Below are 65,062 nucleotides of genomic sequence, written 5' to 3'. Positions count from 1 at the left end.
TGAGTCATGCTTATCCAAATAATGTAATAATTGTCACACCTTTTTTATAAGAATAAAAAATAAAAAATTGAAATAACTTTATTCATACGCATCGATTACTATAGACAGTCTACGTGGCACACCACGTGACTAAAAAGACCTCAATGACTATTTTCTTTTTATATTAAATTGAGTAATGTTTAAGAAAGAGGTTAGATATTTTTAAGTTGTGTAGAATATCACGTAGACGGCCTATAATAAGCAATACCTATGGATAACATTACTCATAAATTTGGAATGCATTTAACTATTTGGAGAATGTGACAGGGACTTACTATCTTATTGACTATTGATTAGATAATTATATATCGCTTACAAATAGCATTGTATAATAAGATTATGAGTATGTTTGATGTTGATTTTTTGAGAGTATATTTTGTAAAAAGTGATTTTTTTTTAAAATGTGTAGTTAAAAATATAAGAACAAGTCAAGAATGTACATATAGAATTATTCTATTAAGTGAATATAAGATTGAAAATAAATTTGATGAAAAATGAGTTTTAAATTTTAAATAGTTTCTACCAAACTAGGACTATAAAAGGCAAACCATGTTCGTCTGGATTGGCCAAAATAACAAAGGCTCATTATGTTGCTACTTTCCCATGTTATGTTGTCAATTGTACTTTCAATAACTCCACACATAATAATGTATTGGTGTACAAGTCACAGTGATGTCCTAAGACCATTTTCAAGAGACTGTATTCATAAAGAGTGTCTTGTGTATATAATAGAGAGCATTTTTAAAATTAGAGATTAAATGTTTTATACGCTCCAATAATTCTTTCAATTTTGGATCTCTATTATGCTTTCTTGAAGAAATAATTATTGATTCATAGTATTTCCAATTGCATGTGTGGTGGCACATGCCAATCTGGGACTTTTTTCCTAATTTCATTCAACATCTGCTTAGAAAGATATTAGAGCATGATTTTTCATCTAATCTTGGTGCCTATAAATATATACCTTCATCCAATAATTAAAGAAGGCTTTTGAGGACTTCTATATAAACAAAATTCGTATTTCTTGCAAAGCAGAGAGACAAAGAGGGAGCTTTTGATCATATTACATCCATGTGTCAATTTTATACATATATTGCTTGGGTGGAAGAAGAAGAAAAGCATATTGAATCGAGAAGCTATTGAAGAGATCGAACACTTACATAATTTCTATCCATCTTCTTTCAATTCTTTAATTTCAAGCGATCCATATCAATTTATATTATCTTTTTTAAATTAATATAATTCTTGGCTAATTGTATAGATACTAGGATGATGTTGAATGTCTATTTTGTTTTGAATAATTGTTGGATTTTAATGTATTTTATTTAATTCATCACTTGTTGAATTTCTTGTGATTTCTATTGACATTCAAGAGAATGAATAGGAATTTGTCTTGTAGTAGCAATCATTGTAAAGTCGGGAGATAAAGATAGACCGTCAATGCATGATCCTTGCGAGCGTTCTTGTGATTTAATGCATCTTTAAATGTTTATATCCTTCATATAGATATAGAAAAGTCACATGAGAATATAAATTTAGCTTTGCTCGAGAGAGATTATTGAATGAATTAAAAACATTGACCTTTACATCAAAATATACGTTGTCAACTAATTAAATTGATATTAATTGAAACATATGATTGTAAGAAGATTAGAAGTCCTAGTGTTTATCAATTAATTGACTTTCATTAAGTTTTCCATCAATTAGTTAGATTATTTAATTTAGGTATAGACTTTATAACATCTCCAATAAGCTCTTTAAATATAAGATGTTTTCTATTTTAAAAGGACATTGTTATATGTACATCAAAGTTTATATAAGGGATTACAAAATATCAACATGGCACTCTATCATTTGTTAGTTTAAAAATACAGTCATCTTTTTCATCAAATTTTTTCCTTCCACATCATTTTTGGTAACCGCTTTTGTATTATTTTTATGTACAAGTAACAAAACCTATTTTAAAAAGTAAATTCTTAAAAGTATGCTATAAAAGACTCTTTAAATTAACATTTTAAAATATAAAATGAGTTTGACTCATCAAATTTGGAAAGTCAAATTCACTCTTTATGATTAAATTGTATTAAAAGTATTTCAATTTTCAATAAAATAATAATAATAATTTAGAGGGAAGTTAGTGAAACTGAAAAATAGGAAAAAAAATAATAAATATTTCTTAGAAGTGTTAAATATAAAAAGCCTGCTATAATACTTAGAAAAATTTTACTCTCTAACTTTATAGATGATTTTTAAATTGCAAAATTATTTTTGAAAAATAAAGAGTCTTTTGGGGATATTCTTATATTGTTAATATAAAATCTTCAAAAAAAAAAAAAAGACTGTCACTCTATTAAAACAAGGTCTAATTGAATCATTGAAAACTAGATTAAATCTCAGTTCACTTGAAAATGGTACTATACTCATTCTTTATTACGTAGCTGAGGTATCCTACACTTTCAAAATTTTAACAATCAACATGACCTGAATAAGGTTGGTGAGCACATTTGTTCAGAAGATAATTCGACAGGCCTCATCACAAAAGCATTACCTACAATATTTCATAAGATTGCTATGTAATATTGGAATGCACTAAGTTAATGATCTCAAGGATGCTGTCGGTTCTTGCACTAAAGAGGTCACAACTGAATGTAGTATATTGCCACACATGTCCTGTCTCAAAGCCAACATCACTTGCACGACGCAGTTCAGTATCTACATATGCGTCTATCTAGTTCAATGTACTTTAGCAATTGTTGATCCCATGCCAACACTAGACGTGTAATGTGATTCACCAAATATACGAACACTTTTTTCCCATAACGAGACTTTGTCCTAATTTTATTACATGGATATTTAAGTTGTTTTTCATCCCTTCTGTATAAGAACAAAGTAATAATTGTTCATTTAGTTATATAATCATCAAAACCAATTTATTATTTCGACATAATTTGTCTAAGGGTAAGTTGCCTCCTAAGGTGGAATACAAAGATAGTAGTGTTTGTGTGTGAAGGACCATGCTTCACTAAAATACATTTATTCTTGTCATCCAAATCTCAATCCAATCAAATCTAGGAACATTGGACAATAAATATTTAACTAAAATCAGAAGTGGTCAAACCATTTAGGAGAAACCCCATGTGAGAAATCAAGTAAAGGCCCAACATTGTATTCTATATATTCAAGGAGATAGGGATACTATCCTGTTCTTTTATATGTAAATAGGGTATGGACCCTTCTTTTTAAAGTACATTGAATCCTTCTAAGTAACTTTATTTATATAATAATAATAATAATAATAATAATAATAATAATAATAATAATAATAATAATAATAATAATAATAACAAAATCTAGAGAGATCATGTATAAATAAAGTTACACACATACACAGAGACGCACAAACACACTAGCCAGACGTGAATTTAATAATGGGTACATGAAGGAATTGAACTATACTTAATGAGGTTAACCTATTGAATAAAACTCGAACAACTTAGACGTGGTATGACAGCTAGGCCCCAAAAACAGAGTGTAAGATGAATCTCTAGTTGTAGCCGAGCAAAACGTGTACCCCAATTAGTTCATTAATCAAAATTATCTGTAGTTTGTCCTCAAAGGCAATCATTCCAACATGATGGCTCTTGATGTAGTGGAAGAATTAGGCATTGATGCAGTGTGTGATCTATTTTTCATTTAAGGAAAGAAGATGGAAGACTATCATTTAAGGCTTAGAGCGAGATGGAACCATACTCCTTTCGGAGTGAGACTATTGAGAAAGGGACATCAAATTAATTCTACCACTACTAAACAAAGAGTAAATATTGAATTTATAAGGGAGTTGTACTACTTTTATTAATAGAAAAATCTTTTTAACATGAACAACAGTTCATAAAATTCAGTCATGAAATGAAATTAGTTGAAGAATGTAATGTTTTGATTTTATGAAATTAAAAAAGGGAAGAAAAATATAAAATTCATATGTTGGTTGATTGATTTTTAATATTTTGGACAGTGACGAAAAAGACAAATTTACCCAACTTCTAAAATGTTTGTTCTATTAGTTGTCCCTTGTGCTAGGTGGATTGAATTCAATTCATAGCCAAATTTAAAAAAATTGTAATGGAAACCTTGTCCACGTGCTGTTTCTGAACACATCAAAATTTCGTATTCAGTGGTTGTGGGGATCGCATTCATAGCGAAATGTCCTAATTCAATTGGCATACCAACTTTCTTTTGTCAAAATTCAAAGTTAACTCACATGGCATTCATTTATAATTTCATTTTCAGATCTTTAATATATATTTTATTCAGCAAATTCAAATCGTGTTCAAATGCGAACTAGATGATCGTGTTTCGATTTTATTTACAGTTTGTTTGGTTCAGATTAAAATCAAAACCATATTTTTTATGGGTCCCACAACTTTTTTTACTACACAATTTAAAAACTTTTATTACAATTTAATAAAAATTTTAATTTTAATCCTCACCAAACATCCTCTTAATCAAGCAAATTGATAATTTAGGTCTATAAGTAGGATATTTAGTACTACCTTTACATTTTCCTTGTTCTCTCTCCCGATTGAGATATCAAATCCTTAAAAGATGTATACTAAATGGGGTTAATTCCGTTCAAGCGAACAGTACTTTCAGATGAAAGGATATAGGGAAAAATTCACAAGTCAAGAATTAACAATGCTCAATTCAATTTTCAGGTTTAATGTTTCAAAATTCAAAACTTAGATGATGAATAAATAATTAAAAATACTTTATTATATAAATATATTAAGGTCACAATTATCAATTAGTGGTCACAGGTACGTACTTATAGATTACAACTTATTTATTGATCACATATTATCAAATTAATTGGTTATCGATTATTTTTCGACCATAAATTCTTTTACGGTCACAGGTAAAAAATTTCATACATCAAAATTTATACATGAATCACAAATCAAAAAATTATAAGTCATAATTTATATACCGGTCACAAATCATAAATTTTATAAGTTATAACTTATTACACGATAAAAAATTATTAAATTATTAGTCCCAAATTAACAAATTTTTAGGTCACACATTATTTATAGATCAAAAGTTTTTTATTTATTGGTCACAATCAACTAAACAATTAGAGCCCACTATCAACACTTGTGACCACAACCTTACCACTACTTCCAACCACACCACTTCCACCACCTCCCAGCAACAATTCCACCATCTAAAACAAGCCAACACCACCTGCAAAAAAAAAACCACTACATCACAACCACCATGACGGCACCAATGGAACAACATGTATAATTGGTTACAACCACTACCACAACAAAACAACGCATCACAACACTCAAATAATTGATCACAAACACTCTTCATCCTGCACTCAAACCACCACCGTTGCCACCATCACCACTACCAACACCACCAAAACACCATCCCATCCCCGTCACCACCACCTAACCAGATCTCATTATCTGTAGCCAAGGAGGTATCATCGCGCACATCCAAAACCAGATCCAATTGATTGTAGCGCACAATGTGCGCCGCAATGATATATTTTGGAAGCATTATCTTTTCTTTCGGTATAGCACGTAGTAGTGTCACAATGTCGTTGTGCGACATATTCCAACAGCGTCATCTCTTCTTCAAGTAGCATATTTCAATCTTGGGAAGAGGTCTTCGCAATAACACTAGCGTTCTTGGGCAGAGGTCGCATGATGGCTCTTAATCGGCGATGGGTGATTGTGGTTGTGGTGGCAGGGTAGGATGGTGGTGTTGGTAGTGGTGATGGTGGCGACGATGATGGGTGGAGTGTGGGACGAAGAGTGTTTGTGATGAATTATTTAAGTGTTGTGATGCGTTGTTTTGTTAGTGGTTTTTTTGGTAGCAGGTTTTAGTTTGTCTCAGATGGTGGATTGTTGCCAGGAGGTGGTGGTAGCGACGATGCGGCTAAAAGCAGTGGTGAGGTGGTTGTCACAAATTATTAGTTGATTGTGACTAATAAATAAATAAAAGTTAATCAATAAATAATGTGTGACCTAAAAATTTATTAATTTGTGACCAATAATTCGATAAATTTTTTATCATGTAATAAGTTGTGATTTAAAAAATTGTAATTTGTAATCGATAAATAAATTGTTACCAACAATTCTTTTGGATTTGTGGATGTATAAGTTGTGACCTATAAAAAATTTTATCTGTGACCGTCAAATAATTTATGAACTATAAAAATTTTTATTTGTGAGCAAGAAATCATTTGTAACCAATTAATCGGATAATAGGTGACCAATAAATAAGTTGTAATCCATAAATACGTACCTATGATATAATTGTGACCTTAATATATTTAATTAAAAAATATATTTAATTATTTATTTATCACCTCAACTTTGAATTTTGAAACTTTAAACCTGAAAATTGAATTAGTCAAAGTTAATACATGAGTTGTAATTTTTTCCCAAATATATGTGCTTAAAATTCAGCCCAAAAAAAAAAAAAAAATCACTTTACCCAATCAACTTCATGTTATCCCTGGCCCTAGCCTCTAGCCCAAGCCCAATGCTCAATTTTCCAAATTTAGAGCCCGTTTGATATCCATTTTTTTTAAAATATATTTTTCTCTCTCTTCTTTTTATCCACACATTCTTTATTAAAATAATATTACACGTAAATCAAAAAAATTTCCTTATTTTTTAACCACATATTTCCCATCAATTTACTATTCTAAAATGCATTTTTACATGAAAATTGGTATCAAACACCCTCTAAACACTCCGCATTCTCGCAAAGCAAATCATTCATTACGAAATTAGGAACTATATTTTATCTATACTTGACTAAGTTAAAAAGTTCACTTATATTAAATAAGTAAATTTTATTATAAATAAACTTTAGTGATGAAAGTTAAATATAAATGTTTTAATTTAACAGTAAGAGATAATACATATTTGGCCAAGTTTAAAAATAATGAATTTTTTCTATGTATACTTATTCATAATTGCAAGAAATAATTTTCGTATTTTGACCATGATATATATGTTATTATAAAATAAGTAACTTTTTCTATATTTAATTTTGCCAGTGAAAAGGATGTTTATTAAAAATATAGTTTACGAATTAATATAATTATTGAAGTGAGTCAAACATGAACATAAACTAAATCCAATTTCTCTTTATCCTCAATATTCTTGATCGATTATTCCAACTTTAAGTGTGATTAGAACATATTGGTATAGAAGACTGATGCCCACTTCGTATAGTTTTTTTCTGAATCGTGATGCACAATCATGTATGTTTGAATGTGTTTTAGCCAAAATTTTCAATTGTTTGAAATGATTGGCTATCAATGTTGTTTGAGACTTTTTTTTTTGGTCCGAGAAGAATATTCATTAGGTATTCTCTTAGTTTTTCTTTTTTTATTGATGGGCATATATATCTTTTGGTCATGCTTTTACTACTTCATATTTGTGGGGAGGCATCGATTTCCCATTTGACAAAGAAAGCTACGAAGATTTAATATGACATCTTAATATTGACATTTAGATTGTTACTTGTTCAAGTAAATGATCCGCTTGTCATAAGTGTCATGAACTAGGCCTTTTAAACTAGATCCCGTGTGATATAGATTATCTCATCTGAGTTAACTCCATCCAATTTTGTTGCTTTGATAGATGGAAATCATTGACATTACGTTCTATGTATCGCCAATGAAAATCAAGGCAATAAACATACTTAGATTTACACAAACATCACTATCTATTAAAGGATCAACAACAAAGAAGTAGATTCCGATACCTGATTGAATATCACAAACTACTGAAGAAGACTGCTCAATCAACTCCATTCAGAAGGTCAATGCAGTATTGAACACCTGAACGACTCTGCCTTGATAGATCGATACAGAAACGAATCTCAGTAACTACAAACTTGCACTAGTCTTCCGTGTATTTATCGAACGCTATTTCCAGACATTACTGCCACACCACAAACTCCACATATCACTATTTCCCGTCATAGCATAAGCAAACACTAATTCAACTGGAATTTGATGAATCAGCCTCACCCCCCAACTTCTACCACTTCTCTTTGTACTTCGGTTTCGTCTTTAGCAATGTGATAAACCAAAGATACCTGACATTTGAAGCTTGTATTAGCCAAACCAAAGGTTGCTGCACGATGCACCTAAAATGCATGATAGGTAAAGCAACCGCTGAATGAACCTATCCGACGAGTTCGTCAGAAGGATATGGATTTACTAGAGGTTCTTGCAACTGGAATGGCCTGGTTGGCTAATGCCAAGCTTCTTATAACTTCTACCACTTCTCTTTGTACTTTGGTTTCGTCTTTCGCAATGTGATTAACCAAAGATACCTGACATTTGAAGCTCGTTTTAACCAAGCCAAAGGTTGCTGCACGATGCACCTAAAATGCATGATAGGTAAAGCAACCGCTGAATGAACCTATCCAACGAGTTCGTCAGAAGGATATGGATTTACTAGAGGTTCTTGCAACTGGAATGGCCTGGTTGGCTAATGCCAAGCTTCTCATTTCTTGGGCCTTCTTTTGTGCTGATCTCAATTTGTTCATAATTTTGTCCGTGGATGATGACCTCTTCTTTTCCAATTTCATTAGAAATTGGTCAAATCATTACATTATTTCCTAATTTTTATAGAGCACCAAGCTGAAAGACCATCTAGCTTAGAAACAGGACTAACTTGATAAAACATACATATGTATATTCCTCTAACTATTTTCCGGAATAACTTGAAAAAACATAAGTATAATCCCTGCACAAATTCGATAAGTCTAAAGCAACTTTTAATTTTAATTCTTGAAAAATAGCTTGCCGAAGTGGATTTTTATTTTATTTCGTTTCTTATTTCCAGAGAAACAGAAATTCATATCTATATCATATAGGATATTTCATAGACTTCACCTGAATTTGTATTAGAATTAGTGAGAACAGAAAATCCGCACTATTTCTATTTCCTAATAGCCAAAATGGGGCAGTCAGGGTGTACCTCTAGCTTCCTTACAGCAGCCTCAGCTATTGCTTTCTGCAGGTTCTCCCAGGCAGTAATTTTAGCTTCCTTCCGCCGCTTAATACTGAAATGAATGGTAATCCTAATAAATGATTAGAAATAAACACTGCACTTTGTCTACTTCCATAGAATGGATACCTTTATCAGAGGTTTGATATGTGCATATTTACAAATTAAAACTTCTACGAGTACAATAAAATATAAGAAATACAAACATTACAGTCAGGAAAAAGAAGGAAAACATATTGCTGAAAACATTGAACATGGCACATTTTGTTTGTAATTTACTTAAACATGCACAGCGGAATTAAACAAATTTCAATTCCCATTCAGGATTCAGCTTTGTATTTAGATAAGAACTGTGATAAGAAATATACATTTTCTTGATTTTGCAAACTCTTTCGCGTTATTCCTTTCTCGCAACTTGAATCTGCCTCCCACAACTGTCCAATTGTCCAGCCTCCAATGAAATCAACATAGAGAATAGACTACAATTGCTAGGATTTTTCCTCTTGTGCCAGCAAGAATAATGAAAACCTTATGGATCTCAAACTCTAGCCATGTATTTATATAAACTCAAATGGGCTTGGCCCAATCTAGTCCAATGTTTAATTAATCCATTTAATTAAACCCGGTCCGTGAATTAATTAATCAAATTAATTAATTTATCCAACGATTGTTAAATTAATCAATTGGCAATTTGCAATCTTCAAATTCTCTTTAGTGTGCGACCCATTAGGTTCCCGACCACGATACCTAACGACGTGAAATATTATTTTGATCTAATCAAAACTGATAAATTAAACACCCTTTTAATTTATCACAAATTCATACTCGCCATCCCAAATTGACATCTAGCAATGTATCAGGGCAACACATGTGACGGGAAATGTCACGTGGTATGAAAAAATCAAAACTATTCGTTTACCATGAAATTATAATCTCTTTGTCAATATGATCCGATCAACTACGAGATATGGAAGTGTGTCAATCTCGATTATCGATCATATCTTTCATTCTACTATTAAGTCAATATGAGTCGAAAACTCATTTTCTACTTATATGTATACCTTGGCCAAGGATTTCGTTATTGACTTAATTGAACGAAATGCAGATCACAATCTCTTACTATCTAAGAGTGACGAATCATCTATTGGTCATTCCCAACCTTCATATGGTTCTTGACATACCCGAACGATGTCGTATTAGTGGCCCTTGGCAGAGTAACATCCAACACCTTCAAAGTATGACTGTCCTCATACAAGGCACTATGATGACCTCAAATTATAGGACCAATTCTACTACCGAACGTTAGAGATTAACCACTGACACTCAGATAGTTATCCATGTCGAATCTCTTAGCGGGTCTCCAATGTTTTGTTCTATAACTAAACATCCACGTATTCATTTAAGTGTTACCACACTTTAGCTCGTGAGATCAGTTACTTACTTCACAAGTAAGAAATGCCACACGTAATGGTCTAACTGTATTAACGATATCCGTATCTCATTATTACTTACGACCACGGTTTATTCAAGATCCAATCATACGTAATTTATATCTCACAATCACAACTCCTTATGATTAACAAATCACTTAAACTTGGATTTTCGGATTCTATTATTTAATATTATTTATCACAAAATTAATTTAAATAAATAATAGATCTTGAATACATTAAACATATTAAAAGCGTTCACAACCTAAATCGATTGAATCTAGGGCATAACACTTGCAAACTCCCACTTGCACTAAATCCAATCACTCATGTATCTAATACCATAAGCGTCCACATGACGATCATGTTTCTGTTGTGACAATGGCTTTGTCAGTGGATCGGCAATATTGTCATCTGTGGGAACGCGCTCTATCGTTACGTCATTTCTTTGTATAATCTCCCTGATGAGATGATATCGCCTTAGCACATGTTTGGATCATTGATGAGACCTCGATTCCTTCGCTTGTGCGATGGCTCTATTGTTATCACAATACAAAGGTATGGGATCAACAATGCTAGGAACGACTCCAAATTCATTAATGAACTTATTGATCCAGACAACTTCCTTCGCTGCTTCAGAATCAACAATGTACTCGGCTTCTGTTGTTGAATCAACGGTTGTCTCCTGTTTGGAACTTTTCCAATACCGCTCCATTGTTGAGAGTAAACATATATCCTGATTGAGATTTGCTATCATCTTTTTCAGTTTGAAAGCGGGCATCAGTATACCCATGAATTTTCAGTTTATTTCCTCCATAGATCAAGAACACATCTTTAGTCCGTCTTAAATACTTAAAAATGTTCCCGCTATCCAGTGTTTCTCACCAGGTTTTGCTTGAAACCTGCTCGTAACACTTAGAGCATATGAAACCTCTGGTCTCGTACATAGCATCGCATACATGATAGATCCTATCGCCGAAGCATAATGAATCTTACCCATGCGACTCCTTTCATCATGTGTTTTAGGGCACATATCTTTTGAGAGGTAAATCCCATGCGACATGGGACATAAACCTCTTTTAGACTCTTCCATATTAAATCTTCTCAAAATTTTATCTATGTACAAAGATTGGGATAAGCCTAGTAATATTTTAGATCTATCTCTATAGATCTTGATTCCTAAGATATACGCTGCTTCTCCCATATCTTTCATGGAGAAATTTTTTGACAACCATAATTTTACCGATTGAAGCATTAGGATGTCGTTTCCTATTAATAACATGTCATCGACATATAATATTAGGAATACGACCGCGCTCCCACTTGTATTCTTGTAAACACACGATTCATCTTCATTTTTGATAAAATCAAACATTTTGATTGTTTCATCAAAACGAAGATTTCAACTCCTAGAGGCTTGCTTTAATCTATAAATGGATCGATTTAGCTTACATACTTTGTTGGCTCTTTTGGATTCAAAACCTTCAGCCTGTGTCATGTACACCTCCTCTTGTAAGTTTCCATTAAGGAAAGTAGTTTTGACATCCATTTGCCATATCTCATAATCATGGTATGCAGTTATTGTAAGCAAAATTTGAATGGAATTTAGCATGGCTACAGGCGAAAAAGTTTCATCAAAGTCAACATCTTGTCTTTGTGTGTAACCCTTCGCTACTAGCCTTGCTTTGTATGTATGGACGTTTCCATCCACGTCGACCTTTTTCTTGTAAACCCATTACAACCTATCGATTTTATCCCACCTGGAAGGTCGACCAAGGTCCAAACTTTGTTATCATACATTGAGTTCATTTCGGATTCCATGGCTTCTTGTCATCTCTTCGCGTCAACACTTGACTTCGCTTCTGCGTAATTTGTAGGTTCATCATCCTCGACTAATAATACTTGATTAGTAATCGTGAATTCGTACCTTCTGGGAGGTCGAATGATCCTACTTGATTTACGCTGAGCTGGAGTGTCCTCGGGGTTCTCTACATCCTGATCAAGAGTCTGTCCGTCAACAGGTGTAGGATCAGACTCAGGTTAATCTAATTGGTCAACAGTATCTGTGGAATTTTGAACTTCTTCAAGTTCTAGTTTTCTCCCACTACCCTCTCCTAGAATAAACTCTTTCTCTAGGAATATGGCATGTCTTGAGATGAACACCTTCTTTTCAACGGGATTATAAAACTGATATACAATTGTCTCTTTTGGATATCCCACAAATACGCATTTGTCAGATTTAGCCTCAAGCTTATCTGATTCATTTCGCTTTACATAAGCGTCACAGCCTCAAACTCTCATATGAGATAAGTTTGATCTTTTTCGTCTCCATAGCTTGTATGGAGTTTTGTCGATCGATTTAGATGGGACATGATTAAGTATATAGCACACAACAATTAGTGCATAACCCCAAAATGATTTTGGGATGTTTGCATGGCTCATCATAGATCGCACCATGTCTAACAAAGTGAGAATTCTCCGTTCAGATACACCATTATGTTGCGGTGTATATGGCGAAGTCCACTGCGAAAGAATCACATTCTCTTTAAGATAATCTAAAAATTCTCCCTTTAAATATTCTTCACCTCGATCTAATCTTAGCGTGAGAATATTTTTACCAGTCTGTTTCTCTACTTCAAGTTTGAATTCCTTGAACTTTTCAAGTGCTTCATGCTTGAATTCCATCAGATATACATAACCATATCTAGAATGATCATCAGTGAATGTGATGAAGTAAGAGAAACCACCTCTGGCAGTTATTGACATGGGTCCACATACATCAGTATGTATTAGTCCCAGCAGTTCTGTAGTTCTTTCTCCTTTTTCAGTAAAAGGGAACTTGGTCATTTTGCCTAACAGGCACGACTCGCATTTGTCAAATGATTCAAAATCAGTTGATCCCAAGTGTTCATCTTTATGTAACTTGAAAATGCGTTTGTCGTTAATATGACCCAGTCTGCAATGCCAGAGGTATGTATTATTTAGATTATCACTTTTATGCATTATATTTTCTATATTCATAATAGACGACTCAGTATCAAGAATATAAATTCCATTTTGCAACACACCACAACCATAAAAGATCTCATCTTTATAAAACGAACAACGATTGTTCTTAACATTAATTGAAAAACCATTCATGTCCAAACACGAAATAGAAATAATGTTTTTAGTAATGGCGTGAACAAAATAGCAATTTTCTAATTCTAATACTAAGCCCGAAGGAAATGGTAAGAAGTATTTCCCTACAGTTAATGTAGCAAATCTTGCTCAATTTTCCACGCGTAGGTCAACTTCTCTTTTTTGCAATGGTCTACTTCTCTTTAGTCCCTGCATATTTATACAAATATGAGATCCACATCCGGTATCTAATACCCAAGAAGCTAATGAAGTAGACATATTAACCTCGATAACAAAAATACCTGAAGTAGAAACTTCAGAAGACTTTTTTCCCTTCAAACTATTGAAGTAAGTCTTGCAGTTTCTCTTCCAATGACCTTTCACTCCACAGTGATAGCATGGGTCATCAGATTTGGTATTGTCCTTGCCTGCTTTGACTACTTTGTTATTGCCCTTAGCCTTTTTGGATGTTTTCTTAAAACTTCCTTTGATTTTCCTCTTAGTGTCCTTGGAGGAATGAATAGCAAAGACATGCACAATGTTAGCCTTGACATTGGGCTCCACAGTTTTAAGCATATTAAGCAACTCAAGGAGTGTGCATTCGATTTTATTCATATTGAAGTTCATAATGAACTATGAATAACTATCTGGCAGAGATTGCAGAATCAAGTTAATACTTAGTTCATGATCCATGATTAAATCCAATGAAGCTAGTTTTCAATGAAACCAATCATCTTCAGCACATGAGCACTGACTGAAGATCCCTCTTCCATTTTGCACCGGTATAGTTGTTTAGAGGTCTCACACCTCTCCACACGAGATTGTTCATCATACAACTCCTTGAGATGAAAAATCATAGTGTAAGCATCCATACCCTCATGTTATTTCTGCAACTCAGGTGACATAGCTGCAAGCATCACACATGCTGCAGTGTTATCATCATCACTGTATTTGTTGTAAGCAGTCACCTCTTCCTGAGTGAAATTTTTAGTAGGCACCACTGGAAAGGGCTGCTCAAGGACATATCCAATTTTCTCATGCTTGAGAACGATTCTCAAATTGCGGTACCAATCGAGAAAATTTGGTCCGGTCAGTTTGTTGGCATCCAGTATGCCTCTCAATTTCATATGATTACTCATGATTTAAAGACTGTAAATGACGAAAAACATAGAATTAATATGTATTATAATGCATATGCACAAATTCAATATGGACTTTAATTAAACGTGCTCCCACTGTTTAAAATAAATTCATGAGCCTCATACATAAATTATTTGAATCCACATTTGATTCCCAGTGGGCTGGGATCTTATTCGTTGTATCAAGATCTTAAGTGTACTCAACAAATCCTAATAAAACATTAGTGTAGATTTTATTATCAGTTGTCTCCATACAACTCCCAGATCATTAAGCTGACAACTCTTTGTCTTTACACATCTTATGTGTTAGCTTAACATGCCTCTAAAACTTATCTTCTTAAGTATACTTAACAAAAAATAAATTTTAGTTAAATTAAACCCATCATTCAGAAATATCAAATATTTCATAGTGTCAAACATATCCCTAATAGACCAGTTTTGAGTGTATTCAACAAGCTAAGGTCGATTTAGGATTCTCGTTTTTTACTATAATGATGGAAGGCAAATAATACTAACTTAATATTTTTTTAACGAGGGATTTAACGTGCAATGGTCTCATCAAGTAATTATATATATATAAACATATATCTACTATGCGAATAAATATATATAAGTAATAGTATGGATGATTATGGATTTGTTCTTTCTAGTTTTCCCGAGCCAAAGGGAAGACTAGTTGGTCAATTCCTAATGGGTACAACATTGGATCAACACCAATGCACCATCTCCATGGATCCACCTCTTCTTGCGCCTTCAATTAGTCAAACCGCAACATGTATCCTATACTAATCGGCACACAAGCCTAAAAGGAATCGGACTCGCTGTCTCATAATAATAACAATAACAACGGACTCACAGGTCCAATATAATAAAGAGGTCGCAGGCCCATAACAACAATAATAACAATGAACTTGCAGGTCCAAAACATTTAAGGGCTCGCAGGCCCATAAAACAAAAGGAAGTAAATCAACCATTCAACACATCCATATGGTCGAGTCCATAATCATCCATAAACATTCATCTCATAAATGTTTCCTATGTATAATATCTAATATTATATGTAATGTCTCATAAATCTAGCAATTATAATCATCAAAACTAATTCAAAATTTTGGATCGAGACAATTAAATAATTAATTAATCATATTAATTAATTAACTTAATTGGCGGGCCTATTTAATTAAAATCAAATTTTAACTAAATCCCGAATTAGAGTCAAATTGTAATTCCATAACTATTGGGCGAAGCAATTTAATCAAAATCGAATTTTAATTAATTATTAAATTAGAGTCATACTCTAAATTTTAATTTGCATTGGGAAGTGGTATTAATTGAAATCAAATTTTAATTAATATAATATTAGAGTCTAACTCTACTTAAAAAAATGAATTAATATTTTAATTTAGGACAAAATTCCCAAATAAAATAAAATTCAATTAAGGGTCAAAATTAAATATTTAAGTTAAAACCTAATTTTAACAAAAATATAAAAGTCGTCAAATTTTAAATAAATTTTAATTTTGGGTCAAAATTAGGGTATGTGTCAAACCCAATTAAAACATCATTTTAAAACCAATTCAAAATTCAATTTAAAACCATTTTGACAATTGACCCAAATTTAAAATTAACACCAAACCCTTCCAAATTAAAAAAATTGCAGAACAGGTCCCCTTTTTAAAATTTGCAAATTGACCCATTTTTCGTAATTGCAACCAGGGGCCCCTAATTGCATTATTTGCAACAGAGGCCCCTATCTCAACCAAAATCCTAAAAATAAAAAATAATAAAAATAATTCTTTTACTCCAGTGGCGGCGCCGGTCCAACAGGAGCCCACCAGCAGCCATCGTGCTGCTGGCTGCGCCTGCCAACCCCGCGCGCATCACCGCCTGCTGCGCACAGGCGGTGCGTCGACACCGCCCGCCTCGACCCAAAAAAATTTTTTATTTTTTATTTTTCAAGAACAGATTCTGAAAAAAAAATTAAAACTATATTTGCTAGATTTAGGGGTGAACATGATTAAATCAACCTTTAATTTAATCAACATGTAAATCAGTTCCTAACAAATACAAAGTTGGTTCTGATACCACTGTTGAGAATTTACTTAAACATGCACAGCAGAATTAAACAAATTTCAATTCCCATTCAGGATTCAGTTTTGTATTTAGATAAGAACTGTGATAAGAAATATATTTTTTTTTTTATTTTGCAAACTCCTTCGCGTTATTCCTTTCCAGCAACTTGAATCTGCCTCCCACAGCTGTCCAATTGTCTAGCCTCCAATGAAATCCACAGAAAGAATAGACTGCAACTGCTAGGGTTTTTCCTCTTGTGCCAATAAGAATAATGAAAACTTTATGGATTTCAAACCCTAGCCATGTATTTATATAAATTCAAACGGGCTCGGCCCGGTCCGGTCCAGTCCAATGTTTAATTAATCCATTTAATTAAACCCGGTCCTTGAATTAATTAATTCAATTAATTAATTTATCCAACGATTGTTAAATTAATCAATTGGCAATTAGCAATATTCCAATTCTCTTTTGTGTGCGACCCATTACGTTCCCGACACGATGCGTAACGACGTGAAATATTATTTTGATATAATCAAAACTGATAAATTAAACACCCTTTTAATTTATCACAAATTCACACTCGCCGTCCTAAATTGACATCTAGCAATGTATCAGGCAACACATGTGACGGAAAATGTCACGTGGTATGACAAAACCAAAACTATTTGTTTACCATGAAATTATAATCTCTTCGTCAATATGATCCGATCAACTACGAGATAGGGAAGTGTGTCAATCTCGATTATCGATCATATCTTTCATTCTACTATCAAGTCAATATGAGTCGAAAACTCCTTTTCGACTTATATGTATACCTTGGCCAAGGATTTCGTTATTGACTTAATTGAACGAAATGCAGATCACAATCTCTTACTATCTAAGAGTGACGAATCCTCTATTGGTCATTCACAACTTTCATATGGTTCTTGACATATCCGAACGATGTCGTATTAGCGGCCCTTGGCAGAGCAACATCCAATACCGTCAAAATATGACTATCCTCATACAAGGCACTAAGGGCCCGTTTGGCACGACTTTTACTTTGGCTTTTGCTTCTTGTAGAAGAGCTTTTAGAGAAGGCTATTTTAATTTTTATTTGAAAATTAATATTTAAAATCACTTCCCATTCCGGAAGTGCTTTTGGAGGAAGCCAAAAAAATCAACTTCCTTTAAAAGCTCTTCTAACCTCCAAAAGCACTTTAAACAAAAATAGCCAAACGGTCCAAAAGCGGCTTTTGGCTCTCAAAAGCTCCTTTTGACTTTTTAAAAGCCATCCCAAACGGGCCCTAAGATGACCTAAAGTTATAGGACCAATTCCACTACCGAATGTTAGAGATTAACCACTGATACTCAGATAGTTATCCATGTGGAATCTCTTAGCGGGTCTTTAATGTTTTGTTCTATAACAAAACATCCACGTGTGAGCTTAAGTGTCACCACACTTTAGCTCGTGAGATCAACTACTTACTTCACAAGTAAGAAATGCCACACGTGATGGTCTAACTGTGTTAAAGATATCTGTATCTCGTTATTACTTACGACCACAGTTTATTCAAGATCCAATCATACGTAATTTGTATCTTACAATCACAACTCCTTTTGATTAACAAATCACTTAAACTTGGATTTTCGGATTCTATTATTTAATATTATTTATCACAAAATTAATTTAAATAAATAATAGATCTTACCAAAATTAAATGCATTAAACATATTAAAAGCGTTTACAACCTAAATCGATTGGATTTAGAGCATAATACTTACACATTTAACGGCTAGTTGACTGAAGGGGCGGGTCTTTGAGTATGTAAATTATTAGGGAGGTAATCAGTCATTAATTAAGATTGCATGCTCTAGCATCTGAACATTGGTTAAATTAAGAACATAATTTTTTTGTCCTTTTTAGTCATGAATTCCTTTGATTATAAACATTCAGTGCCCTCTTCAATTTAAGAACTGCCAGCCTACTTTGTGTAAATGTTGAAGACAAGCACAAGAGAATAAGTTATTGGAAGAAAAAAGTTACTTGGAAATACTCTTGGACGAATCTGAAACTTCCCAACTAGCAGAATGAATCTCAGCTAATTTTCATTCCAGTCATCTGCATTTTCACAGCCCCCTTCCCAGAATTCGACTCCTGTGCTTCTTGGACCACCTTGTCACCGTGACTCGATCATCAACTGGCACATCCCTGATTTCTGGTCAAGATGATTGAATGGTCTGTAACTCTAAAATGGGTTGGATAGATGGGGTTGCTAAAGAGAATGGTTGACTTTCTCCCAGATGAAGATTGGGTATCACTCTCAGGACTCATCTGAGTCGCCATATCCCTCCTTGAAACATCACAAGATATGCTGTCTGCAGTATCGCCAGTACCATCATATTTCTCGCCTGTACATTAAACTTGAATAAGAACTAGCGACAATCGAAAAACATTTATGTAATCAACTGACTAGGATATTCTACCAATTATTATCAAAGTCCTTTGAAACAGCACTAAGGATGAAAGAGAGGTATATGACTGATTGAAGACAATACCGAATTGTAACAAATTAGAGCGCGTTTGATTTACCGTTTTTTGTTTTTAATTTTCGAAAATGCCCAAAACATGTTTTGTCTATCATTTCCAAAAATACATTTCGAAAACATGGAAAAATTTATAATTTAAAACTAAAAACTATTTTTTTCCGTTTTGAGTATTTTCAATTAAAAAACTCAAAATGTAGAAAACGCTCGAAACACACCTTTTTCCTTTTTTTTACCCAAGGGATTCTTAGGAGTAATTTTAAAATAAAATTTTGTAATTTGATACAATTTAGTGAAGAATAATAATTTTAAAACCCACAAAACATTTTTCAAATTCCATTATTTTATTTTTTTTTGTTCATCAAAATTTGGAAAACCAATTATTTCCTTTTTTTACTGTCCAAGTAACAGCAAAATACATCCAGAAGAATGAAGGACGGACTATCTATTTTCTTTACAACGATTCCTAATTTTGGTCTATAATTTTATTATTTATTATTTTATTTTTTTAGCAAGAAAAATAATAAATTCACCAAGTTTAAAATATATATTATATGGATTATATTAGCATAAAATTATTATGTTTTACTAAAGAATCAAATTAATTGAATAAATATCATCAAACAATTTCTAAAAATTTTAAACCACATATTTTCTAATTTTCTAATTTTATGTTTTGAGAAATCGTTTTTCAAAATGACAAATCAAACGCGTTTTTTGTAATTCGAAAATAGTTCCTCAAAACAGAAAACTAAAAATGAATTCAAAACTGAAAACGGAAAACGCAAACCAAATGCACCCTTAAATTCTCAAGCTATCCAAAATTTTCTTTCTTAAGTAGTGCATTGACCCAAAAAAAAAAAAAGGAACTAAACAACGATCATGCATTATGACATATCATTGTGAATCTTATAGTAAATTATGATTATAAACATTATGATGTTGACTTATGCAATGTCGATCTTTTTATTCTCGAAAGACAGGATTGAACATGATGATTGTAAGTGTTATGCCCTAAGTTCAATCAACATTGGACATAAATATTTTTAATATATAATTAATACAATTTTATGGCAGATCTATTATTTAATTAATATGCAATTAAATTAAATAATAGAGTCCGTAAATTCAAATCTTGATAATTTGTTAATCACAAGGAGTTATGATTGTGAGATACAAATTACATATTATTGAATCTTAAATCGTCCATGGTCGTAGTAATAACAAGATACGAATATTGTTATTACAGATAGACCATCATGTATGACATTTCTTAGTTGTGAAGTAAGTAGCTGATCTTACAAATTAAAGTGTAATAACACTTGAATGAACACGTGGATATTTTGTTGTAGAACAAAACATAGGAGACCCGCCGAGAGATTCCACATGGATAATTATCTGAGTATTAGTGGTTAATCTCCAACGTTCGATAATGGAAGTGGTCCTTTGACTTGAAGCCGTCATAGTGCCTTATATGAGGACAATCATGTTTTGATGGTGTTGTATATTGCTCTGCCAAGGACCGCTAATACAACATCATTTGGATATGTCAAGAATCATATGAAAGTTGTAAATGATCAATAGAGGATTCACCACTCTTAGATAGTAAGAGATTATGATCTGTATTTCATTCAATTAAGTCGATAGCGAAATCCTTGGTTAAAATGTACTCAGAAGTTGAAAAAGAGTGTTTGACTTATATTGAATTAATAATGGAGTGAAAGATATGATATATAATCGAGATTTTCACACTTCCATATCTCGTAATTGATCGGATCATATTGACGAATGGATTATAGTTTCACGGTAAACGAAAGAATTTGGTTTCATCATATTACGTGATATTTTTCGTCACATGTATTGCCTTAACACATTGCTAGATGTCAATCTAGAATAGGGAGTGTGAAGTGGTGATAAATTAAAAGGGTGTTTTAATTTATCAATTTTGATTAGATCAAAATAATATTTCACGTCATTAGGAATCGTGATCGAGAACCTGATGAGTCGCACACAAGAGGAGAACTGGAAGATTGTGATTTGTCGGTTAATTAATATAATAAGTGTTGGATAAATTAATTAATTGGGTTGCTTATTTATAGGCCCAAATTAATTAATTAGATTAATTAATTCACCAAATCTAATTAAATGAGTTAATTAAGTATTGGACCGGGTTAGACCAAGCCCGTTCGGACTTATATAAATATGACTAGAGTTTTCAATATATGTAGAGATTTTTCATTATTCTTGCTAGTAAAAGAAGAAAATTCTAATTCTGCAATCTTGCTCTCTGTGTGGATTACCGTTGGAGGCTGGCCAATTGGATAACTGTGGATGACGAATCAAGATCGTTGGAATGAAAGAATAGCAAAGGAGTTTGCAGATCTCGTAAAAAGTACAATTTCTATCTAAACACAAAGATGAATCCTGATTGGAATCGAAAATTATTTTATTTTCGACTGCGCATGATAAATAGATTTTTAATTTTCTTCAAATGGGACCGAATTTCTCATTCATATACAAATTGGTCATCAACCAATTTCCAACAATCCTCCATATGAGTGAAAATTTCACATATGCAAATGATAATGCTGATACTACTAGAGAGAGCGGAAAAACACTGCATCAAGTAAGTTAATTTCTGACTTTGAACCTTCCTTAATGAAATACCATCAGATTTATTAGCTAATTGGTGAACGCAATATTCTTGAACCATCAGCCATTATTGTAAATCAAGACAACAGTACTCAGACAATATTTCTCATAAACCGTTCATGGTTCTCATGACTTGATCCATTTTGGCCCTGACCCCATCTTGGTTCTATCAGTGTTCAGAGAATTCAAGCCTGAAATAGTTCTCATTGAAGCGGCCACATTTCACACTTACATAGGTGACCTCCTATTAAGAGTATTCTGCCCTACTTCACTTGACTTAATCAAGATATATGAGTCATTAAAAGTTTATCTTAACCTCTAACCATTCCGCAGAAAGCACTTTGGTATCATAGGAATGAGTTAGAAAATTAGTTTCATAAGTGCTTCGTGGAATCCTTACAACTTAGTTATCCCTTTGAACCAAGATCTTAGGATCTCTAGTCAATATGGTAGGGTTACTATCATAAGGACTCTTACTCAGTAGGCTTAATCTCATTCCCTTCGATATACAGTATACTTGATCTCTTGGTAAACAAATATAAATAGGTCCACAAGTTTACACCAATGAGATCAACTGCTTATGATATTATGTCTACGACTTACATATCTAGGCTTACCATTACATGTGACTTAGTATCTTATCAAATTTAGCTAGCCAATGATCGATTCATTTGATAGATACACATTGTCACCAATTAAGAAATCATTTCATGAAGCTACATGTTTCTCATTAGCTTTATCTAAAGTTTTATCAATTCCAAATAATGTTGGAGGACTTCTATCAAATTGTTACACTAGTCTATCATATTTACTAGTGGATTTCATATATGGGTATTCAATATTATCATTAAAGTATTGCAATGCATTTGAACTTTGTGAATATTTTTAAATATTCCATTTGTTCTTGTATATCCAAACAGCCGCCATGATCAGCTTTCATCTCATGTTATTCACTTTAAACTTAGTGTATATCATTGCATCACAATATCATTCCAATACCACAAGATATCTTGTAAAATGTAATCCATAGGTCATGGTATATTTCAAATACCTAAAGACCCCTATCAATGTCACCTAATAATCATGGCCTAGATTGCTCATGAATGTACTAAGTTTATTTACAGCAAAACTATTATCCGATCGAGTACATTTCTTAATAAACATTATAATGTCAATTACTTGTGAATATTTCAATTGTAACACACTTTCAACCTTATTTTGACCAAGTGTAGACTTGTGTCAATAGGGTTTTTACCGAACTTTCCTCTAATACTTCAAACTCTTTAAATATTTTCTCAACATAATAAGACTAGGAAAGTACAATTCATTCCGATATTCTAGAGATTTTTATCTCTAGTATTATATCTGCCACACCCATGTATTTCATATCATAATACTTCATAAACATTTTCTAGGCGTTTAGCACCACTTCGTGACTATTGCCCATCACCAACATATTGTCTACATATAGACACACAATCACATAGGCATCTGGTATATTTTCCACGTATACACACTTGTCGCATTCATTTATATTGAACTCGTTTGACAACATCGTTTTGTCAAACTTTTGGTGTCATTACTTAAGTGCTTGTTTCAATCCATATAAGGACTCAACAAGATTACAAAATTTACGGCTTTCACTTGGAGACAACTTCAGGTTGCTCCATGTATATCTCTTCTTCTAACTCACCGTTTAGTAATCCCGATTTCACATCCATTTGTTGAATCTCAAAGTTATGTATTGCCACAGCTGCAATTAGTAACCTTATCAAAGTGATTCTATTCATGGATGAGTAGGTAAAGAAGTCAAATCCTTCTTCCTGCTTATATCATTTGGCAATAAATCTAGCTTTATAATTGAAAATAGATCTATCAGGTTTTAATCCATTTATACCCTAAGGCTTATTTTCGGTAGGTATATCTACCAATTCCCATGTATGAATCTGTATTATGGAATTTATTTCACTATTAATAGTTTCCTTTCAATGCGGTGCTTTCGAAATAGACAAGGGTCATTTTCTATCATATATGTTAGAAAATTCGGATCAAACGAAGTGGACGTTCTAATCCTCTTACTACGTCTTGGTTCCTCCTCATTTGAAGACCCATTTGTAGTTTTATATGTTCTGTTATTCAAACTTACATTTTTCTTATCTTTGCAAGGAAACACATTCTCAAATAATATCACATTTCGTGACTCAATTATGGTACCCTCGTGTACATCCGATTTATGTACGAAGAAACGATATACACTACTATTATTGGTGTATTTAATAAATATGCAATCAATCTTTTTGGGATCAATCTTTATTGGTTTAAGCTTAGGAACCTCAGCCTTTGCCAAACACTCCCGCACTTTTAAGTGTTAGTAGGAAGGAGGATAACATTTCTATAACTCATATGGAGTCTCTTCCATTTTCTCGAGAGGTACAGGAAAGTGTAACTTTAAACTAAGTTACCCCATAATTCCTAAATTAGGAACATATATGCAAGTAGTAGTATTACACCTGCACGTTTTGAACTTTTCACATAAGTTCACAAGTATTTATGATAACCCCCACATTTTCGGGTTATTCTATTAACTCTTTCATTGTTCAATCCATTTATCCACATCAAATGCCTATATCGAATGCTCTAGTGGTCGTCAACTTACACAAATGGAAATCATTTTCCATTCAAAATTGTACTTCAATAAACCATATTAATTTGATCATTCAAATCTAATCAAGGTCATCANTCCTTTACAAATGAATATCATTTTACAATCATTATTTTCAAGGATATCTGGCACCACCACCAACTATAGATATCATTTGTCCTTTATAAAATATTTTCATATCCCAATAATTGGGCAATCAATTTTCACTTTATAATAATTAGGACAAAATCACATTTTGTCGTATCTTATGCAACTATAATTTTACATAAGTAATCTCATTTAATTTCATAGAATTAATTGAGGCTATCATCATTAATCAAGATTGGTATAATTTTCAAACCGAAATCCATGGACATATACTGGATTTACAACTTACCGTATTGACACATGTCGTATATGTCACTTACTGAATTGAAGCATACTATATATGCAATTTACCGTATTGACACATGTCGTATATGTCACTTACCATATATGCACTTATCGTATTTGCATCTTACGGTATTTTCTGATTACCGTATTTGTTGCTTACTGTATATGCAACTTATTGTATTCCTTATTTACCGTATTTGCAGTCTATTGTATTTGCTGCTTATCATATTTGCAGTATACTGTATATATACTTTGCATATACTGACCAAAAAGTCTCCGAAATCCGAACCTTTGTATGTATTTACCAATATTAGAGCCCGCTTCCAACAACATGGGTGGGCACCAAACCATGACTCTACATATGAACAATATTTTCAAATGTTCTCCAAAAGGGAAACACTTATTTTCCTTTCTTACACGTGATGGTCCACTAGTTTAATTATTGAACATGTACCTTTCCATTGAAAAGTCATGTCCATCCAAAGATTTTGTCCCATGGTAGTTACAAAATATATAATGAGACATTAAAATGTATTCCATAATTCGAAAGGAAATTACCAATTACATGAATCACAATCACAATCATGAATTGCATTAAACATGTATTTAATGAGCTTTTATTTCACATGCAATAATTTGAAGTCCATAACACTTCCAAATTAATTTATAGATATTCATTTCCAATTTATCGGGTTATGAACATAAAGACAATAAGGAAATTCCATGGCAGTTACGAAATCTTAAAATAAACAAACACGCTCTTTCATTTAAACAATAATTATCACCATTAAATCCATATAAAGCGTAACCGCAAGAATTCCTAAAGGGTCACACGATTTCATAAATAAACTGCCTTTAAAATTCTACACATATGTTCTTGGCCACCATTAGACTATCCAAAATTACAGTAACCTTATCTACCACTAAATCCACATGCCTTTTATTTTGCACAAGCATTATAACAGTTAGCAATTAATTACATGAGTGTTCCAGAATGTACAAAATTCTAATATGCACAAATTCATCATTTCATCATGTAAGCACCGATATACATGCACGATATTTTAATGTCACAGATTCATAATGTTAGTAAATAAATATGCAATTGACACATTCATTTCGGCGAATAGCAGATATTTTTGGCCTTTCTGGATCCATACCAAATAGATAATATAATGGAATTGCACCATTTCGAAAACCGTAAGTAAGAAACCAAGATTCAACAATTTGAATGAAAAGCCATTAATTACAAAAACTGCTGTATACTCTTGTCGAAAACCAACTAATACTTCCAGTTATGCATTAACAATTATAATACTTTAATTTCCAAGGTAAATAGCAATTTCCAATCATTAGAGCAAATGATTAGCCATGTGTTTCCAACTATTATTAAAATTGATTCGACAGCCTTTAGTGCAACCATACATACATAGAAAATATCCACAGGAGGTAAGATAAAATCAAAGCTATGCACTATCTTGATTCTCAAATTTTTCTGCATTTTGACAAATTTAATTTGGAGAGTATTATATTATTCTTTCCATGTATTACATATTCATATGCCATTAATTACCAAACAGTCACCAACACCAGTGAATCAGTGGTTGGCATAGGCGGTTATAAGAAAATGATTAGAATCATTCATTCACATCTTTTCACGTTAAATATTTTGCAGAATTTATTATGTACAAATTCGATTTTGATATAAAGGGCAGATTTTTCATAGAATATAAATTTCACAACAAGCACCAAAAATTCATCTTAAGATTGTTGAAGAAATTACACCAATAATTGTGCATATTATATTCACAAAAATCATGTCGTTTATTTGCGTGAAATCGAAACGTAATTTCGACTTACCGAGATTGGATTTGAGAAGACAAAATAAGAATTTATCGAATCCGAACGTATCGGTATGAATTCATTCCTTTCGATTCTTGAACGAAAGAAAATCATTCTTTGGATCGAACCTTGCAACATAAACATGTAGATAATGTTAATCAGTTTCTAAAATCAAAGTATAATAAAAGAAATCAGAAAATGAAACAAAAGAATGCAAGTGATGAATTTTAGGTCGAGACAAGTGTTGGACACTTTGTCTTTAAGATGAATTTGTCTCACATCGGTGCTAACGATTTTTCGGAAATCATCTCCCAAGATACAACGACCACGTCAAGTCATAGGAGCACTCCAAATGACTTAGACCAACGAACTCGAATGGAATTTCCTCTCTATCGTGACCATGATTTTGATGTAAAATGGAATCACTTTTATAAAGTGTTTTATGCAACATGACATGAAAGAATAATTTATATGGAATGAAAATAAAAGTCCAAATAGTCATATATTTAGAAGTTGAAGGGTGGTAGGTGATGGGACACACCCCAAATTTTAATTTCCTTCAAATAGGACCAAATTTCTTACTCATATACAAATTGGTCCTCAACCAATTTCCAACATTTCTTGCAGAATCTAAGGCTAGATTGTCATCATCAGTCGCCATAGCTTCACTGCTATCTAACTTGTGAATTGTGTATAAATCAAATTTGAGGGAAAACTGTAATAAGTCACGTGAATCAAAATCTGAAATAATAAGGACAATAGCCGACCGATCTAGAGTCTAAATCTTTAACATTCAGTGAACAGTACCTTTAGCCTTTTTGCATTCTGCTGAGGTTAACATTATTTTTTGGCACTAGTGTTAATATGTATGGATCTGGATCTGGACCACTAGATGACTCAAAAATGTTATGCCCTGCCAAATGCTGTTTCAAATCAAAGATTTAAACTTTTCAACTCCATCGAACTAGAAATTTTTCAAGTTTTAAACAACTGTATTTCACTACATCATCAGAATCAATTCAATGCTAAAGTCCAACCCATTAGAATATAGACCAAAACTCACACTGTATACCCAGAAAATGCATTTGCAGAAAATTTAGAATAAAACAAGAAATGAGAGGAAGTAAATAGTATTACTTGAGAAACTTCAGAAGCAAGAGAATCTTGATAATGTACATCAGGGAAAAAAGAGCAGTATTCCATGCTAACAGAGGCAGGGGAGAAGATGCTGAATTTGATTCACATGTGAAAATTATGAAATCCAGGCTGATATTTCGGGTCCTGAAGCCCGAACTCAAATCTCGAAAGCCCAGTTCTGGCATTTTCAAGAGAGAGGCGAAGGAAGCAGAAAGCCACCTTTATCTGTGTAATGATAAGTACAATTATGGTGTTCTTTTCATGTTTGGAGTTTGAGAGTGTAAACGCAGACCAGAAGGGGTCTTAATCATGATGGCAAGGAAAATTGTGGGATTTTTACTGAACCACGCTATAGAACATACAATCCCGCTAGGCAAATAGGAATTGTTGACAGGGTTAAGATCCCGACTGACGTGGCATTGGTTTTAAAAAAAATAAAAAAAGCCTGTCCAAAGAAAGAGTTGACTGCAATCCCGATAGCCATTTTCCCCCAAAACGAACCCCAAGCCCCCAACTCAAATTCCCAAAGTTGGAACCCGAACTTCACCATCTCCGGCCACACTTCGGATGACCTCACAGTCGGCGCTCCGACTGCATTTCGATCCTAGGGTTTGGCCATCGCCTTTTCATTTTCAGCTACGGGTTTGTTGTCGTTTCCATCCATTTCCACCAGCTCTGGATTCACCGTTGTCGACCGACGACGCTTTTGTTTGTCATATGGCATTGCGTAGTTGAACTTCGGGATATTGCAATCTTCATCTCCCGATTTTGCACATATTTTATTGTTGATGAACTGTTGGTGTGTTTGTATGAAATTTTTATTCTTTTTAATCCCGTTGTGCAATGTCATTATGCATCGTTATCACTATTTTCCTGTGTCACCATGAAGCTGCTGTTTGTGTTGTTATTTTCTAGTGTTCACCTCCATGGTTGTTCATAATATAGTGCTGCGAAATTGAAGGGGGGTTGAACATGGTAAAGTACTGATGAAGAAAACTCTGTATGTTGCATTCCAACTTGTTGTTAGCAATTGTCATTATGCATCGTTATCACTTTTTCCTGTGTCACTATGAAGCTGCTGTTTGTGTTGTTATTTTCTAGTGTTCACCTCCATGGTTTTTCATAGTGTAGTGCTGCTAAATTGAAGGGGGGTCTAACATGGTACATTACTGATGAAGAAAACTCTGTATGTTGCATTCCAACTTCTTGTTAGCAATTGTCACCAATCACAGCCTGGTTATTGCACGATCACTGTGAAATTTGAGATGAAATAATCAATGTTCTTCAACATTGAAGTGGTTTCTGTAATGGTTATAGTAACCGTGAATTTATTTCTGTTAACTGTGGTTTATTTGTATGGCAGAATGGGCGGAAAGAATAGAGGAATATGTCATAGTTGTAGAGCTAAGGGCCATTTCTTTGATGAATGCCCAAGGAAGTGCAGATGCCGGGAATGCAAGAATGGATTTGAGAAGTGTTTCATGGTGGAGAAGCAGACAGCAAATAAGGGAGATTATTTCTCTGTTGCAGTGAGAAATGCGGATTTTGAGAATGGGTTGTGAAAGAAAAATCACTTGGTGAATCGTCTAGCGACAATTCTTCATTAGTTAACCTTGCGATGAACGAAAATGATGAAGAAATGTCCAAAATGTTTGAATCTTGAGTTCACCTAAACAATGATGAAGACCTACATATTTCGGTGAATGTGCGAATATGCAAGGCGAATTCTAGTGCGGAAGCGAATGAAAAAGGGAAGCGATCGACTTGATTATTAGCTAAAAATTTGCTTTTGGCTTTTGACATAACTTTTGTATGTGTAGCACTATCTCGTTTTAGCTCTCATTTTCTTCATGTAGTAATTCCAATTACTGTTGTTTAAGTATTATGTACCGACTAAGATGGATTAAGAATGTGTAATATTTTGAATTGAAGTAGTGCCACCACTGTATTTGGATCAGTGTTCTCTTTATGACTGAAATTATATAGCTGCTACACATTTAAATGTTGCTCCTAACTACAGCACAGAAAAGGGCAAGAAAACTGAAATAAGCTTTGTACCATTGATGTTGAAGACAATTAATTGAACATTGTAAGATACACTAAAAACAATTAATTGAACAAATAAGCTTTATACCATATTAAGAGTGATAGAACTTAAAACATTTGTTGGTTGATCAAATAAGCTTTCAACCATATTAAAAATGACAGAACTTAATTACATTTCTTAGTTGAACATGCCTAATGAGACCATAACGGCAATAGTGAACTCCTTAAGACCATTCAAAATCCATCCACATAATGTACAGCATTTAACAATTGTATGAATGCCCGAGCAACTGATCTGGGGGTACGCTTTTGCCAAATATGAATTCCCAGGTCTTATAAATTGTTGTAGCCTGCCTAGTAAGTCTCAAGTCATGTAAATATCTTCAAGCATTGATTCCCTCATGTCTTCGACAATAGCAACCTATTAGCAAACTATGTATTAGAAGAAAGCCTCAAGCAATATTCAGTAAATGATGCAAAAACAGCTATATATATTTTGCAGATCAGATAAAGAAGCTGGGAATTAGCTTAAATTAACAAAAAGGCCACCAACCTATGCTAAAAAAGAAACAAAAGCATCTTATGATTTTTTGGAAATGAAGGCATCATGTGTAGGGGAAAATTTTTTTATGTTTACACTGGATATACAATTTGTGGCAAATGAAGGTGCTGTAATAATGAATGCATCATTACCTGCCCATTTCCAAAAGTTTCATTTTTACTCCATTTCCAAACGTTGTTGAGAAATAAGGATTTTTTTTCCCAAGACATCAAAACCAGGCATTACTTCTTTATAGAGTGCCTGCAATTTCAACATAACAGGATTAAAGAAGAAAAGTATCTTAGTATCTGTATGCACGCTATATTTTTCCTACAACGTGCATTTTGATGTATATGAAAAAAATATGTCAAACAATCTCGACTGAAACATTTCTTTTGATAATTGCATTTTCTTTAGCTTATCATGAAGAGAATTATGATTGTTAATGCATGCACTTCTCATTATAATTATGCCAGGAGACAACAGTGGTCAGACCACGCCCATATTGCAGGGAACGTGCAGAATAGTGCATTTTCTTCATTTTACATTGCTTTCATTAATGGCGACATAATAGTTTTTAAGAAACACTAAAATAATAAATGCTACTCCATGCAATTAAGACCTTAGTTGAAGCACATAATTATGAAATGATGAAAAGTACGAAATTGAATAATCCTAAAGATTATGAGTTGAAAGCTGCTGCTCTTGAAATCTGTCAACAAAAATATAGAGTTTGTAATACCCTTGTTTATCCAACTAATCGATCCAATGATCTTATGTAAATCATATCATATCTCAACCATGCATTTGCATTCGAGGATTTCGTAGTTAAAAGTATTAGAAAGAGCAGAAATATCAAATGACCAGTGAATATATAGCAAAAGGCACAACCCAATATAATCACTTAGGTATCAAGATATCTCATCCCATTTCTTCAATAACTAGAATTTATTACACAAACCTGAGCCTCCATGGTCTGATAAATATGGATGATAGTATGGCATTGGTTGACCTACAATAGAATATAGATGTTAGTTGCATATTTAAAATGACTTCGAGAATTTATCTTTAACCAATTAATGGTGCGAGCTTACCTTGCGAATTATGCATAATATTTTATGACGATGGTGCGATGTAATTTGACATCGGTAATAGCCCTGAATGCGAGAATGGTGTAGCAAAAGTATACTGTGAGACGGGAAATGTTGATGGCATCGAATATTGTAGGCAAGGAGGCGGAGGCTACATTGAGTTGTTTTGCTGTTGAGCTTCATGAACGTGGATAGCGCTCTCTTGCGTACCACTATGTCGTCCAGTAGGTCTCCTTCCTTTGCTTGATGCTGTCTGTAAATTTATGCAGTGTGAAAGTATTCATTACAATCAAATATTTGGATCTGTGTTTTTTTAATAAATTAAATCAAATTTACCTTTGTGTTCTCCGAACTCGACTCTAGCGGACCTTTTTTCCTCAATTTGTTGGGCGCTCCCTTTCTACGTGACAATTTTGGATCTCTTATGCTCACCTGGCATCGTTCTGAGAGTCGTACACTGATCGGCTACTTGAATAGTATGATGTGCGATCACATTGCTTCCACTGTGTGATGTTTTCAACATCGAAAGATCTTTGCACTGAAGTTTTATCCAATCTAGTATCACACGCGATCGCCCTTCGTCGTCTATAGCAAGGTCAACCAGTTTTGCAAACTCATGACATAGTTATCTCAATTGCCCAGGAGAGCTGATCAAACCATCATAATTCACGGCGACTCTGGTGTGTGCTCGACTAACGTCTTTTCTCCATCTCCGCAGTATGTACCTCTCCGGAAGGTACGTGACATCGCAACGAATAAGAACTGCAATTGAAAGGCGACAAAGAATTTCCCTAAACTCGAACAAATGGCAACTACAAACGATGTCACAGTTCTCTCTCTCAAATGAGACGAAGAATTTTTTTCCTTCGTCGCCCCTCATGCATAACATCCTTGCGCACCTCATACGTCGTCAACGTATCTCCCTCCAAAGTAGATATGACATCACAGCAAACCTTTCCCGTGAACTCATCCTGAGCTTCCCTGAATCTTGCAATGGTATAAACTGACTGAAATTGTAGTTCACTTTCGTATTGCGTTGCACATGGGACCATTTGCGAAAAAGATTTGAAATTAGCTTGGAACTCTTTCTCTACCTTACATCGTAGTGCTCGTTCGTACTGTTCTACAAATTGCTTCAGCGTGGTCTTCGAATGCACGTAACTATCAAAGAACGCATTCATACTCTTGCTCCTCTGTGTCGTCGACATCCCTGCCCAAAAAGTGGTCTTCAAAAAATATGGAACCCAACGGCTTCTGTTCTCATACAACCTAGATAAGCATTCATTATCTTCAAGTTGTACTTGTTAATCATCGCAGCCCATCCATTCTCAAATTCTTCAACAAATTGACAATCATAAACTAATACATGTATAGCACCAAATATCGAAGACTTGCCATCATGATACCCAAATTTTTCAGGCAACTTCTTTAAAATATGCCATAGACACCATCTATGCCTTGTGTTTGGAAAAACGATTCGAATGACATTTTGCATGGCCCGATCTTGGTCGGTAATTATTCCATGAGGTGCCTGACCATGCATACATTATAGCCATGTTCTGAACAACCAGACAAAATTATCTATATCTTCGCTCGACAACAACCCACAACCAAGTAATGTTGACTGTCCATAATGATTGATGCCAACGAACGGGGCGAATGGCATGTTATACTTGTTTGTCAGGTATGTGGTATCAAAAGTAACAACATCACCGAATTTCTTATACGCTTGCCTGCACCGATTATCGGCCCAGAAGACATTTTGTAGTCGGGATTCATCATCTAAATCCATGCTAAAGTAAAATCTCGAGCACTGTGTTTGCATCTTTGCAAAATATGCTTGTATTGCAATGGCATTCCCTTCACCAAGTCTTAATCGCTTAACTTTTTCAACATAGTTTCGACAATCTTTCTCAATACAACTCAAGTTATCATAACCACCTGCTTCGACAACGGTAGAATTGAAACTTTTATGCAACGGAATTCCAGCTAAATCATTGACTTCAAGCTTATGTTTCACGTGTGAACTCAATTCTCGGTTACATCGATATAACCTAGATTTCGATGGACTAGTTTCGTGATTGTGGTCGAGGTGGACTTTGTTAATTCTCCATACCCCATGAACATCTGATGATGCGGATATCCTGGCTTTACAACCCATTTGTATTGTTGGTTGGAGCTTGAAGGAACCGCTACTATTACCGATTCTTTGACCTTCACGGCTACATGTGAATGTTACATATCTCAACTCTCCGTCATCCCCCTTTTTCAAATTCCTTTTCTTAATCGGAAATCCAATTGCATAAGCGTATTTCTTGTAGAAGTCAAATATGTCTTTTAAATCCTTAAACTCCATGCCTACCTCAGGCACAATCACACTATCCCCCACCGAGTTTTCACCATCCACAACGTTAACGGAGACCGTAGCATTCTCATAATCGGATTCAGCCAACACATCATCATGGTCGATCTGCACTTCGTCCATAGTAGCTGTTACACAAGTAAACAAAAAGTCACATAAAACGAGGTACATTGGGCTTAAATCCACAATACGAAAATGAATGACAATTAGTAGGAATCATGGGTAAAACAAACTACATTCAATATGAACACCAGGAGCTTGCAGCCTACACTTAGAAGTGGCAACTCCACTAACTTTAATATATATCTGCGAAAAGCAGGAGCGAAAGCCTAATCTTATGAAGTGCCAACTTCACTAACTTAAATATGTACCTACTGTATACTATATGGGAGAAATATTTCCGGATCGTAATCAAAGTTTGCCAATTTATATTTATGTCTCCATGTGTGAATCTTATCTGATTACTTCTTTCTTTTATCATCATCATCTCAAATTATGCTAATAGAGTATTTAATAAAAAAAATGTATCATAGAGCAGAATAAGTGTTCATTAATAAAAAGTTGACAAGGAAAAAAAATAGTTGAAATACAACTATTATAATAAACAGAATATCAAATTTTTTATTGCAATTACAATATAGCACCATAGAAATCAGTTAGCGTTGAGGTTTTATAAAGGTATTGGAAAACCGTGTCAAATAGTAGTAGCAATTGTGTATTTAGATGCAAGTATAATATAAGCCGTATTTCATAAATATTCATTAGATTAATACTACAATAATCATTCCTGCTAGGAATTCAAGAAGGAAGCATCTGATTACTTCTTTCTTTTATCACCATCATTATATGATATCCCAACCCAAAACCAAAATATTCAAATATGATGAGAACAAAAATGGGCGGTCCAAGTCTGATCCATTTAAACCCATATTTAGCAACCCAACTAATTTCGGTGGTCGAAGCATATTTTTGAAGGTTTTCTGAAATCTCGCTAGGCACACAGGGATTTTTGGACAATAATGTCGTACACAAAATCAATTTTTCCAACTTCTCTATTATATGTTTAACAAAGTTTATCCCACAATATTGCATTCAAAGCAGGGTAGAATGGTTTTCCTATTCAAAGGGAAAATTAAACGACAAAACTTACTTGCAATGCCAGAGCTCAGGCAGGATCTTTAACAGAAAGAGGAACGTGCTTCGGGTTTGTTTTATGGAATTGTGGATTTTTGGTCTTCACAACCACATGAATGAACCGTTCGTTGGCGTCAAATCTTCGAGAACGAGGAGTTCTTGCACAACTCCTGCTTGAGCTACGGGTTTGTCGCCGGATTGCACCACCAAGCCCTTCCAGAAAATGCCAGCAGCGGGAGTTATTGCAAGAAGGAAGCGTCGTGTTAAGGGTGCATAAAATTAATGTCGTGCCCTAGGTTTTGGTTTACCTCTCACGCATCGCCGGAATTGCACCACCAAGCCTATCTAGAAATTATTGTCAGGTTGCAATATGCCGGATTGCACCACCAGGCCTCTCCAGAATTATTGCAAGAAGGAAGCGTTGTTTTGGTTTGAAATTCAATTAATTTCGTGCGCTAGGTTTTGTTGGTTCACCTCTCACGCGTCCTTCACGTGCGGCATAAGTTCCCTCCAATTTCACTTGCCATGTCAGATTTTTTGAATCCCTATTTCTTGTCTGTCGATTAAGCCTGTCCAAGAAGCATTTTTCATAGAACATAATGTTTGACATTGGAGATGATCCATCGAGTCGAGCATTAATTAATTTGGGACCGTGGACTTTGTGAGGATCAATCATCTTAAGTGTCAAATATTTTCGGGTAAAGTGACAATTTCCTCTCTACTTTGTATGTTAAAACAATTAAAAATGGGGATTTGTCTTTCTTTGTCGCGCCTGTAAATTTGACTAGATTTGAAAAATTAATACCTTGTTTATCAATATCGATTCGATCTAAGCTATCATTCATTCAATGAGCATTCTCAATATTATGGATATAAAATATAAGCACGTCGGAAGTTGCATTGCAAGTACAAAATTAATACCTTCAAAGCATTTTCAATAAACTTTATATTTTTAAAGAACATATTCTATTATTGGAGAGTATCTATAAATTTATAAAATTAAAATTTTGAAGTACTCCGACCTATTTATAATTAACACTTAATCTTATTACTCTAAGAAAATATTTATTATTTTTCTCTATATTTTATATTAACTAGCTTTTTTTAGATTATTTTATTACTTTCCTACATTGAAAATTAAAATACTTCGAATAGATTTAATTATAAAGAATGAGCTTGACTCTCTAAATTTGAAGAATCAAACCCACTCATATTAATTTAAAGAGTATTTTGAAATATAACTTTAAAGATTGACTCTTTAAAATAAAGAGTATTTCATATTTAAAGAGTATTTTGGAAATGCTCTTAAGATTTATTACCATTAAGTGCCAAAAATGAACAGGGTTTGGGACAATATAAGCCACAATTTAAACATTTGGACCAAAACGTAATTTGAGCAAATATTTGGGATCATTTACGCCAATTTCCTGACATTAAATACTCCGTTTTCAAGTTCGAGGATCAATCTTCTACAGATCTAATAGATTGAGGACCCAGGTGAAAATTTTCTTTTCTAGGGTGTCGGTTCAATAAGATAGCTCATCTGATAGGCCGACCGGAACACGAACTAAAGAACCGGAAGCAGACTAGCAAAGTTCATAGGATCCCATATGAGCGCAACTCGCATTTGAAGTGGAGGTGACAATGGCAGAACCCGGCGAAATACTGCCAGAGCGCAAGATAGACATGGCGGCGCTCTACGACATGTTGCGAGAGAGTAAGTCTTCGGTAGAGGAAATCGTGGCCAAGATGCTCGCCATCAAGAAAGAAGCCCAGTCCAAAACCCAGCTCCGGGATCTCGTCACTCAAATTCTCCTTAATTTCATTACCCTCCGGCAGGTGTTTCCCTATATATGATTTCTTTACCGTTTGTAGGGTTGTGATTTATTTATGTTTTTGTTTTTTCCTTTTTTGTTGCTTATTGAATATAAGGGTCCTTTGATTGCAAGAATGGAATTTGGGTGGAAAGAAAACGAATTCAAGGGAATTGAATTGTTTAAAAATTGTTTTGATGGGAATTGTGTGTTTGATTGTTATAATTTTCCACCTCAATAATGTTGAAATTTTGGATTTTTGATGTTGGTTTGGCTTTGTTTTTCATGAAATTTGTTTTTAATGAAAATTGTCAGGGTAAATTTTTTTACAATTGTTGATAGAATTTGTTAACATTGCTGAAAATAAAATAAAAAAGCTGGAAAATCATTTTCCCACCAAAACCCAAAGAAAACCAATTCCTTAAAACCATGTAAATGGGGATCATGTGGGGATGGGGGGGGGGGGGGGGTTTGGAAAGAACAAATTCCATGGAAAAATTTGCTATTAAACATGTCATTTTGGTAGAAAATGGAATTTAACATGGAAAAACCATGATATCAAACACGGCCTAAATGTATACGATTTTCGATTAAAAGGAGTGCCAACTTTGGGGTTTCTCTGAGAATTTTGAAGAAATAATTTTTAATTGTGAGTACAACCGGGGGTTTCATTTTTATCTTACTCTTTCTCCAAATGTAATTATTTTTGCCATGCACAACAATGGACATTTAGTAATGACGGGGACATAGAAATTACTAGTGTAAGGGAATTTCTGTGATTTACTTTGTTTAAAAATCGTACAATTAATTCGTGATATTTTATGCATATGCACAGGAGTGTGCATGATTGTGGATCTCTGTAACTTCTGATTTGAACTTTGTATCTCCTACCTGTCCTATCAAATTCATTACCATCATCTTTGCTTTTTCCTTTTCTTTTTATTTTTCGTTGGGTGCTTGTTATAAAGATACAAGTTCCTTAATGATTATATACACACACACACACACACACACACACACACACACATACATACATACATACATACATATATATATATACACACACACACACACACACATATACACACATATATTACATTTTTGAGCAAGAGTACAAATATTATTTGAATTGAAAGAGAAGCAGATGGGGGTTTAATTCTTTTTAAGTAGCCATCGTTCTCTTCATTTAGTAATCTTAATTTTTCACCATACTTATTGGTGGTTTGATAATTTGATTGAAAAGTTGTTTTCCTCTACTTTATTCAGTGTTTTAATATTGTTATTATTTGGGAGTTCAGGTGTGAAACATTTTGTATGTATTATGTAGTTATTTGATAATATTTTTATATGAGATATAAGTTTACCTGTGGTTAGTCTCAAAGAAACTTCTACAAATAGAGATGCCTTTGTTTTCATAATCCAAAATGCATGACATCTAAGTTGCTAAACTTTTTCTTGAGTTAGCGTCTTGCTGCCAAGTAAATAGGAACCAGAACAATTATCTTCCATGACCCATGATAAATCTTTGCTTCATTGTTTCACTTCTTCATTCCCTCTTTCCACTCCCCCTTCATGCTTTAGATATGATGTTCTTTTTTGCGCATTATGTCTACTTTTAGCACCTTTTTTATTTTCTACGCTTCCTGCTGTCTGTGGTTAAGTACAGAGCAACAATGAATATAACAAATAGCTTCTGCTAGATAAAACATGACCACAATTATAAGGTGCATGTCCTCTGCTTTGCTAGGTGGTCCGTGTGGGCTGTTTCTTATATTGTTCTCTAACAGGCTAACAGGTCCATTTTGCTTGAAGAAGATCGTGTGAAAGCAGAAACAGAACGTGCTAAACCCCCTGTGGATTTCACAACCTTGCAGCTCCACAACTTGACGTATGAGAAAAATCACTATGTCAAAGCAATAAAAGCTTGCAAAGACTTCAAAACTAAATATCCTGACATCGAACTTGTACCTGAGGAAGAGTTCCTCAGAGATGCACCAGAAGATATTAAAAACTCTGTAATATCAAGTGACAGTGCTCACAACTTGATGCTTAAAAGGCTCAACTATGAACTACGACAGGTAATCCAGGTTCTCTTGAGAGATTTGTGAGAACCGGTTGAAATAATGCTCTATTAGAGTGTGTTGGTTATTAAATTTTGTTCACTGAAATTGCATATCTAGTTGAAATATTCATCAAAAAAGTGCTGATTTTTTGTGGACTTTTTTAGTATAAAAAAATCATCTTATGTTTGGCTTTTTGATAGTAGAGGTTTTGCTGCATGTTATGAATGAATTATTTTCCTTGACTTTCTTCCGTCGTAGGAAGTTTGGTTCTGAAAACAATGTTTACTTCATCTTGCCCCATTAAATGAATGAGTATAATTGCTAAGGTGGATACACCTCTATCTGTTTGAGAACCAGTGTGTGTATGGGTGTTGGATTACTATTAAAGCACAATTTTGAAGTACTGAAATATATGTTGTATCAGCGTGAAGAATTATGCAAACTTCGTGAGAATTTGGAACAACAAAAGAAAGTTCTTCAAGAGACCATCAATAACAGGAAGAAGTTCTTATCAAGTCTTCCTTCCCACCTTAAAGCACTGAAAAAAGCATCCTTGCCGGTGCAGCACCAATTAGGGATTCTCCACACAAAGAAATTGAAGCAGCAGCAATTAGCAGAGTTGCTTCCACCTCCTTTATATGTCATTTACTCTCAATTACTTGCCCAAAAGGAAGCATTTGGAGAGGATGTTGATCTGGAGGTTATTGGAAGTGTAAAGGATGCACAAGCTTTTGCCCGCCAGCTGGCAAACAAAAATACTGGTACTGATTGTACCTATATTCTTGGATGCTAGATACTTGTGAAATCTCACTGCTAGTTAACTTTAATCTTATTTATGAAATTTCATGTTGTAATGGCTCAGGCATGGCAACTAGCTTAGAGAATTCCAAGTTAGAGGATGATGTGCCTGATGAGGAAGACGATGGCCAAAGAAGGAGAAAACGGCCAAAGAAAGTCCCAAGCAAGGAGAATCTTGATCAGTCTGGAATATATCAAACTCATCCACTTAAAATTACCCTCCATATGAATGATGATAAGGCTTCAGATTCTAACTCCGCAAAACTCATCACTTTGAAGTTCGAATTCCTAGTGAAATTGAATGTTGTTTGCGTAGGAGTGGAAGGGTTTGAAGAAGGTCCTGATAATGATATCTTATGCAACTTATTTCCCAACGACACTGGATTTGATCTCCCTCACCAGGTTTTAATTCATGATTGTGTTATGCAATGAATCTAATGCTTTCTCATTCCCATTTATTTAAAAATTCTGCAATTTTTTGCAGTCAGCGAAGCTCTGCATTGGTGATTCTCTTTCATTTAATGAAAGGAGAACTTCACGGCCATACAAATGGGCCCAGCATTTGGCAGGTATTGATTTCTTGCCAGAGGCATCACCACTTCTTACTGTCCCTGATACCTTAAATAATGATGCTGCTAAGCATGCTGCTATCTTGTCTGGTTTGTCAATATATCGTCGGCAGAACCGGGTACAGACAGTTGTTCAAAGGATACGTGCTCGAAAAAAGGCTCAGCTGGCTCTTGCGTAAGTCTCTGCCCTGTATGTTTATCATTGTCATTGATTCTTAAGAAAGAATGTTTGTTATAGGCAGATGCACAATGTAGTCAAAGCAAGATTGCACCTTCTTCAGCTTAGTTTTGCAGGTTGGAGCATCTTTCAGGATGAGCTCTTTTGGCATACTCAATGAATGTGTTCATTGACTTTTGATAACATTTCATAAAGAATTCTTTTTAAAAAAAAAAAAGGTGAGGACAGCGAAAGGATATTGTTTTCTATAACTTCTATTTTTGAAAGAGAATAAAATATTATAAGACGAAAAATGGTGTTGAGTTTAGAAATAGGTGGGTAGTTTCTTTCTGATAGCACAACGGAGTTGACAATTTTGACATCTGTTCTACTTGTGTTTTGGAGGCCCCTGCTGTAAGCCTTTCTCCAATTCTATAATAGCTGATTTTGTTCTTGCTCTGAAACTTTTATTTTGCTATGTTTAACTTTCTAATGAATATTGCCGTCATGATATTTTCTTTATTTGAATCCATTGTGTGTGTTTTTCTTCATTCTTGTTTGATTATTATTCGTGACAGTTTATTATTATTTTCTTACCCATTTAGGCGTACATTTTTTTTTAAACTCGGAAATCTTGGTTGACTAACAGGGAACAACTTGATTCACTAATGAAGCTTAACTGGCCAACTTTGCCCTGCGAAAGTGTTCCATGGGCCACTCATACCCCGCACTGCAGCCTACAGAGTTGGTCACGGACGACTTCTGCTGCAAGTAATAAATCTTCATCTTTGCTTCTCACTAACGCGGAACAAGTTCAGGGCCATCTAGGTATCGATGCAGATGGAAAATCTGTTATGTCAAAAGAAGATGTGGAGAACACAACAGAGGATGGGGAGCTTCCATCTTTGCTTCCAGTTGCTAGTGGTGTTGATGATATTATATCTACCCCATCTAAAGGATCTGAGCTTCAGGACTTCAGAAAGCTGCATTTGATTACAAAGAGTATTGCCTCTCCCGTGAGCAAGGGGAAATCACCAAGTTTTAGGAAGCACGATGATGATGTTGATCTCATGCTGGAATCTGAAAATGAACTGGATGAGCCAGTACAAATGGAGGAATCTGAGAATGCATCCACAATGGGAGGACATGAGATCGTTGATAACTCATGGGCAAACTGTGGGTTCCAGGAATATGGTCTTGTACTAATCAAAAAGTTGGACAATGATGAAAAGAAGATCAAATTAGAAGCCAATGTAGAAATGCATTTTACTTTCAATTTTTATTCACGTTTTCTGACAATCCTTTGACTGAGAGTTGATGCTTTAAAAATTTCCTTTTGTCAGGTTAAGATAAGCATGGAGTATCCTCTTAGGCCTCCTCATTTTAGACTGAGTCTATATGCTTCACATGGAGAGAACTATTCTGAGGCGGATGGTGCTGAGCGGTATAATGAACTTCGTGCAATGGAGGCAGAGGTAAGCACTGTCAATTCAATTATCCTTTGTGAGAGTTTCAGAGTTCAATGACTATGTAAGCATTAGAGGCATTTCTATGCCATGATTCCTTATTCCATAGTATACCCGTAGTATTTGCCATTCATAATTTGGGGAGTTGAGTCGAGAGAATATATCATTTGCTATTCGTACAATTATCTTTTGCTGTGACAAAGTGTTTAAACAGTAGCATGCTAGCTTAATTCTGTTTGCTATATTTTGATATTGCAGTTCTAATTTTAACCTGAATTACTGCATACTTTAAGTTGGTTTTCTCTGTTTGCAGGTCAATGTTCACATCATAAAGATGATACCTTTTGATGAAGAAAATATGGTTCTAGGTCATCAAGTGCGTTCTCTTGCAATGCTGTTTGATTTCTACATGGATGATGGGGATCTATCTTCTGGGAATAAAGATCGCGCTTCAGTGATTGATATTGGTTTGTGCAAGCCCACAAATGGTACGCTTGTCACTCGATCCTTTAGAGGTAGGGATCGTAGAAAAATGCTTTCGTGGAAAGGCAACACGTGTACCTCAGGCTATCCTTGCTAGGATACTATTGGGGGGTTGAATATTCACTCTTAAAACTTCTGCATCATGCTTCTTTTGGTCTCATGATACTGCTTAAGAAGCGTTTCGTGCATGTTCAGTGGCTAAACTCAAAAACTTGTTTCTAGCCGCATTATTCTTCTCGTAACTTGGCTATTTTTGGTTTGGTTTTGTCAATCATATTGTATTACTTCAATTGCTCATTCTAAAATCATATTTCATCGTCGTGAACCAAGTCATTTTTGATATCCACATTAAAGATCTGAGGATGCACAATTTTCTGCTTGGTCAGCTTACTGTGATAATCTCAATTATTCTCAGTGTCAAAGGATTGATATTCTGATGATTCTGTCGAAATTACAAATACGCTGAAATGACACAGGTGGATTTTCATATTAAAATGACAAAAAATCTGTATTAACTAAAAACCAACAGTTTTAAGGGAACCAAAGTAGAACAAGGTGCAAACTCAGACTACATGAAGACGAATCTAAACATGTAACTAAAAATTAACTGTTTTGAAGCCTTGGAAACAACTATGTATGATGAAATAAGCTTTAATTCACAGTATAGTATGTTGTTTAGGTCTACCGGTCTCCCTACATATTGCGAACGCGAGCGCAAAATCCACGGAAAAACAGTGAAAAAGGATCTACAAAACAACGAACGGTTTACAGCAAATACTACTCATTTTTTACGATCTACAGCAGTATCTTAAAATATTTACATACGTCAGTTACAAATACATTTACCATGGCCCCGTCAGGGTGCGTCTCAAGCATCGTCGTTTTGCTCCGTCCTGCTGCTTCAAACTCTCCGGAGCCTGCAGACACCAAATGTAACTTATTTGGAACACTTACATGGATGTACAGTCAATACTAGTACTAGTAATTATCACGCACAGACATATATTCACTGCCACGTCCACATATTCAGTCAGTGGGCAACCAACACAACATGCCACCAAATTCGTTTCGGCGGATTCACCATTGCATTATGCAGGCAGCATAATATGCGACATGGTACAATCAACTCCCGCTTTCCATTAAATACCGAGTATGAAGCAGTCGTTATTCCTTGTCATAACAAGCTCAAGTAATATGCAAAAGATGAAATACAGTTGGAAAAATGGTTGTGTTTTAGTATAATTTTGGGACCCACTTCTTGGTTGTGGAAGATTAAAATGGATTTGTTTCTCCTCCGTGAGAACGTCGAAATCATACATACACATGCTCAAAATGATGCTCGGATGAAACCCATTGAAGTTGGTAAGTGCTGGAAGGGAAAGTTAAAGCTTGTTCCAGATAGGAATATGATAAGGCAAGCAATAATTTAAATATGTATATGGCAACATGTTTTGAAGGTGTAATCACGTATGAATAGATGCTCTCTTGTGCTCCCATGTTGGGGTGCAAATTACAGATCCGATTAGCACAATGGGCCATTGAAAGCATTAGCGAGTGCAACTTGCGGACATGAATATCGAGCTTGTTATATGGGGAAATTAAATCGCCCTAATAGAGTTTATAAAGAAGTCATTTCTTTCGGTTTGGGTTCTTAAAGAGTATTCCCAGTTATTGATAATAGTGTTTAGACAAGGTTCTGTTCATTGGAGCAGAAACTTGGTGCTCAACTTACTACTGATTCCATCGTTGTTGTATCGATATTGACCATTCTATAATAGTTCCAATCAGAGAAATTCAATGGGTTGAATTTCAAGAGGTGACAATAGAAGATGCTGCTTTAGTTGACCACCTTGAATCTCGAAAGTTTCCTGACTAAGTGTGCTCCTAAATTGAAAGATGGCGAGCATGATATACAAGCTATCACTGCGGTTGATACTTAAGACACATTATGATTTCGTGTGCAAAAATTATGTCCTGAATAGCTCTGTTAATTCATTGTACAACATGCATAGTACGATGAAGACGGCTAAGAAATTTGGGGAGTCTTTGGACTATAAATATAAAACTAAGGATACTGGGATTATGAAATTGGCTACTTCCTAGATTAAAAAATGGTCGAGTAAAAAATTATGATAAGTCAAGTATAAAAACTTCAAGTGATTTTGCATAAGATTCACACTCAGAGAATAGTTTTGAGTGAAACTTTTCAAATGGATCCTATTATTCAGAAGCTACCTCCAGCTCGAAAGGATATCAAAGAATTACCTAAAGTACAAGCAAAAGAAAATGACATTAAAATGCTGATTGTTAGATTTCGAATGGAAGAAGACAACAAAAGTTATGGAAGAAAGGGTTCAATGCGACTGTGGCTAAAGCTAATGTTTTGGAGTATGGTCAAACTTCTAAAACTAACAAGAATGAGTCTGGACCATCTGGCAAAGGGGATATGGAATCGAAAGGAGGAGTTTCTAGAAAGAAATTTCAACGGATGTGGTACAATTGTGACAAATTAGCCCAAGTAGCCCACAAGTCTTCGAAGTACATATTGTCATTGGACAAGAAAGAAGCAAACGTTGTTAGACGACATAGCACACAATGTGTCTGAAATAAGCTTGCAGCTATAATTTCAGAAGTGAACTTGATGGGTTCAAACCTAAGGGAATGGTGAATTGATACCGATGACTCCAGTAAAAGAGCTGGCTATTAACAATGTAATGTATGTACCAGAAATCTACAAGAACGTTGGTGTCTGGATAGCTGCAGAAAAATCATTTTGTCAAAAGAATGAAATATTTGTTGGCAAGGGTTGTGTGTCTGATGGGCTGCTTAGGCTCAATGTTATGAGTCTGAAGGCAGAAGGAAGAGAAGATGGATAGAAAATTGTTAGTAAATATGAAATTTCCTATTTGCTGGGAAACTAATGCATCAGTTAATGTACAACAGAAAAGTCAGCAAAGATGGCAAGAAAAAAGCTTCCACACGTCATTTGAGAAAAACACACAACAGATAATGAGTTAAAATGCAACATGACGGTTAACCCAAACGAATTGTGGAGACAGAGTTGAGGTCATAGCTTTCACCAATTACTATCATCCCTCTCTCTCTCTCTCTCTCTCTGTATGAGAAACAAATGAACAGCAGAAGAGAGATCCTAATATGAGCATATGTTTAACCTCGTAAAGAGAACATACCCATTCATGAATTTTCAAGATCAAGAAGTCATCAAAAAAGGAAGTCGTAAAACTCCATGCATCAGAATAAAAGATAGTGAAGAAGATTAAGTGAATGTGACACATTGAACATTGAGCCAGAATAGAGAACAGAAACAGAGATGTCAAGCTAGTAAAAAAGCTAAGAATGCTTAACAAGATACCATGTCAATTAATTTTAAGGAGATACAAGGGAAAAATAAATGAGATACCTGATTCTTCTGCATTTCCATTATTTCTGCCTGCAGAAAATAAGTTCAAAAACAGGCGTCACAATTAAAAGTTACAGGTTACAATGGAATAATGAAGATGGAGAGAAGTATATGATCATTTACCTGTTTGTTCTGCAGTCCTTGGTTTTCCTCCTTCAGTTTTGCAATTTCTGCTTCCAACTCCATCGTGTATGCCTGGAAAAGCAATTGTCAATGAAAGTTGATGCATGATCAAAACAGAAACATACTTGGACGAAACGAAACTTAAGATTTTTAGGATGGAGGTTCTTAAATTTCTGTGATAAGTCCATGTTCAATACAAATCTCTGGGATTGTTAATTTAAGCATATACTACATTACCTTGTAGCAAATGAGACCTTTAAACTTCTCATGAAGTGCAACTTGTCATAACCTTTCATCTTTTCTCACATTACATTCTGCTGCATAAAATGTCTAGTCTTTGCTAATGTTTGAGGGATGATAATGAAAGCAGAATGCTAATGACCACAATGCAAAAACTGACAAGAAGATGAAAGCTATCATTGTTCTGCTTATCCATCTATCATTTTTTAAGTTTAAGATTTGCAGAAATACTTACCATTCTCTACCTATATCAATCAGATAATGCATCTTTCAATTTATTTATCCCCCATCTCAATTTTAATTTTTCTTTGTCAAATGACTAGAGGTAATATACGGGGTAATTACTACTTTTCCTTTAATACTTGACAATGGCTGCTATAAAGATGAGAAATCTTTCACTTTTTATGTCGAAGGTTTATCAAATTACAGTTTCCACGTATATGTGCAGCCAAATAAGTTGTGCTGATACAATTACTACCACATGGAGGTAGAACAGACAAATATGAATTCAGTTTATTAGGAAATATTCACAACAAACCAGAACTTCAACTTTATACAATGCTTTCTATTAGTCTCCTTGGACTATATTGATTAATGTATCAATTCCAAATGGAGCAATGCAAAAATAGATACTAATTAATTATGGAAAATTAAATACGGCCACCATGATAGTCTTTTGCCTGGTCTGATAGTCTACTTACGCAAAATTAAACTTCTTGTGCAGGGCACCAGCTTATGCAGTCAAATTAACACATTGAATAGTTACCTATGTAGGTGTATAGATCATCATAACATCATAAATGCAACAAAGTTACTGAAATGTGAATTAAACCTATGAATCTTCTAGTGTCAAAATCACATTCTACAAAACCAATCAAGATACATTCCCCAAAAAGAAAGTTGAATTTTCAAAGGTTCCTGTGTATACTAGTGTGTGAAGAGGAACCCTCTATATGGTGATGATAAGCTAAATAAACAAATTCAATTGAAAAAGTTAAATCACACTTAGCTGTGAAAGAGTAAGGCATCTCAATCAATATGATATATAAACCGGTGATAAAGTTGTCAAAAAACAACTACTAAAACAAATTGCAAATAAATAGGTCCTCAATGCAGTTGCTTCTGGTTGATAGGACATGATACCACATGCAGCATTTTCTAGATTCTTGAAAAGAATGAGATGCAGTCTACTTAATGGATCAAAAAAGCATAAGGGAACTCAGTCTCCTTATTGGTAAAAAGCACATTACAGAGGAAGGGAGTGCAGAGATGGACGGGAGAGTAAGTGGCAGAGCTTCCTAAATCTTCTACTTAAGGGAGCTTTCTAGTTCTTCTGCATAAGGACATCCAACAGCGATATTGAGAGCCTCATGAGAAACTTATCAGACAAATTATATCATAGGAGTCTAAATATCTGAATATTACAGGATTTTATAACATGGAAAACTATTAAAAACTGACTTTTAACTTCCTTGTTAGAAATATATAAGCAAACAAAGGTCCAAGTTTCAAGTCTTACCACTACCTATTTATTTAAACTGCGCATGTATCATATCTTTGATGACAAATGAATGTGGCTTAAATGCGCGGGGTGGGAGCGTGTTGAAGATACATTTTAAATATATAATAATTGTGTCTCCTCTCTAACAACTTAACCTTTTAGATGAGGTGGTTTAACTAGACATGTAATCCACGAGTGATCATTTAAAAACAAAGGATACAGAAGCCAAAAAGAACAGCTTACGTTAATCTCAAAATTATCGAGCTACTACATTTGAATTCTATAGAAAGCATCATATTTATAGACATCTCTTTTATCGCAAAACTATCAAACTAATGTTTGTATTCCATATTAAGATATCTACCTGCTTTCGAGCTCGTGATCTTGCGGCTGACTCTCTGTTTTTTATCATTCTCCTCTGTCTCCTTTCAACAACTTTCTCCAAAGCAGCACCTTTCCTGCCACGTAAACCCCCATTAAACACATAAGGGACCGGTGATACGGAAGATGTATCTCCATTACTCTTAGAAAGCCCATCTGATGAAAAAGCTGGAGATCCTGTGGCTACAGAAACACCCCCAGTTCCTAAACCAACCAACCCCAACCCTCCACCCTGTAGGCCTGCACTTGGAACCAAATTATTAGCCAGCACTGCATCTGAAATTCCAACAATCCCACCCCTAGTTGCTGGACTACTCAAATGTCCACTACTCGGAATACCCATGGGAGCTCCATAAGGCAACGCAGGCTGCTTTGGAAGAAACTCGTGCTGCTGCTTCTGCGGCACCGGCCGTTGTTGACTATCCAGCTGCTGTGCTGCAGCTTTCCCCCCATTCACATTCAATGGTATCGCAGACTGCATAGCAATCTGATTCCTACCCATGGGAGCTCCATAGGCCAAGGCAGGCTGATTAGGGAGGAGCTGCTGCTGTGACGATTGCTGTTGACTCTCCATCTGTTGTGCGGCAGATCTGAACCCATTCCCATTCAATGGTAAATTAGCAGACTGCATAGCAATATGATTACTATTTTCAGGAATACTAGTAGCCATCAGTCCTGCATTCCTGTTAGCCTGTTGATAGAGAAATCCCAAGCCAGTATTGTTCCTACTGCCAGGTAAACCATCAAAAACTCCAATACTGGTAGGCTTTCCAGCAAACTGGGCATCTTCCCTTACTACGCCTGCTTTCAGCAAGAATTCTTCGAGTGTGATCTCCCCTAAAGTATGTTGCCTTAGAGGCATATTCAAGCTATTAACACCACCATTCTCATTCTTCCCGCCACCATACTCCTTCGACATATCTCTCCACACCTCATCAACTGTCTTATGGCTTAGAGTCCGTGGAAGAGTCAAAGATCCCTGCCGCTGCAAATGGCCACCCCCTTCTTGGCCACCATCTCCACTAGTGGATCCCGTGTTCTGATTCTCCTCGGCACTCCATATGTTCTTCAGCAACTCATCCATGTTCATTGACCCAAAATCTTTTCCAACTCCCCCCATAGTGCTTTGGAACTCATCAAAAGTCAATGAATAAATTGAGGACTGCCGTGTCAAAGGAAAATTACCCGGTAGCCTTCCACCACCACCTCCATCTGCTGGTTGATCACTCCCAAAATTCTTGAGGTTAAAATTACTCCCCATTCCAACCAAACTGGCAGCTTACAACACTGTTAAAGAGAATTGTTTTACCATATGACCAAAATAAGCCAGCTCAATCTAATTTCTAACACTGAACCTCTCGTTATCTTTCTCTGTGCATAAACCCCAACACCTATAGATGCATGTAAATGTGCATATGTATCTGCGAATTCATAATGCAATGAAATTAGACGGAAATTAACACCTAAAAATTTCAAAATTAAATTCCGCACAAATATCTAAAGCAAGTTACACACCACTCACAAATTCATACCTGATTTTCAAGAAGCCCACCATAACTCAATCCAAATCAGATAATTGAATATAGAATCAAAATTAGAAAGCCAGTGCAAATGAGTCCACATGAAAAGTATTTTGAATTGAAGTGATCAAGAAAACAGCATGATTCCACCAAGTCAAAAAAAAAAATTTCAAGAATTTCAAAAATTCTATGCACTTAGTAAAAGCTAATAATTGACTAATTGTCCAAATTTAGAAATTTGAAACAAGTATTAATAGCATATAATTACAGAAAAAAAATGAGATACAAGCAGATAGAAATTGTCTGTTCTTGTTATTGGCAGCTGCAAGTTTCTATTAAGCTGTTGCCAAGTGTCCCACTACAGGGGACGGGGGAGACGGTATTTAATAGACAGTTGTGGGGCCCGATGGATAAATAATCATGAAGTAGGAGGGTTTTGGTATGATAGGTGGCCAATAGGATCACGCTAGGTGGGAGAATCTAGTCCGTCCACGTATGGAATATTAACTGAAGGGTCTTCAACGGCGTTGGGTATTGTCGTTTAGTGGATGGCAAACACCGACGTTGCGGCGGTGAGCATGGCGGCCGTCGCGGGTTTTGGTCATTTAGGGTTTGGTCTTTAGCCTGCATAGGCCACATGGTGAATTCTGATTTGAGAAATGATCAACTTTTTATTTTTAACCATTTTAACCACAAGATTTTTCAAGTCAAAGTAAATTTTCTATTTCAAGTCAAAAGTTGAGGGGATACTATTTAATAGAAAATATTTTATTAGACATACTTTGAAATTAGAATCTTAAAAGTCTATTGCCTATATCCAATTTGTTCTAGCTTCAAAAATTCTATCAGTCAACATGTTTTAATTCTTTAATTTTGGTTAATTTATTCGTAATAAAACTTCTGTTTCGATCATACATTTTAATAGCCCACAAATATTATCTCCTTATCCATTGTTCTTAATTTGTTTATAAATCTTTCCATCTAAAACTTTTTTTAGTTTAGCGTAAGAATTGTACAACATATGAGAGCCCGCAACTTATAAAACTCGAATAAATTAAATTAAGTTTAAGCACTTCAATTCTCATCTCAACAAGTCTATTGCACCCCGAATTTTAAACAAGGCATTTGCCTATACCTTCAAGTACTTTCTCAAATAAGTATCTAACTTGGATTATGGGGGGCTAATCTTTAAAGAAGCAAAATTACTCAAATTATGTCTTCAAATATTGTTTAGTAAATTACTTTTATATAATTAAAATTGTCATTGAGCTTAGGTGGGACCGTGGGAATTTATATCTAAACTTGACCAGGATAGGGTGGGGTGGATTTAAAAATTGTCATTGAGCTTAGGTGGGAATTTATATCTAAACTTAACCAAGATGGGGTGGGGAGGATTTAATGTTTTCCCAGAATATTACTAGATCAAGTCGAACTACTTTAGATTGGAGCACGAGCTAGCTAATTCAAATGTGATTTGATGACAGCTACGTGTATGCAATTGTCGTCAATCACTCGTTACTTTTGTAGCAAAAGAAAAGATGACAAATTTGTAGAAGAGTCAAAATGGCTATTCCTGAATTGCTTGTGAGGTGAGACGGTGAGCTTGTTTACAAGCTAGCTCATGATTCAACTCGTGCAAGTCGGAGAGCGACTAGCACGAAGAAAATCGGGCTTGACTCGTTCTATTACTCATTTTCAATGCGATTTGAGTTAGAGAGTTGTTAACTGTACCATTACCGTTCTATTACCTACCAGATGTCTATTTTTAACTTTCATCTATGAAAAAATTTGTTATTTTAGAACTTACTTATTTTACTTAAGCATATTCAAACATGCTCTCCCAATTCTAACCATAAAATTGGCAATTATTTAAAATTTTACTTTAAGCGAACTGTTTGTGCTTAGCAGTGAAAAGGAAAGATCAATGATGCAGCCTAAACACAAGAAATATCAATAGCTTTAAAACGTTTATATCCTCTTATTTATGTTCTTGTGGATGACTCTCGAAAGCTTGAAAGGGTTTTCCACATTTTGATATGGATATGATAATGACTGCAGTGATGACAAGTGTCCTCATTATGATAGGCAATATATAATTATTTCATGACATCATTAGTTTCTTGTTTAATACGAATATCTTTCCTTCTATGCTTCTATACACACATTTTGTTTTACACAAAAAACTCCCATTTGGTTATGATTTTTCATCCTCAAAAAATCAATTTTTTGATCTTTACTTTCCTAAGTTAGCAATCACTTTTGACTTCTTCACTCACAAGTAAAACCCACTTTTCCATCTAACGGTCAAAAAATATAATCTCATAATCACTACCGAACATGCCAAAAATGTGGTTTTAACATGACGTTTCTAGTTGTGGTATGGTAACATTGATAGATACAATTAAGAAATTTATTAGTCTCATGTTTGGTACTAGTTAAAATTTTAATTTTGATTTAAGTTAATGTCAATAATTCATTTCAATCACATATTTTATGGGTCTCACAACTTTCCAACTACATATTTCATCAACTTCTATCAAAATTTGTTAAAAATCTGATTTTAATCTACACCAAACAGGGGCTAGTACATCTTTGAACATCCATTAAACAAGATGATGAACGTGACATATCAACATCATAAATTGGGCATGATCATCAGCTCAAATTCCACGCTTTACAATCCAAATTTATAGTTACGTGTAAAATATATTGAAAGAGTATGTCAAAATTAGCTATTAACTTCGAACATTTTTAATTAATGAATAATAATCTCATAACAACTAAATGGAGGACAACAGATCGTCCACAAATTTCTTTCAACATGCATAATTCATTTGAACTTAAACCATCATTTATATTCTAATTAATTTATCTTATAACATATTTTGAAAATTCGACCAGGCCGATTATGCAGTTGAACTGAGCAAGAGCCAGTCTGAATTTGATCAAATCACTTGACCTAGTTGATTGATTTTTTTCTTAAAATAAACAATGAGTTGTGCAGTCTAAAATCGAATTCTTGACCTCCACAATGAATAAAAAAACCTCGGTGACTCATGAGTTCATCGGATTGATGCCCGAACCAATCTAATAAACATGAGTTAAAAAAAATAAAAATAAAAATAAAATTACGACGATGAATAATTGAGGCAGTCCTAATTGATGATGTCCTCATGACATCATGTTTTTGTAAATTTTCTAGCATGCCGACATTACGGAACGCAATTTTGTGGAGAGGTATTTAATAATTAAAATCATATTCCAACTCTTTTTATGACCATAGATTGATAACGTAAATATCATGTTATTTATTTATTTATATAAAAGAATAAAAATTTATAATGAATGGAGTATTTATTTATTGCAAAGTAATGGTAACTAATATTAATTGTTCATCAACGTGCGAACAATCATAACGATGATTAAACTTGATATAATCAAGAATTTGATCTGTAGATGTTAAAAATGATAAAATCTAATATTCCACCGAGAGCAATCAATTTTAATAAAAATAAATAAATAAATAAAACACTCAAGATTTATAGACATCCGAAAAGTGACAATAATTAAACTCCACAATTTCACAGTAGACATTCATCATTTTTACGTTGAATTTCATTTTTCTAATCTTCAATACATTTCTTTGTTGCTTCTTTTCTTTCTTTTTTCCATTAACGTTTGAAAATGAGAAAGAAGGTACCGACATTCACAACTTTTGACCCCAAGACCAACGGAGGTTAAAATTGGGTAGTTTCACATCACGACACCACATCAAGATTTGTCGATTGAGGAAAATCCGATTGTGCCTGTGGATATTTGACAACATTACAAAAGACAAACCGCTTCTATCCCTTTCTAAAATTATTTATTCCATGGTATTTAGTTTGCATATCAATCTTAATCATGGATACCCAAAACTTAATGGATGGAGAGGGAAAAGAAATGGTTCTTCGTTGGCACATTGTGTACCAGGAGTTGTGGTGGTTCTTAGGTAGTGCATAGTGGCTAGAGATGAGAGAAATGTAAGCAACTTCTGATTTGACAAATGCCAGTGTTATTCACAACAACGAAAAGTTGGATTGGTTAAAGATAATATTTTACATTGATTAAAGATGAAACAAATAAACAATATATCAAGGTTCGAAATACCTGGTGACCTCTGTTTCTATACGAATGATGTGGACACGATTTAGTCTCTACTTTACATCCACGTAGCTTATCTTCTGTACACTAGGATAAATCATTACGAGCATTTAGCCTTCTTCAGGGTGGGGAAGACAATTGCAAGTAATCAAATAATCAAGTTATGTAATATATTTAGGTTTGAGATGTGCGAGAGACGTGAGCCAGAGAACAAATGTGAGAGAGAGCAATATTATTTGAGTGTGTAAAATTGAATTACTACAAATGACAATAAGCGTGAGTTTTAATAGTAGAAGAGGAAGACTGGTTACCTTTGGATGAAAAGGTTGAGGCTTCATCCCAATTACTTAGGCATATTCTCTTAAAGTGTCACTCTGTCAATTTTAGGTTCAAGGGAGTTCAATGTTTCTAAAATGTAGCAACCCTATAGCCTAAGTTTGACTATGTAAAGTAGACTAACAAAGTGATTATGAGACATGTTGTAGAAATGTCATAACAATCAATCATAGGAAGATCTTCTATGAAAGATTATGGAATAGGTGAAGTCGGAGATTTCTAATCTCATCGAGAGGTTAATTGCCTCGAATTTACTCTGTAACTGGTTATATCACCTCGTCTAGGTTATGAAGGGTCGGTCTATACATGGCACCTCTGACAAGATGATGCATTAATTCGACTACCTCATTATATAGCCTTGAGTAGGTTAGGTACGATAATGGTGCCAAACGTGAGCATGATTGGACTTGCTAGCGGCTATTACCTGATCGATGCTTGAAGCCTCGTCCGGAGAGGGATAATGTTACTCCTCTTAATAAGTTCGACCTTTTAAGATTAAATCTCAAATCTTAATGCGGTAGTCAAAGTCCATAAAATTCAAACAAACAATTTGACATTATTAATAGGTATTACAGTCAATTCAAAGTTCAAACGAACAATTGAACTACAATATAGGCATGCTCAAAAAAATTACCGTCTCTTGGGGCATGTTAATGATAAAATTGTTGAGAATTAGAAACTTCAATACAACCACCAAGAGCAATAAATATTAGAAAAAAAGTATACACAAGAACACGCAAAATATATAAAAGTTGTCTCAATACAAAACTACGTTCTCTTAGGTCACTGCAATAATTTATTATTATGAAAGAAATTTATAAGAGAAAATCACACCCTTTATTTTCTCTAACATCTTTCTCCTTTTTTATGGTAATACAAAATTTTAATGATAGCTCCCTATTTATAAGAGAAATTAGGGTAAAACTGAAATTACAAGTGTGAAATTAGTGATGACAATGAGTTGAGCAGAGTCGAGCCAGCTCGGTTCCCAAAAATGGGGCTTGGCCAGGGCTTTGGCTCAGACCTTTGTCGAGCCGAGCTAAGTTGACTCATGAATTTTCTTTTCTTTTCTTTTCTTTTAAAAAAAAAAAATAGATTGTAGATTAGCGAAGAGATTTATAGTAAAAAATTATTTTGAGTATTTATTAAAGTAATAATAATAAATTGTAAGGTTGAAATATAATAATAATAATAATAATAATAATAATAATAATAATAATAATAATAATAATAATAATAAATAAATAAATAAATTGTAGGGTTGAAATTTGGTGATGGCCTGATGGGATCCCATCACCAAGGTTTGGCAGACATTTTTTTCTCATTTTGCAGGCTAGTTAAAACTTGCCAATAGCTTGTTTTAAAAATAACTACCCTGTTTTTACTTGGCTCGAGCTTTGGCTTGTGCAAATGAGCTTCGAGTCAACCCACATACTGTCCAAGTCGATGGACTTGTTTGCCACCACTATGTGAAATACTATCCTTAATGAAATTTATGTCCGACGGCAAAAAAATCAAAATTACCAATATGAAATTTTCTAAATTGTCCTTCAAGAAATTTTGGTCCTAGGACTTCCCCCTCACGCTTAGAAAAACTTCATGTCCATCTTCCTACATCTACGATGACCTCAACACAGAGATCGGTCTACGTACTAATTTCATACAACGATAATAATTAGATTTCGGGACTTAAAAAAAAATCTCATATTAAACAAAGATGCAAACACTAATCAATGTATAAGAACTTAGACTACTTTAAATAAGATCGATCTTTTAAGATGAAATTCTTAAACTTTCTCTGAACTTTTTATTTTTATTTTTTTCTAAGATGAAATCCTTAAAAACTTTCTTTGACCTCTTTATTTTTCCCTCTAGAGGCCGAAAGTGCGAATTCTAGCATAAGCTAGACATCAATCAAACCTAGGATTCATTTGTGTCGGTGATACCTTTATCCTTTTGCCACTTTCTAAGTCAATCTCACAATAATCATTCATCTCCCATAATTGACTATTGTTACCCATTATTATAGTTGTTTGGAATTTAATAATAAGTGTGACCTTTTGTTGGTCAACTAACTACCAAGTGTAAGCACGTGCATACTCCTACCAGACTTATTCATCATAATCCATAAATGAATAAATAATTATCAATTATTGTTTTATAGTGTGGTTCTAAGATGACACGTATCGATGTGCATAGCTTTCAAGAATCCCCTATTGCAGGACAAAATTATCCGATTGAGAAGGTTTTGTGCGAGGACACGTACCTCTTTCTCAACAGAATAAAATGTTTGGCCAAGCTTAAATCCCCAAAAAATGATAAACAGTCAGACTCAAAAACTGGGATAAAAACATACTGATGTGACAGCAAATTCAAATTTTTTTTTTAAACTTTCCAATCAAGTATCGACAGGTGTGCAGCATATTTTTAACCCTATTTTTCAACCTATCTCTATAGCATTTCTCTAAATCCCTGCCAAACAACAGGGCGACCATGTGGCACCCCCGGGACAGCGGCCAAACAGCTCAATTAATAAAGTTAAGCTTCTTTATAAATCTTATTATTTAAAAGTTCTTATATATATATATATATATATATATATTCAAGCGTACATTCTTCCAATAATATATTTTGTGCGTTAATCAAAACTTTTTCCCCTATTTAGTAATCATTCTTTCAAAACTCTTTTTTCTCATACTCATTTTCAACCATAAATTCTTAAAATAAAATATTATTTATGTAAATTCAAAATTTTTTTCTACTTTTTAACAACACATTATCCAAAAAAAATTACAATTAAAAATTCACTCTTTTCGGGGGAGAGAGGGCCCGGGGGGAGGCTCAAACAGGGACTTAATCATACATTCTCCAAAAATTAATTGTTACAAAACTATTTTCAACAAAAATTGAGGCTTAAAACATATTCTAAAACTTTCGACCTAAAAAGGAATTCTTTTCTAATTGCATCTGCAGGCTTGTCTCAACTTTCAACCTAAAAAGGAATTCTTTTCTAATTTAAGAATGGGAAGTTGGTTATGGGTTCTGAAATTTTAAAAGTAAAGATTTAGCTCCTCAATTTACTTAAATTGGAATTTAAATCTCAACTGATTAAAATCATCTACGTAGATCAATTTCCCATGACTTCATGTTAGAAGACAAGAAAATTGTACAACTTAACATTTCTCTCCAATTCAGTTGAAATCGTGTTTTATATTTACATCCACATTGGTATTTCTAATCACGCAGGTATTCAAATTCACATATTTAAATATGTTGGTGACTAAACATAGCTCCTATAGTGGAGTGAACGAAGTGAAGTTGGAGATCGAGCTCCCCGGTACGACTTTGGAGTTTATCTCAAAATGTAATGGAGAGAGAGCTTCCATAGTGACTTGAGCAGAGTTTAGCATCAACGTGAGCTCCCGACACGGTAAACTTGAAGAATATCTGCTATCTCTTCCAATTATAACATTTCTTAATCTTCAATTAAGTGTTATTATGGATTCTTGTTTTCAAGTTACTACACCAGTAGACTGGGGAAAATAGAGCAGCTATCAGTTAATTTTGTTGATGTGTACGATGCATAGAATATTAAATCACCACTAGATAATGAAGAACAGTAACTGGTATTGTTTTCTACACACAAACAAATGAAATAATGATGCGAAAAAGGGCAAAAAGATAAAAGAAAAATGCCATTGAGTTCGAAGGGAAAGCTTTATCTGAAAGCTAATGATCGAGAAACGAGAAACTATATCCAAGTTTTTTCATTCAATCAGAAACCAACTTAAATATTGTTAAGAGAAGATTGTTCCAGTTTCCAAACAAATAAAGAACAAAAGTTCTGAACATCACCTCTAGCTAATACATTGAGCTTCAGCACAAATGAGTGATACCCTAAGCCTAAAGCCACATAGGAAATTTTTGAGGAAGATAAACATTGGTGAGCTCAATTCAAATGTTTACCTTCAATTATGGTATCCGATAATGCCTGAGTATGAAGCTGTCTGCAAACAGAGGATAATTTTTATGGATCAAACCCTTTATGCATTTCCAGTATGAGAAGTCAACGAGTTCTCCATCATTCTGAACCATAAATAAACACCACGAGCCTTCAAAATTAGGATGGCGGTCAATTTGTCAAGTACAAAGGAGGAATGCACAGCAATCAGCATTATATTCAAATGAAGCTTTAATAAATGCCTAAAATGATTAATTATATTTATATATGAAATATGGACTTCACCGACCAAAGGGTCTTGTGAATAAGAATCATTTGGGTGGCATGTAACCAGAAAATAGTGGGAAAGGAATTGTGAAAGTAACTTCCAACTCCTGATTATCTCTTTCTAAAGCATTTGGTTGTCACAAGAAAATCGTAACATGCCACAACTAATGAAGGAAATTTTCGGTGCAAAACTATGCTTGCTCAAGAGCATATTTTCCAGTATATTAATTCAATGCAGGTAGTTATATATCTGATTTGCTTTTCCTAAGGTCTACTTTTATCTGTTTTCCCATGTATTGCTTTCTACAGAAAGTTTTCCACTACCAAATGGAGCCTTTTGTAACCCTAATAACAAAAAAGACTAACTTTAGTGGTTTACTTACACACAAATATATAATATACTTCTTCAATAATCCATTCGAATCATCGCTACATCTAAGAAGATGTAGTGTGATGAAATCATTTGCAACCTCATCATGCCATGTTAATATTGGAGTACCTCCACTCTAATAAAATGTACCATAGGGATCACATCACTTTTGTGAATGTGAACTCTTTTAAGTTTATGCATAATATAACGGATGACCAAAGCTATCCATCTTTCAATTTATCCATGGTGATGACTCCACTTGTCAGCATATATTCTCATCCCTAATATTCTTCAATTTCTAAAATAGCCACACATGCATCTTAAGATCCTCACTTATGCTAAATCTATCTTTTTTGTTAAAAAACGATCCAATAATCATTGCCAAAAAGTAGAGTGGGGAAAATTTAAATGTGTAAAACTTTCCTTCTAACATTACAAGTGTCTTCTTATCACATAGAATCCCTATATCTTCCAATTTTTAGAATCCCAAAAACTGGTTCATTTTATCTAACCGGCTTTAAGCTTATGAATTTCATCATTCTCAAGCCCCCTTGTGTATAATCAAACCTAAAATATCATAAACACTCATTTCGGAGGACAATGTGGATCCTCTATAACAACTCCACCTTATTCCTACTACAACTTAAAGGACAGTAGGTATTCTATCACAGAATTTTACTTAAGCATATTCAAACATGCTCTCCCAATTCTAACCATAAAATTGGCAATTATTTAAAATTTTACTTTAAGCGAACTGTTTGTGCTTAGCAGTGAAAAGGAAAGATCAATGATGCAGCCTAAACACAAGAAATATCAATAGCTTTAAAACGTTTATATCCTCTTATTTATGTTCTTGTGGATGACTCTCGAAAGCTTGAAAGGGTTTTCCACATTTTGATATGGATATGATAATGACTGCAGTGATGACAAGTGTCCTCATTATGATAGGCAATATATAATTATTTCATGACATCATTAGTTTCTTGTTTAATACGAATATCTTTCCTTCTATGCTTCTATACACACATTTTGTTTTACACAAAAAACTCCCATTTGGTTATGATTTTTCATCCTCAAAAAATCAATTTTTTGATCTTTACTTTCCTAAGTTAGCAATCACTTTTGACTTCTTCACTCACAAGTAAAATCCACTTTTCCATCTAACGGTCAAAAAATATAATCTCATAATCACTACCGAACATGCCAAAAATGTGGTTTTAACATGACGTTTCTAGTTGTGGTATGGTAACATTGATAGATACAATTAAGAAATTTATTAGTCTCCTGTTTGGTACCAGTTAAAATTTTAATTTTGATTTAAGTTAATGTCAATAATTCATTTCAATCACATATTTTATGGGTCTCACAACTTTCCAACTACATATTTCATCAATTTTTATCAAAATTTGTTAAAAATCTGATTTTAATCCACACCAAACAAGGGCTAGTACATCTTTGAACATCCATTAAACAAGATGATGAACGTGACATATCAACATCATAAATTGGGCATGATCATCAGCTCAAATTCCACGCTTTACAATCCAAATTTATAGTTACGTGTAAAATATATTGAAAGAGTATGTCAAAATTAGCTATTAACTTCGAACATTTTTAATTAATGAATAATAATCTCATAACAACTAAATGGAGGACAACAGATCGTCCACAAATTTCTTTCAACATGCATAATTCATTTGAACTTAAACCATCATTTATATTATAATTAATTTATCTTATAACATATTTTGAAAATTCGACCATGCCGATTATGCAGTTGAACTGAACAAGAGCCAGTCTGAATTCGATCAAATCACTTGACCTAGTTGATTGATTTTTTTTCTCAAAATAAACGTGTTGTGCAGTCTAGAATCGAACTCTTGACCTCCACAATGAATAAAAAAAACTCGGTGACTCATGAGTTGATCGGATTGATGCCCGAACCAATCTAATAACCATGAGTTAAAAAAAATAAAAATAAAAAAAAATTACGACGACGAATAATTGAGGCAGTCCTAATTGATGATGTCCTCATGACATCATGTTTTTGTAAATTTTCTAGCATGCCGACATTACAGGACGCAATTTTGTGGAGAGATATTTAATAATTAAAATCATATTTCAACTCTTTTTATGACCATAGATTGATAACGTAAATATCAGGTTATTTATTTATTTATATAAAAGAATAAAAATTTATAATGAATGGAGTATTTATTTATTACAAAGTAATGGTAATTAATATTAATTGTTCATCAACGTGTGAACAATCATAACAATGATTAAACTCGATATAGTCAAGAGTTTGATCTATAGATGTTAAAAATGATAAAATCTAATATTCCACCGAAAGCAATCAATTTGAATAAAAATAAATAAATAAATAAAACACCCAAGATTTATAGACGTCCGAAAAGTAACAATAATTAAACTCCACAATTTCACAGTAGACATTCATCATTTTTACGTTGAATTTCATTTTTCTAATCTTCAATACATTTCTTTGTTGCTTCTTTTCTTTCTTTTTTCCATTAACGTTTGAAAACGAGAAAGAAGATACCGACATTCACAACTTTTGACCCCAAGACCAACATAGGTTAAAATTGGGTAGTTTGACATCACGACACCACATCAAGATTTGTCGATTGAGGAAAATCCGATTGTGCCTGTGGATATTTGACAACATTACAAAAGACAAACCGTTTCTATCCCTTTCTAAAATTATTTATTCCATGGTATTTAGTTTGCATATCAATCTTAATCATGGATACCCAAAACTTAATGGATGGAGAGGGAAAAGAAATGGTTCTTCGTTGGCACATTGTGTGCCAGGAGTTGTGTTGGGTCTTAGGTAGTGCATAGTGGCTAGAGATGAGAGAAATGTAAGCAACTTCTGATTTGACAAATGCCAGTGTTATTCACAACAACGAAAAGTTGGATTGGTTAAAGATAATATTTCACATTGATTAAAGATGAAACAAAATAAACAATATATCTAGGTTTGAAATACCTGGTGACCTCTGTTTCTATACGAATTATGTGGACAGGATTTAGTCTCTACTTTACATCCACGTAGCTTATCTTCTGTACACTAGGATAAATCATCACGAGCATTTAGCCTTCTTCAGAGTGGGGAAGACAATTGCAAGTAATCAAATAATCAAGTTATGCAATATATTTAGGTTTGAGATGTGCAAGAGACGTGAGCCAGAGAACAAATGTGAGAGATAGCAATATTATTTGAGTGTGTAAAATTGAATTACTTCAAATGACAATAAGCGTGAGTTTTAATAGTAGAAGAGGAAGAACGGTTACCTTTGGATGAAAAGGTTGAGGCTTCATCCCAATTACTTAGGCATATTCTCTTAAAGTGTCACCCTGTCAATATTAGGTTCAAGGGAGTTCAATGTTTCTAAAATGTAGCAACCCTATAGCCTAAGTTCGACTATGTAAAGTAGACTAACAAAGTGATTAGGAGACGTGTTGTAGAAATGTCATAATAATCAATCATAGGAAGATCTTCTATGAAATATCGTGGAATAGGTGAAGTGGGAGATGTCTAATCTCATCGAGAGGTTAATTGCCTCGAATTTACTCTGTAACTGGTTATATCACCTCGTCTAGGTTATGAAGGGTCGGTCTATACATGGCACCTCAGACAAGATGATGCATTAAGTCGACTACCTCATTATATAGCCTTGAGTAGGTTAGGTACGATAATGGTGCCAAACGTGAGCCTGATTGGACTTGCTAGCGGCTATTACCTGATCGATGCTTGAAGCCTCGTTAGGAGAGGGATAGTGTTACTCCTCTTAATAAGTTCGACCTTTTAAGATTAAATCTCAAATCTTAATGTGGTAGTCAAAGTCCATAAAATTCAAACAAACAATTTGACATTATTAATAGGTATTACAGTCAATTCAAAGTTCAAACGAACAATTGAACTACAATACAGGCATGCTCAAAAAAATTACCATCTCTTGGGGCATGTTAATGATAAAATTGTTGAGAATTAGAAACTTCAATACTACTACCAAGTGCAATAAATACTAGAAAAAAGTATACACAAGAACACGCAAGATATATAAAAGTTGTCTCAATACAAAACTACGCTCTCTTAGGTCACTACAATAATTTATTATTATGAAAGAAATTTATAAGAGAAAATCACACCCTTTATTTTCTCTAACATCTTTCTCCTTTTTTATGGTAATACAAAATTTTAAAGATAGCTCCCTATTTATAAGACAAATTAGGATAAAATTAAAATTACAAATGTGAAATTAGTGATGACAATGAGTTGAGCAGAGTCGAGCCAGCTCGGTTCCCAAAAATGGGGCTTGGCCAGGGCTTTGGCTCAGACCTTTGTCGAGCCGAGCTAAGTTGATTCATGAATTTTCTTTTCTTTTCTTTTCTTTTTTAAAAAAAAAAAAAGATTGTAGATTAGCGAAGAGATTTATAGTAAAAAATTATTTTGAGTATTTATTAAAATAAGAATAATAAATTGTAAGGTTGAAATATAATAATAAATAAATAAATTGTAGGGTTGAAATTTGGTGATGGCCTGATGGGATCCCATCACCAAGGTTTGGCAGACATTTTTTCTCATTTTGCAGGCTAGTTAAAACTTGCCAATAGCTTGTTTTAAAAATAACTACCCTGTTTTTGCTTGGCTCGAGCTTTGGCTTGTGCAAATGAGCTTCGAGTCAACCCACATACTGTCCAAGTCGATGGACTCGTTTGCCACCACTATGTGAAATACTATCCTTAATGAAATTTATGTCCAACAGCAAAAAAATCAAAATTACCAATATGAAATTTTCTAAATTGTCCTTCAACAAATTTTGGTCCTAGGACTTCCCCCTCACGCTTAGAAAAACTTCATGTCCATCTTCCTACATCTACGATGACCTCAACACAGAGATCGGTCTACGTACTAATTTCATACAACGATAATAATTAGATTTCGGGACTTAAAAAAAAAAATCTCATATTAAACAAAGATGCAAACACTAATCAATGTATAAGAACTTAGACTACTTTAAATAAGATCGATCTTTTAAGATGAAATTCTTAAACTTTCTCTGAACTTTCTATTTTTATTTTTTTCTAAGATGAAATCCTTAAAAACTTTCTTTGACCTCTTTATTTTTCCCTCTAGAGGCCGAAAGTGCGAATTCTAGCATAAGCTAGACATCAATCAAACCTAGGATTCAATTTTGTCGGTGACACCTTTATCCTTTTGCCACTTTCTAAGTCAATCTCACAATAATCATTCATCTCCCATAATTGACAATTGTTACCCATTATTATAGTTGTTTGGAATTTAATAATAAGTGTGACCTTTTGTTGGTCAACTAACTACCAAGTGTAAGCACGTGCATACTCCTACCAGACTTATTCATCATAATCCATAAATGAATAAATAATTATCAATTATTGTTTTATAGTGTGGTTCTAAGATGACACGTATCAATGTGCTTAGCTTTCAAGAATCCCCTATTGCAGGACAAAATTATCCGATTGAGAAGGTTTTGTGCGAGGACACGTACCTCTTTCTCGACGGAGTAAAATGTTTGGCCAAGCTTAAATCCCCCAAAAATGATAAACAGTCAGACTCAAAAACTGGGATAAAAACATACTGATGTGACAGCAAATTCAAATTTTTTTTTTAAACTTTCCAATCAAGTATCGACAGGTGTGCAGCATATTTTTAACCCTATTTTTCAACCTATCTCTATAGCATTTCTCTAAATCCCTGCCAAACAACAGGGCGACCATGTGGCACCCCCGGGACAGCGGCCAAACAGCTCAATTAATAAAGTTAAGCTTCTTTATAAATCTTATTATTTAAAAGTTCTTATATATATATTCAAGCGTACATTCTTCCAATAATATATTTTGTGCGTTAATCAAAACTTTTTCCTCTATTTAGTAATTATTCTTTCAAAACTCTTTTTTCTCATACTCATTTTCAACCATAAATTCTTAAAATAAAATATTATTTATGTAAATTCAAAATTTTTTTCTACTTTTTAACAACACATTATCCAAAAAAAATTACAATTAAAAATTCACTCTTTTCGGGGGAGAGAGGGCCCGGGGGGAGGCTCAAACAGGGACTTAATCATACATTCTCCAAAAATTAATTGTTACAAAACTATTTTCAACAAAAATTGAGGCTTAAAACATATTCTAAAACTTTCGACCTAAAAAGGAATTCTTTTCTAATT

General features: G+C 34.1%; 4 protein-coding genes across 8 annotated transcripts in view; 1 reads left to right on the top strand and 3 right to left on the bottom strand.

The window, feature by feature from the left end:
• Nucleotides 1-30,137: 30,137 nt before the first annotated feature.
• LOC111397281 (protein FAR1-RELATED SEQUENCE 5-like) lies at nucleotides 30,138-35,428 on the bottom strand. Of its 5 annotated transcripts, none has more exons than XM_023024122.1 (5): nucleotides 35,233-35,423; nucleotides 32,057-34,210; nucleotides 31,724-31,973; nucleotides 30,782-31,641; nucleotides 30,138-30,509 (listed from the first exon to the last, which is right to left on the bottom strand). In XM_023024122.1, exon 2 carries the CDS (start codon nucleotides 34,203-34,205, stop codon nucleotides 33,267-33,269), a length of 939 nt encoding a protein of 312 aa, XP_022879890.1. In that variant the 5' UTR covers nucleotides 34,206-34,210; nucleotides 35,233-35,423; the 3' UTR covers nucleotides 30,138-30,509; nucleotides 30,782-31,641; nucleotides 31,724-31,973; nucleotides 32,057-33,266. The 5 variants fall into 5 exon arrangements, with proteins under 5 accessions (XP_022879890.1, XP_022879892.1, XP_022879893.1 ...); XM_023024124.1 differs by having other exon boundaries at nucleotides 30,138-30,890; nucleotides 31,585-31,641; XM_023024125.1 differs by having other exon boundaries at nucleotides 30,138-30,890; nucleotides 31,591-31,641.
• A 1,311-nt stretch (nucleotides 35,429-36,739) lies between these two features.
• Nucleotides 36,740-42,908, top strand: LOC111397278 (THO complex subunit 5B). Its single transcript, XM_023024119.1, has 8 exons — nucleotides 36,740-37,055; nucleotides 38,818-39,108; nucleotides 39,518-39,854; nucleotides 39,956-40,293; nucleotides 40,376-40,635; nucleotides 41,267-41,870; nucleotides 41,961-42,092; nucleotides 42,397-42,908. The coding sequence occupies exons 1-8, from the start codon at nucleotides 36,861-36,863 to the stop codon at nucleotides 42,661-42,663; spliced, it is 2,424 nt and encodes an 807-aa protein (XP_022879887.1). The 5' UTR covers nucleotides 36,740-36,860; the 3' UTR covers nucleotides 42,664-42,908.
• A 293-nt stretch (nucleotides 42,909-43,201) lies between these two features.
• LOC111397280 (bZIP transcription factor 46-like) lies at nucleotides 43,202-50,127 on the bottom strand. Its single transcript, XM_023024120.1, has 5 exons — nucleotides 49,765-50,127; nucleotides 48,216-49,653; nucleotides 46,111-46,182; nucleotides 45,988-46,017; nucleotides 43,202-43,483 (listed from the first exon to the last, which is right to left on the bottom strand). The coding sequence occupies exons 2-5, from the start codon at nucleotides 49,491-49,493 to the stop codon at nucleotides 43,409-43,411; spliced, it is 1,455 nt and encodes a 484-aa protein (XP_022879888.1). The 5' UTR covers nucleotides 49,494-49,653; nucleotides 49,765-50,127; the 3' UTR covers nucleotides 43,202-43,408.
• Nucleotides 50,128-57,969: 7,842 nt separating this feature from the next.
• The window catches only part of LOC111397277 (protein DCL, chloroplastic-like), a 16,099-nt gene continuing 9,006 nt past the window's right edge, over nucleotides 57,970-65,062 (bottom strand). Inside the window, exon 2 of the mRNA XM_023024118.1 lies at nucleotides 57,970-58,317. Coding sequence (XP_022879886.1) covers nucleotides 58,204-58,317 — 114 coding nt within the window. The 3' untranslated portion in view covers nucleotides 57,970-58,203. The remainder of the gene's footprint in view (nucleotides 58,318-65,062) is intronic.

This window comes from Olea europaea, chromosome 7, assembly GCF_002742605.1.
Source record: "Olea europaea var. sylvestris chromosome 7, O_europaea_v1, whole genome shotgun sequence".
Classification (NCBI taxonomy): Eukaryota; Viridiplantae; Streptophyta; class Magnoliopsida; order Lamiales; family Oleaceae; genus Olea; species Olea europaea.
The sequence above is the reverse complement of the archived record's forward strand: the minus strand, read 5'-3'. Positions and strand labels throughout refer to the sequence as shown.

What these genes read in the sequence shown, in the direction of transcription:
- LOC111397281 (XM_023024121.1), bottom strand. Translation starts at nt 34,205, where the DNA reads ATGGACGAAGTGCAGATCGACCATGATGATGTGTTGGCTGAATCCGAT.
- LOC111397278 (XM_023024119.1), top strand. Translation starts at nt 36,861, where the DNA reads ATGGCAGAACCCGGCGAAATACTGCCAGAGCGCAAGATAGACATGGCG. An exon ending in ATTTCATTACCCTCCGGCAG is followed by an intron (nt 37,056 to 38,817) that starts GTGTTTCCCTAT and finishes GTTCTCTAACAG; the next exon opens with GCTAACAGGTCCATTTTGCT. An exon ending in AAGGCTCAGCTGGCTCTTGC is followed by an intron (nt 40,636 to 41,266) that starts GTAAGTCTCTGC and finishes GTTGACTAACAG; the next exon opens with GGAACAACTTGATTCACTAA.
- LOC111397280 (XM_023024120.1), bottom strand. Translation starts at nt 49,493, where the DNA reads ATGGGGAGTAATTTTAACCTCAAGAATTTTGGGAGTGATCAACCAGCA. An exon ending in GATCACGAGCTCGAAAGCAG is followed by an intron (nt 46,183 to 48,215) that starts GTAGATATCTTA and finishes TTGCTTTTCCAG; the next exon opens with GCATACACGATGGAGTTGGA. An exon ending in AAGGACTGCAGAACAAACAG is followed by an intron (nt 46,018 to 46,110) that starts GTAAATGATCAT and finishes TATTTTCTGCAG; the next exon opens with GCAGAAATAATGGAAATGCA.